The following is a 72,089-nucleotide window of genomic DNA, read 5'->3' on the forward strand; positions in this document are numbered from 1 at the left end:
GCCAGGCTTCGTCTTCCCTTGGATTCTTCAGATAGATCGATGTTGAAATCTAAGTGTCCTAAACCCTCTTTAGCGGAGAAAGTTACTATTGTCCCTTCTATTGATCAGCCCTTACTCACTTTTTTCTCTACGTTTGGCAAAGATCCGCGCAAAGGGGTGGACAATGCTTGGTCCACCTGTCAAGATAAATTGCTTGACGTTGTGGGTCCTTAGGCGCGTATTTTTGACTTGGCAGAATCTGCCCGTCTGGAAGGCTCCGATTTGTCTGCGGAAGACATTTCTCTGTGGGTCCTATGAGCCTTTTGTCTTCTAGGGAACGCCAATGCCGCTATCACACATGAACGTCGCAAAGAGCTTCTTATCAAACTCCACCCAAAATTGGCTAATTTAGCCACACAGGACTCAGGCATTAAGGCCAATGGTCTTCTTTTTGGTGATCCCCTAGTTAAAGATCTCAGTAGGTTTGTTTCTACCTTCACCTCCTTGGATAAAGCACAACAATCAATAAAAAAGGTGTTTTCCTCTCGGGTTTTTGGACGGGCCGGCAGAGGCAGGGGTCGCTCTTCCGGCCGTTCCTATCCCAACCAAGGCTCCAGAGGTTCCTCAATTCCGGTTCCCAGGACTACAAGCCTCAATTCTACCCGCAAAGAGGCTGTGGATTCAGAGGGTTGGAGGGCGTCTAAAACTTTTTCTTCCAAAGTGGCGAACTATGAGCGCAGATTATTGGGTCCAAAATACAGTTCAAGGCTATCTTATAGAGCAATATGCGCCGCCTTCCCAAACTGTGTTTCCTCCTCCTCTGGTTTTCTCAAGCGAAATGTCTCAGCTAATCTCTCTGGAAATTCAATGTCTTCTCCAAAAGCAGGCCATCCAAATCGCCCCTCTAGACCCCTCAGGTTTTCTCAGTTCAATTTTCCTAGTTCAGAAAAAGAACAAAAAGATGCGTTCTGTTATAAATCTGAAATGGTTCAACCAATATGTGGTGTCTTGCCACTTCAAGATGGAGATTATCATTCATTTAAGAGAAACCCTTCGTCCAAACGATTGGATGATCAGATTGGACTTACAGGACGCATACCTCTCCATTTCTATTCATCCTTCTCCTACAAAGTTTCTTCGATTCCAGTGGTTAGGCATAACTTTTCGTTTCACTTCTCTTCCTTTCGGTCTCTCTTCAGCATCATGGTGCTTTACAAAACTCCTGAAACCAGTGGTGGCTCTCCTGAGATCCCTCGGGATCAGACTTAAAATTTACTTAGACGACATTTTGATCATGAACACAGACAAACAGCTTCTTCTGTCTGATCTCAACACCACTCAGTCCCTGCTCCTGGATCTGAGTTTCCTTCTCAATCACGAAAAATCTATGCTTCCTCCTTCGCAACGCATCGAGTTTTTTGGCTTCCTCGTGGACTCTCCCACATCGTCCCTCCTGCTTCCTCAATCAAAGGTTTCAACCATCAAGTCAGAGATTTCTCATGTCCTTCAGACGTCCCTCATATCCCTCAGATCCCTTGCAAGAATAGTCAGCCTTCTCTCTGCTTCTATTCAGGCCATCTTTCCAGGTCCCCTCCACTATTGGTCCCTTCAACATCTAAAAATCATACATTTGTGTCAAGGGTTGGCCTACGCTGACCTTATCACTTTGGATCAGGAGTCTTGCACCAAACTTCAATGGTGGATTGACCATTTAGATGCGTGGAACGAGCAAACTATTTTTGCTTCTGCCCCAGATCTTGTGTTAGAATCAGATGCAAGCCTGTCAGGTTGGGACGCCCGTTGTGGACCAATATCGACTGGCGGTACATGGTCTCGCGAGGAGTCGAGATTGCACATCAATTGTTTAGAGATGCTTGCAGGCTAATTTGCGATCCAAAGCCTCACAAAGAACAGAGTTCGATGTTCTATTCTTCTTCGGATGGACAATGTTTCTGCGGTCTGCTACATCAACCATCTCGGTGGCACCAAATACAAGCCCCTGGCAGAGTTGGCCAAGAGTATTGTTTGTCAAACAAGCTTTCCCTGACAGTGAAGTATCTCCCGGGAGATCTCAATTCTGTGGCAGATTGGCATTCTCGCTATCTTCAAGATTCCAGCGATTGGAAGCTTCTTCCATCCATTTTCCGATCTCTTTCTCTAAAATGGGGCCCTTTTTATATTGACTTCTTTGCTTCCCGCCTCAACACTCAGTTGCCTCGTTTCTTCAGTTGGCGTCTGGATCCTTCAGCTCTGGCTATGGATGCATTCCTTCAGGATTGGTCACTTCACCTCAACTATGCTTTTCCTCCTTTTCTCATGATCAGTCGGGTACTTTCACAGGTTCGTCGCCAGTCGACGTCCTTGGCCATAGTAGTTCCTTTTTGGCAATCTCAAATTTGGTTTCCGTCTCTCCTGGAGATGGTGGTGGATTTCCCAGTGCTTCTCCCGGCCCGCAAAGACTTGCTCCTGAACCCCTTAGGCCTTCCACACAGTCTTATTCTGGACAATTCCCTGGTCCTGTCCGCTTGGAAAGTTTCCAGTCTGCCCCTCCTGACCTCCTCCTTTCGCAAGAGGCTTCTCTCTTTATCAGCAAAGCCTGGGCCCCTGGGACCTCCAAAGCTTACAAGTCTGCTTGGTCTTTATGGGCAAGCTGGTGTTTGGAAAGACATATCGATCCCATTTCATCCCCTCAGAATTTTGTGGTCAATTTCTTGGCTTATGAAGTCAGTGCAGGTAAGTCTTATAGGACTGTCAACTTGTACAGATCTGCCATTTCACTTAACCATTCCCCAATTGATGGTAAACTTGCGGCCGTTCATCCTTTGATCTGCCGTCTTCTGCGTGGAGTTCGGTTTTCCAAACCTCAGTTGGCTAAGTATTCCAATTTATGGGACGTTAATGTAGTCCTCAAGTTCTTTTCTGATTGGCCAGATAATTCTGCACTCTCTCTAAAAATGTTGTCAGCTAAGCTTACCATGTTACTCTGCCTTGTCTCCATATGTTAAAGCTTTGGATATTTCCTCCTGGCAGTTTTCTCCCACAGGTGTTTTGTTCCACATTAATAGACGGACTAAGACTAATTTAAATTCTGTTTTTTATCCTTATTTCCTTCCCATCCTAAATTATGCGTAGGTCAATGCCTCAAAGTGTATGAACAAAGAATTTCTGATCTCAGAACGTCATCTCACTCCCAACTCCTCATTTCCTTTCGAAAACCCCACCGTCCCGTTTCCTCTGCTACTTTGGCACGTTGGGTCCGTTGGGTCATGTCCCTTGCGGGCATTGACATCTCCGTCTTCGGAGCTCATTCCACCAGGGGAGCCATGGCCTCCAAAGCTTTTTGGGCGGGCTCTCGTTTGGAGGACATTCTGAGATCAGCAGATTTGTCTAATGACAATGTTTTTAGTATGTTTTACTGCAAACCTGTTGTTACTGTTGCTTCTTTAGTGGTTGATATGCTTTAAACAAGCATAATAGGAGCCTCCGGTCTTGCCATAAAATGTAGATTTTCTTAGTATATTATGACGGAAAGTCTTAATTTTATTAAAGACACGGAGGCGAGTATTATCTCACCACAACACTTTTAACCTGTGTTTCTCCCTCCCTTTATCGACTCCAGCGTTGCCTCCTGCATCTTCATGATGGAACGGATACCTTGCAAAAGCGTCTTCCACGTCGCCTGGACACCTCTCCTTCCGGTTTCGATTCTTCTACTGTGATTCCTGCAGTTCACCGACCCTGGTTGGATGTTGGTCAAACCTTTTGTTCCTGGACTCTAGCCCTTTCTATTGTTTTTTAGATTGTTCCACTGTTTATTGACTTTATCTGAGCTGCTCGCCAGTGAAAAGAGGAATGTTCGCAGTCAGTTGTGACGTTATCTTTACTGCTATTCTCTGATTGGATATAAGGTTTTGTTCTATTATGTTCCATTGGCCAGCTTGATTCGCTTGCCTTCTGGGAACTGTAGTTTTTCACTTATCTTGGCTGCTATGAAAAATAAAGCAAGATAAGAAAGCATAATACTCGCCTCCGTGTCTTTCATAAAATTAAGACTTTCGTCATAATATACTAGGAAAATCTACATTGTCTAAGAGGAAGAGATAATGAACATCTGTCAGCTTTCGCTTGTTAATGTTCCTTATCGCTGCATGCAGGGTTTTTTTGCTACTACCCAATGCAAAGAGTCTTTAGGTTTTTTTAATATACTTTTCATATGAATTAATTTTTTAACTGTTCTATCTTTTGTTACTATTTCTCTCTATGTATTTGCGCTATTGTACTCTTTTGGCTATATTACTTCAATAAAGCTGATTTGACGGACGGCAAATAAATACAGGGAGGACAGGTGTTCATAAAACCCGATAAAATTAAAATACTTTACTAAGTTACCAATACCCAGTACCTTTCAATGGTTAAAGCATGGAATAGTTTACAAAATGTCCCCGTTTTAGTTAATTCTTTGTTTCACCCCGTCTGGGTCCGTGACTCACCACTTGACAGCGAAACCCAAAACTAGTACGTTTCATAAAAACCGCAGGTCTGAAATGGTTTCCCACGGTCTGCGCTTTAAATAGATAGCCGGCGATGCGGCGGTTTTTGCCGGTTTTTGTGAATTCTGTGAAAATGTGACTTAGTGAAATGCTACATGAACAGAATAAGTGAGAAATCCTGTGCAGTAAACAACACAAAGGGGTGAGTGAGGCTTTGCAAACAAATAACTCTTAGTTCAGTTTTTTCTCCTCTTCAGATTGGAAAATCCAGGTGCATGTAGACTACTAGGTTTTGTGGTGTTTCATGTGGTTTTTTGGTGCAGCTGAACTTCGCAGAAAAGTCTGTCTGAAGCAACCTCTTTGCCTCTCTGCAAAATGTTTCACTGCTCAGTTTCCTACCAAATCACCTGTTGCCATCAGGCCAGCCTTCGTGACTGCGTCTCGACGGTTTGTTTCCTGTAAGGAGGGGGGCTGAGGGCTGCAGAGCATTACTTCTGCCTTTACATAGGCTATATGTCTGTGAGAAAAGAAAGCTTGCCTTCCCTGTTCTTGATCTTTCCAGTAAACGAGCACAAGAGCAATTGACATTGTTTCCCCTGCTACAGAGGACTAATTGACGATACTTCACAATTTACTCAAAAAATAGTGGTAACAGTTTTTATTCATGTGCACCACATCATACCTCTGCTCAGCATGACTGGTCATTGATTTATTGCAGTTCATCCCTACAAGAATTTTCCTGCAAAATATACACTTTATTTTATGTATTATTTAGAAATCCTTCCTTACAGCATCACTCACCGCTAACTTATCACCATAGGTGCTAGATTTACCAGTTGAAGGGCAGGAGCTTCATAAAAGGGCAGGTTAGACCAACCTGAAGCAAGCTTTGGAGCTGGTATCCAATATTACTCAATCTTTGGTCTTTTCAACACAATTCTTGGGTATTACACCACTCTGAAATATTCAGATGTGAGGATGTTGCTGAAAGGTGGTTAGTCGAGAAAATGTAAGTAGTAAGTGACTGGAGAGGTAGACAACAATCTTTTGGTGAACCACATTTCAGTTATTTTTTTCCAACAGCACATAAGAGTTTATTCATTATCATTTGTAGAAACAAGCAACACATGTTAGACTGGGGTACAGAATAGTCACTAGCAGTTTTTATAGCATGATCATATCATATCATATTATATCACGATTATGTCACAATCATCTTTATTTTGCAAGTTTTTGATTGTAGCTCTACTTAGGTGAAGAAAAGCTGCCTCAAAAGTATGCAGAATTATGTGTCATTAGGCAAAATGCATCTTGCACTCAAAAAATTACCAGAACTGTCCGTTCGGGTAAAGATTCAACTCAAAATTTTTATTTTAAGTTGATTGACAGTTTTTTACGTTCAAAACACTGCGGCTCGTGTTCAGATTTCTAGTTTTCTTCTTAAAAATTACCAGAACGGTGCATCTTTTGTTGCATTATATCCCCGAAATTAAGTGATGTGGAGCAATGGCGCAGTCTCAGTTATTTCATTAAAATTTTGGTGAATGAAATTACGAGGGGTGGGGGAAGAATTGCGCTCCGCCGGTGGATTTTGCAGAGTTTTGCCCACTCAGCGCTCCATGTGGAGTGCAGAGTTCTGAAAAACTCAGCGAAGTGACACGGAGCAGAGATTTTTCTCTCAAGCAACTCGTCAACGGTAAGTTGGCGAGCACTTGCAAGAAAAATAAATGCGCTAGACCTCCTCCTGTCGAGATTTCCCATCACGGGCAGTGGTGGCAGGCCGCGACCCCTCTTGAGAAGTCTGCCACTCGCGTTGCGGAAGCTGCTGCTAGAGTAGAATGTCTACTCGAGTGGCAGAAAACAGCAACACCCTCTGGCGTGACACGTAGTGCCATTCGCGCTGATTTTAGAGCGCGTGACAAACTCCTGGCGCAAAAAATTAGTGCGAGCAACAGAACTTAATAGGCTCTGCCACTGGCGGAACTCCGCGGAGCGTGGCGGAATTTTCGGCCACTTCGCGGACAGTGGCGACTTGCTGAGGGAGTGCTGTGGGGTGGTGTGGCAAGGCGGGGGAGGGGCAGGGTATAGGAGTAGTGGACTAGGACATATGACCGACGAAACTCAGAGTAAGCCTTACTCTGAGTTCTGTCTGTCGTATGTCCGAGTCCACTGCCCCCCCCCACCCTGCCCATTCCCAGCCCCGCCTCACCACCCCTCAGCACTCCCTCGGCAAGCCACCACTGTTCACGGAGTTCCGCAGAGTGAAACTCCATGAACTTCGCCCAGGATTAGAAATAATTACCAATAAAATGCCAATTTTGCTGGCATAATCAAAGTTAATCAAATCATTTTGGCATAGGGCAGAGCAGCAAGTCACCTTGCAGCACTGCCCCATGCCAAAGTGAAAGTCCAGGAATGCACCATATGGGGCAGCATCAAATTCCATGGGTATTGCGTTGGAAAACTCACCGCAAAGCCCATGGAATGCCTCCCAGGCACAGAGCAAGGCGATGCAGCGATTTGCACTGCACCACCTTACTCATGATTTATTAGGTGACTCAAAGCCACGCAGGGTGGCTTTGTGTATATTCATAAATCTTTATGAGAGCCCTGTGTCACCCATATACCACTTTACATGGTACAAAAGTGACGAAGGGCTCTAATAAATAAGTCCCCATGTCTATGTTGCTCGTGATAGTAAACGTGTTTCCACACTAGTCCATTAGATTCAAACATGGCACCCCAGAATGATCAAGTTCCTTAGGACAGATTCTGCTTGCAAAGACTGTCCTTTTAACTTCCATTCTCCTGTCCATATTTTTGTTCCCTTCTACATAGGTCAGAAGTGACGTGCTACTGAACCATTGTGCAATGCCTCTCTTCACTACTGTTGAACCCAGATTTGTCTCCGTTATCCATTTAGTGTTGTATAGCCCCATATTCTCAAGAGTGTGTGTATAGTTCCAGTCCCAAATTGATTCCTAATACAGGATCTAATTCAGGATTTTCGACCAGAATCTTGCTATTACGGCTCATTTCCACATTGTATGTAAAAATGTCCCCTGTTCACCATATCCTCTCAGGGAAGTGTTTCCTGCCGCCCTGTTAAATCTATACATTTTGATCCTGATAACATATATTCTGCGTGGATCTTTAACTGTACTAGTCACAACTGGTTCTAACAGAGATTTCTCTGAGGGGCATCAGTGCCTGTCTGACGTCCCAGCCTCCAGAGTGACTAAGTCTATTTCTTTCTAGAGATTTTAGCATCTGCAAGTCAGTGGCATAAGGCAAAATGAGAGCCCCTCCCCTTTACATATCGAATGAGTGGCTGCTGAGTTTCTCCTATCTTACAGATATTCATTGAACTTCGGTTGAATAGGGTGCCCCTATTCTTAAGGATTGGGGGCACCCAGGATGGTTGTTCCTCACACATACAAACACCACAGCAGCTGCAACGCAGGCGCGGCCTGCACAGGTAAGAGCGGTAGGGCGGTGAGGTGGGGCATGGGTGGGCGGGAAGTTGACAGATGATGACATAGGTAAAATGAAATTTAAAAAAGAATAAAACCACTTACCTTGCGATCGCTGCATCGCAATGCGGCGAGCTCAAGCTAAGTGTTTATTTTTTTATTTAATTTTACCTATCCTGTCATCTGTCAACTCCCCCCCAACTCGCCCCAACACAACTCTTACCTGTGCTGCCCATGCCTGCTGCACGAACTTTTGTTACGTCTCGGGTTTTAATATCTTTATGGTCAGGAAGCTACATTCTTGATGTGAGCTATTGCTAAATTTCCAAAACCGAAACAGTATGGCTAACTAAATTAAACTCTTATCTGTTGAGCTCCTGTTTCAGCATCACGAAACAAGTCTTTCTAGGGATAAACAACAATACAGTAACAAAACAAAGGACGTAGAATTTCCAAAATATACCATGTTCACACCGGAACATGGGATTCTATGGGAATTCACGAGGGCATATTATCAAGCCCATTATCGCTGCTTTAGAGGCAGTTTTCTGCCGCCAAAGTGGCGATAATTTTAACTCCGTCCTAGATAATATGGCCCAAAAAGTGTTCTGGAGGAAAATATTGGAACAATCCATTTAATACTATTGAGTAGAAAATGCTAAATAAATATGTAAAGAGCTGACACCATCTCCATTGGTTGACTGGGACGTAGGCACACTGTGTGGCTAGTCCACAAGTGAACGTGTTTGGATAAAAGTTGATGGGTGGGTGGTCCAGCTGAGGGTTTTCATCTTTAGACCGATAAACCTTTCTGGAGAAAGCAAATCTTCAGCACAGCAAACGACAAGGCTGTAGACAGAAAGGTTTCATCCAGTCCCACTGTAGCAGTCCCATAGAAGCTCCACTTGGGAAAAGCGCACATTGAACACTGTTTCCTATACCTTTACTCTGTGCAGCTGTGCATGAGACCTGCACACAAACTTATCAGAATGATGGTTACAGCAATTTGGAAAAGAAAATGCCTATAATTTTCAGCACATGTCGGTGAGCACAAGTTGCACTCTTCAGCCACTGCAAAGGCCGCAATATCAGGTTCAAGATTTCCTATGGCTAAGCGCAGGTCCTCAGAGAGTACCAACTAAGCAATGCAAAGTGGTACAAATGGTTCAATTTTGCATGCAAAAAGAGTTTTGCACCAAAGGTTGACACAAGTGCAACGCTTAACAGCTTTGTATTCATTAGCACAAACCCTCGATAATGTAAGCAAAGTCGGTGTAATGGGGTAGGGCCTGCAGAAAAAACCCTTGGATTATGCAAAGCCAGATCAACTAACGTCCCGCAAAATAGCCCAACCTGACGTTGTGAGAAACCCTAGCACAAGAGGAAATCAGGTGTAAGCCGTGACCAAAATGAACTCTAGTAATGTACCCTTCCATAATGTGTAATTTTCACAAAATTACACGGATAACATGATTAAATCGGGCCACTCCCTGAATACAGATTTGTAGTGGAACGAATGCCTGAATTAAAAATCTCACGGAAAACATAACTCTCTAATATAACACAACCTTAAATAGCGGTTAGTGTCATGCTCAAGGCATTTTTAATGCAAGCATAGCCAATGGCATCACCAGAGTATGACGAGTAGTACATATGACACAACAAATTTTCCACTTTTCTTTCATTTGCGTACTGAAGCACTGCAGAATACCACAAAGCACTGCCGTATACAAATATTAGTAAATCTAAGTCCTGTTGCCCAGAGCACAACATTTACATTTCCCTAAAATATCGTTGGTGTATAGCAAAGCTAAAGTTGGTTGACTATATTTTTCTGGCTGGAATGTATGAGGGCAGATTTTGGTAGTGTTGGAACAAATACTGGAACTGGAACATTCTGGTTGGCTAAAAAGAGACAGCTAGGCAGAACCTACCACTCCCATCAGGGGCGGGTGATTACACTCACTGTATAGCCTGCGCTCACCCTTGGGTAGCTTGGCACTGAGCAGTCAGGCTTATCACAGAGGCAACATGTAAAGCTTTGGCACAGCACTCTGACACATTACATGCACTGAGCATCACAAAAGAGACTTCATGCGTGGTATATGTAAATAAGGTTTGTAATCAACACACACATTAATTAACACAACATGAACATTAGGTATTTCTGGCCATAAATCACATTAGGAAATATCACTAGCAGTCATATGCCGAGCTGTTTAAATTACATCAGTAATATGCACACTTGGGAAAGACCCGCTCAGCACCCTTATGCAGTGCGAAACATTGTCAGAATGAAGTCCACCCCAGCAATTATTATAACTCAATAATACACAGTTATAGGGTTCACCCCAGATCACAACGATATCAGAAATGTGTACACACAGATAATTACAAGACTTTTAAGGAGCACCATAGGCCAATGCTGCACAGGTAAAAACCAATGTCAAACGTAATATTCTTTTGGCAGGAAATCAATGATTAAAGCAACACCGCCATGCGGTTTAAGTAATAACAGCCATTCACTCCCACACACTCACTCAGCACTGACTTACGGTGCCACGGATATTAGGCAGGCCCATATAAAGCGCACTCACGCGCACACACACACACACACACGCACACAGCACACTAATGTGGTGCATTGATATCCGGCAGGTGAGTTGATAATGCCCATGACCTGTGGTCCAAGCCCTCCTCCACCAGTCAGCTAACCCTGACCACTCTACACACACGGCTGGAAATAAAGTAAACCTTCCCCCTAACACAAGGTCAATCGTGGCAGGAGTCACACTTCAGCAGGGTCCCAGGGAAGAAGTGTGTGGTCCGTAGCAGGGTTAATTAGGCGGCAGTCAACAAATGGGAGGTTTGGCTACTAGTAGAGAAGTTTACCCAATGGTATGTATAGCAGAAGCGGGCTGAGGGTGATAGTTGTTCACTCAAGGGGTTTCACACTGCCCTTTCTGGCAATAGCACAGTTCTGCGAAGACCAGGGGGGGTCACTCAGTCTCTTGACCTGCTTCTGAACGCTCTCAGAATCATTTGTTTGCCCAGTCAATCACTCTCACCACCTCGGCCCTCTCCTGGCTGTACCAGCTGATAACACGAAGTTGTTGGGACCGGGTGGGGAGAGGGCTGTTGGTCTGCCGCACTGAGGGCATGAAAGGAATAATTGATGAGTGGGGGAAGAAAAAAGTCACCCCGTCAGACACAAGTTGATCACAGGAGCACCTGGGCAATCCAGGCACCGCAAAACATGAATCCGCTCCTCTGTACCTCCATGGAAATGAGGCACAACATCTGGTGCATGTTGGTACGGGTCACACCCCACAATTCCCATCACACACATGAAGAGTTGCAAATTCCGTATCTCCCTGGAAATTAGGCATAGCGTCTGGTGCGAGTTGTTCTGAGACGCACCAGACAATTCCAGTCACACACAATAAAGAGTTGCAAATTCTGTGCCTCCCTGGAAATGAGGCACAACATCTGGTGCGGGCTGTTCTGAGTTGCACCAGAAAATTCAGTTCACACACACAGGCTTAAGTTTATCAATGCCCTATGAGATATAATGGGCAGGTAGAGCACCTTCAGGCCCACTTTCAAGGGTCAAGGACTGGGGTGGCAACACTTGGCAGGTTAAGACTAACATTTGGAGAATCAGGAGCACTGGCCCTTAGAGTCACTCTGGTGGTCCTGGGTACAGGTTGTGGGTCCAGTCCTTCTCGCCCAGGCAGGAAGGCAGCAGGGTAGCAGGGCAGCAGAGCTAAATCTGACTTAAGCAAAAAAGAGAACTTTTAATTATGACTCCAAAGATACCAAACATGAATGGCTGACCTGTTACCATATGGAAATTACAGCTTAATAAATGTAATACGGTAACTCCAATATTATCCTATAGGAGAGGTAGTCCTTGCAATAGTGAAAAACACATTTCAGTGTTTTTCATAATCAGGACATGTAAAACTCAAAAGTACATTTCCTACTTTTTAAATACATGATTCCGTGCCCTGTGGCCTGTTTAGGAAAGGTTTGGGCCTCGTAAAAAGTGTATTTTGCCAGATGAAGTGGCAGTTTAAACTGCACACACAGGCTGCAATGGCAGGCCTGATACACGTTTGAAAGGACTATTTAGGTAGGTCGCATAATCAGCGCAGCAGGCCCACTAATCACATTTAATTTATAGGCCCTGGGTACCATTTTAACAGGGACTTATAAGTAAATAAAAAAATGCCAATTGGGAATAAGCCAATGTTATCATCTATTAAGGAGTGAGCACATGCACTTTAGCAGTGATTAGCAGTGGTTTTAAGGAGTGGGTGCATGCACTTAAGGCCAGCAAAAACGAAATCCACGAAAATGGAGAAACAAGGCAAAAGGTTAGGGGGAAAACCACCTTAAGGCTGGCAGGTCTAACAGAGTATATTCTATGTACACAGGTGACAAAAAGTGAATTCTTCATCATTGGGATGGACTTTTCTTCAAATGCCACGCAATCCTTTCTCTTTTAGTTTTTTAAGTAGTGACTGACACATGCCCCCACTCACCTATCTATAGCTGCGTGTCTGTCTTTCTCTGATATGGACACCTGATTAATATCACCTAGCCATATCACTTCTCTCACCCTTTTTCTTAAATAAATTCCAGTAAGATAATCGCAAATTTCTCTTGGTCAGTATTAGCGGAATATGACACTTCCAATGTCAGATCCCAGTGTTACATTTCCTCTATTAAGATGAGGAATCTGCACTTCTTTATCATATTTGTATGTTTTCTCTATTTCAAAAGATAGAGCCCTCTGAAGTGCCACCATTATGCCACTGAGGCATTATGCCATTTGCTCAGGCAGAGAACTGAGCAGGAAAGAGTTTGTGTGAGATGAAGTTTCACATTTTTCTGTGGAAGATGAGCTTTCTTCATGCATATCAGGTCTGATAATTCCCTCTGGAGGTATTTCCAGTTGCTATGTCATTTGATAGGGTTTAGGAGACAATTAAGCCCACTAATATTCCATCGTACAATGACTTACCTAGTGAAGCCATCCGTCACATTTGAGGTTGTTGTGATTCACCCCTAGGTCATTAATGCCCATTTCATAAATTCTGTTACACCCTTCTATTCGACCCATTCCCCACCTTATCTTGAACCAACATCCACAGCTCATCTTAAGGTGATCCCCCAGGAATAAATACATCCCTAATGCAACATTAACTTCGTACCAGTGGGTCTCTTGCCCTATTCCCCAAACCTCGGACCTCTGTTACAATTATTTCATGTTTCCGGGTGCATATTTATTCTCTCTATCATTGGCTTCATAGTGGATAGCTCTTTAGTTCACCTTGTGCCTAGAAAGTGTGGCACATTTGCATCTTTTTTCATTCTTGGTTCTGGGCCCGTCGTATTCCAAGCGATTTACTGAGTTAAGCACGACAAAGAGGCCCAACACTTTCTTTTCTTCTACTGTATCTTTGATCACATAGATTTTATGTCTCTTAGGAGATTTTCTGTAAAAGAGATAGACCCATCTGTATTTTGTCTGTTTCCTTCACGTTCCCTAGTTGCGGCTTGCACGTCTCATCTTTTGTTCAAGTACTTTGGATTACATCTTGAAACAATTGGATTGTGCAGTCCTCAAGTTTAATGGTATCATGCGGTAGGGCCTCTCTTGGAATTCTATACTGCACAGACAAAGAGGCCCGTTTCATAAGAATGCCTCTTGGGGATGCTCTAGTCAAGGCGAACTATGTGGCGCTCCCATTCTTCGTGCTTGGACTATTTGCTGATCCTTCACCCTTTTCCTTTACAATGTGTTTACAAAGTTTCATGCTGAATTTCTCAATGTCAGCTTCCCCTACTTTTTCTTTTACATTTACTTATATGACCCCATTGTGGATCTGTCTTCTAGGTTATCACACCAGTCTTTTAATTCTCTAATTTTGTCTGCCATGTCTGTGTGATGAACAAGTGTACTTTTTAGATGTAAAATAGTCCCCTATGCATTACAATACCAGCACTCTATTTGAGGTTGAATGATACTCCGAATAGCCAGTGGCATGAAGGGAGATTGTTATACCCTGGAATAGATCTAAACCACACTCTAAGTATAGGTGAAAATCTGGCAACCATAGGTCTTGTAGACATAACTGGCATCTGGCAACCATGGGTCTTGTAGACGTAGCAATGGTAGCCTGCCTCTTTCAGTAGTGGATAACACAAGCAATGAAAACCTGCCTTCCCTCTCTAACTGCCTACTTTGACTTTGACACTGGGCCCATCTTGAATATATTGTACAATTTTCACATGAATGACACAAGAATGATACATATAAAATAAATAATGGCCTTATTATCAGTAGCCTTAACATGAAAATAAATAATGGTCTGCTCGCCAACACACACACAGTTGCCCCCACTCTTGTCCTACTAATATTACCAAACACATCTTTAATCCATGGATACCAAGCCCTTGTTCTGTCTTCAGGCCTGTCTCAAATGGGTTTCTGCATCAGCCTACAGAAGAGTGGCCTACATATTGTAACCACAACAACTCTTTATTGTGTTGTATTGTCAATACAAACTGCCCTTCTGAAGCAAATAGTCTTCAGTTGTATTACCAGTTAAAGCAAAGAGGCTTGAGCATGCAGTAAATCGATGTAAGTGTAGGGCCTATAATAGGAACCACCACACAGAACTCTATGTAGTCTGCAGCATTTAATACATTTCTTGAAAGACCTTATGTAAGGATGAGTAAACCTCACACTATTAAGCTACTCATTTTTCAATTGTTTGGATAAATCATGGTAATTCTTCTGAGAATGGAAGACCAGAATGGAGCCCTCAAACCTTGATATTTAGAAAATCAGCTGTTTTCTGAATTTTTGTCTCCTGTTACAGTAGATGTCATTGTTGTCACCATCATCAAGAATACCCGACTATAGAAGAAAGCACAGTTTTGCCTCAATTTGAGCCTCAACCGAAGCGGTGCACTCCCCATCTACTCTTTTGATTTAACTCTCTGGCGAATCGTTTGGAACATTCTTGGAAATGAATCCAGGAGATGAGGCACCAATCAAAACAAACCAACCTTATTAGGCTGAGAATGATGAGAGGCCAGAGAGACAGATAGAGATTTTTATGTAGGACAGCAAATTTCACCTTATAGGATTGATTTACTGTTTAATGGACGTACATTGTGAAGGATGTTGCAGATCTAAGCTGCTGTTTATGTTCCACGGTAGTAAGGATGGTCAAATTGACCTTCGGATCCATGTCTCTGAACAAGTATCTTGAGTGCTGCTGTGACCTGAGGTACCCATCCACCAACTGCTTCAACTCCTCCAAATGTCAAGACAGCGAGAAGGAGTTGAAAGAGCCATGGGCATCATTTTGTGGTTGCAATGGAAAGAGGACACTGTCTTTTGCTTCAAAATAGTGGCAGTTGTGTTGTAAAGTACATTTCCAAAAGGATGGTTATTGGACCCCATGCTGTCTGAATAAGGAGCCGTGGTTCAGGAAAATATAATAATTGTGTGATTTTACAGGATTTTTGTCCCCCCCCCCCCGCACACAGGTAACTATCTGTATGGTTGTAACATTTTAAACATATATTTATGTCTTCCTAAGTATTTGATTGGGTACATACTGAGTGACAACCTATAACTGTAGCATGTTCATCATGTAAACTCTGGCATAGTTTCCTTGACGCTGGAGGCGTTCATATTAGAGTTGTGTGGAATTAAACACCATCAACATGTTAATAGATTTTGCTCATCGAAAAGTTTAAAAATATATATGTGTATTCATATTGCAATACAGCATAACAAACAAAATAAAAGAAAACAATGCAGGGCAATCACCAGGCAGAACGTACAGGGGCAGTATGAATATCAAGTAGAGAGGTCAGGAATACCATAACTATTCTAGCAAATAAGAAGGGGTGTGATCCCGTAGTGGGGCCCTCACTACCTTACAAACCCATCGCACCACACGCCAGCACGGCTTTCCGTGAGCCCATCCATCCTCTGGTACACTCCGACATACATGTACACACAGTGCCATGGCTGCCACAATAACCAGGCATCCTCTAGGATGGTCCTCCAGGGATGTTAAAGAGGTGAACGGGTCAGCAGCGGAGATATCTTTCACAATAAGTCAACCTCCACTGTCCACTCTAGATTAAGCCATCAATATGACAGCCCACACAGACAGAATCGGCACCTTTCACACTCCTCTGGTCTCCTGCCTGCAAATGCTCCAGTGGTTCCCCCGCCCCTGAGCCTCACCACTCGTACATCCTGTGAACCAGTGTGCTGTGTAGCAAAAAGTGAGAGGAGTGTAGGTCTTAGCAAGATCCTGGTCAATAACTATTTGGATGGGGAGCCACGCCCTCGGGTAGCCACACCATCCCAAAGGCAAGAACGCTTGTGAGCAACCCATTGTAATTGTGCTGCGACGTAATACAGTTCCAGATATGGGGTGCCAAGCCACCATCCAGTATTGGGAGGCATAACTTCAACAGCGCTATGTCGCGTTGCCATGTGCACCAGTATAATAACAACAAAATACCATTGAATTCCTGAAATAACTTCTGGGGCAGTTCAAGTGGGAGAGCTGCGAACAAATAAAGGAAATAGGGCATGACAACCATCCTGGAGACAGTAACCCTCTGTCTCGCCGAAAGCGGTTACATCGTCCATAACGCCACTGACCATCTCAGAGCAGTATGACCACGGCCAATGGCTTAACAAAACTTGAGGGGGCTCCCCTACAAGGTCCGGACTCAATCAGGATCTCTCTGGCTGAAGTGCAGTGCTGAGGGGGCCCCTGGAGTGTAGTGGAGACGGAGTTCAAGATGCACACATTGCTATGTTAGCATAAGCGTCTTAAGAAGTTAGAAGCGCCATCTTGCCACTTTTACTGCTTTTGCACATGACACTGCAGATAGATGTTATTATATGAAAACTGCTTGCCTGCTTTTTCTTCACATGAGAACTGTCTGTTGTTCACATCCCTAGACGTACACCGCGACCTTGGTCTGAACATTGTGTGCAGAAACAGTCTGGGCCAACAAACAATGTATGCTTTTGAATTCAGGTTGATCGGCCCACGCTCTAGCCATAACTTGCACACAGCTGCAAATATCTGAAAGTCGAGAGCCTTTAATATTGCAGTTTGCATGCATTAGAAACACATTCTGGAGAAGAACTTTTCCAGGCACAGAGCAAAGCTGACCCTGTGATGTGATTCACCTAAGCTGATATTTACGGTATGGGGTTCCCCATTCAAACCTAGAGACCTTCTATTAGTATAATAATACTAGCTTAATAGCTTACTAGCGAAGGGAGGGTGGTTGTATTCCACTATCATTTGTAATATGATTTCTCCCTTCATTTTCTATGGTATTGTAACAATGCTGATGGTTTTAGTTTTAATCATTTGTCTGCTTATGTTAGCCAAGGTACTGCATCTTAGGACACGTAGTTTATAAAATAAACGTTTTAAACTTTACTGTGTCTCTGATTACTCTTGTTGTGGACTGATATGAGAATAATAACTAATAGGTATTTCTGATTCCCACCATTCCTGAGAGTACTCTAAAGTCGCATGTTCTGGGTTGTCTAATCATTGGCAGCTTCTATATGGTATGAAGGTCAAATGAGACACTGATGCTGGTCGGATAGGGGTTCTGGGTACTGAGGTGAGTTTTTGGTACACCGCAATTCACTGAGGTCGTGGTTTCCTGCGCATAGTTCTGTCCATGAGCAGAATCCCTGCAACATGGCGCACCTAACGTTTGGTCTTATGATTTGAGACGCCTTAGTAGTGCTTGTATTAGTCCATAACACCCTCACTCTTGTTTCCGGAGAGCGGGAGTGACGGTTTAAACCTACCTATTGGTGCGATAGGTTCACTCTAGCTAGTCAATTAAAAAGGTTTTTATATTTTTGAACCCTGGTGCTACTGTAATATACATTGTTATTCTTCTCTGTGTCCTTATGGCAGTCGATATTGCGGCACATAGCCGCACTCCTCTGCGGCGTCATTTGACGCAGTTTGGAGTGCCGGACGATGGGATGGCTGTTATTTTTGTGGTGAATGCCGATGCATCATATCCCTACGAGTTGTTTTACTCTTGGGTGACTATGCCGGCGGTGAATGCGGATGATAATACGTTTCACTCTTATACTCCCATGTGGATCACAGCAAATTATACGCCATAGAGGACGCAGGAGATTTCTATTTCAGCTTGGCAGCATCGAATTTGGTTTAATGGCGCCCTTCCCCATACGGTTACACCGGTTCGAATGGGCCCTTTGTCAATTCCAGGGGCCACTTGGCCGGTACTAGCCGGATTTACACCTCGTCCTCATTATTTAACGGCTACGTTGGATAAGTTACATGTCCTCCAAACCGCCCTGATTACAGTATATAGGGCTTTAGTGCAATACGTTTCACGTAACATGCAGGTGGGGGCACCTATTGTTGCGGGACAGCCAGCTGGCCCGGCCGGGGTTGTCATTAGTCCCGTCATGGTTAATTCGGTAATGGGCAAGCGCCCCCAGAATAAGGACAATTTACCTTATTGGCTTGCTGAGAAATTTGACCAGCTGGAGACAGTTTTTCCGCATTCGACTAACGTGGAGAAACACAGGATACTCACCATTAGTTTACAGAAGGACTTAGTCCCAGAGGTATCCGATTGTAACAACTGGGATAAGGTTTTTGCAGCAGTCTACTCGAAGTGCTTCGGCACCCCATCTATGGCCGTGCTTTCCTCCGTCATCAAGCGTGTTCAAGATCAACACGGTCCGGAGGCGGCTGTCGAATTGGGAATGAGGCTTGTCGGTGTCTTCGACGTAGTTGCCACTCTCGTCCTTGGTCACCTCAAGGGACATGCAGTACACTTTCAAGTGGTGAATGGTTTAGCCCTCGTTGACGAACTCAGTAAGCCCCGTGAGTTGCCTAAAATTATTGCGGAGGCTTATAGAACTATTGGCCGCAGTAGTTTGGGGATTAAGCCTACTATTGTCATTCCAGACATACAACAGCAAACTAAGGTGAGTTTGTCTGTCAAAGACGATCGTCCAACTTTTCCTAAACAAAATTGGAGAATAAAGAATCAGGGAAAGCAGCAACAGAAACAGGGGTCTCGTCCTGCGTCACCGGTACAGGCGACTGGTGAACGCACATATGATTTGCGCGATCGCACTAGTATTAGGTCACCAGATAGATTTCAGGTTACTCAACAACATACTCCTCGTTCTTCACAGGAAACATCGGCCTCACAGTCCCGTGGCGGAGAATGTGGCAAGAGCCGGGGTGCCCAACAAGGACGTGAGCAACCTCGTCAGCCTGACGGTAAAGGCAAGCAGGACGAGTTTGCACGTCAACGTCCCCCATTTCAGAAGAAGAAAGTTGCTGCGCTAACAGCAAGATATGCAGAGTGATGGTGAAGTTTAAAATAACAGCATCGCATTGACAACAATAGTGTAAAACTCCTCAAGCAACTTTATAGAATAGGAAGAGTTTTGTTGTAAAGGGTCAACGGCGTTTCGATCTCAACTGTTCGAGATCATCATCAGGACATATAACGGGTGAGCAAGCTGAATCTAAAATAAGGAAAAACGGGCAAATAAATAAGCTATAGTTTGATCCCTACATGTAGTATAATTATTACAATCAGAGGGTCCTTTTTTATAAAAAACATAATGACATATATAAATATATATTACTCCTGAATTATTCTGTATAACATGTCTAGGGGTCAAGGTAGATGTGGAATTACATGAATTAAGGCAAATACAGAAGCGAAAGACATGATTTAAAGGCAATTCGGAAGCGTAAGTCAACAATGTAAATTACAAGTGGTGAAAATATTTAAATGGTGGAAAAGAGAAGATAAATAGTAGCGATTCAGAAGCAAAAGACCAGTAATGGTGAAAATGCTGCATGTGAATACGCAAGCATAGGTGGGAGTACAAGGAATAATTTGCGCTAGTAGGAAGGTAGAGTTGAGAGCGCAGATGAAGCTGGGTAGCAACCCGCTAAATGAGAGAAGGGGGGAGAGGGAGAACACTCAGAGTAGACTTACTGATGCAATTATTCGTAGCGCAAGGAAGAGCAATTGAGGGCTTCAGAAAACAGCGGAGGGTAGACGAGTTCACCCAGATTAATTCGCTGAAGGTACGAGCGTGAGAATATCAAGTGCTGTAAAGGAGTTAGAGCAGTAATTAGAAACTGGTGTGCATCCGAGAAGGGCGCTTGCAAGGAAAGTGGTGAAAGGAAACACTTACTGTGCAAACTTGAAAGGCAGGGTAAGCTGTTTAATTTGCGCTTAATGATTTGCTGCCAATACGTTTCTGTTAAGGGCAAAAGGAGGGTGGGGGGGTCAGAAACTCCAAGGTAAAGATTAAATGATTGTAAAAGTGTATGCGTAGTCATAGTACTTACAGTTAAAGTCACTCCCAGTTCATATTTGGAACGTCTTGGGAGAGGAGCTCAGTGAGCCAGGAAGTACTTAAGGGCTGTGTCAGCTGTGAAACCTGCAGCAGGGTGGAGCTAATTAGCACACACCTGCGAACGGTTGTGTGCAAGGGAGCATGCTGAAGGGAAAAGGCTGTCATTAGGAATCAAGTAAGGGAACGAGGGAAAAGTACAAACTCAGCAGAGTAAGAAAAGAGAAGAAAGTCATAGGAAAAAATAAATCAATGTGTGTGCAACAACTGTTTCAGGCACATGATAGCAGAATTAATTCTTAAGCAACCTAATGTGTTGTACCTACTGAGGTAGTTGCTATATACATTAAAAACCAACCACAAAATCAGTTAAGGCATATAGTCTAGCAATGCACTCACTGATATTCAATTACTGTGGCAACATATAAGCTAGACATTAACCAATGGGTAGCACATGAACCAATGGGTCGCAAGAGGTTCAAACATAAGGAAGTGTATATACATCTGTTAGGAAAACACTAAGCAAGAAGTACATAGTGGTATCAGGTGGTTGAGGTCAAAATGTGCAGATATGAATAGTCAAATGTTTATAGTATGGCATTCCATTCATCAATCGAGTTGAGACCATGTTCAATAGTGCGGCAATTAAAAATCCATTTGCATTCCAATCGGTTGAGGATCTGTTGTTGGTTTCCTCCCCTAACATTGGAGTGAAGGGTTTCAATGACCTGCCAAGTGAAGTCTGTTTCAGAGTGGCCTTTTGATATAAAGTGTTCCACGAGGGGCGCCGTCGTGATCTTACATCGGATTCTGCTACTGTGTTGGGCGATTCTTGCCTTGATCTTTTGTGTGGTTTGGCCGATGTCCCTCAGTTTGCATGGACACTCAATACAGTAGATTACATTTTGTGAATTGCAATTTGAAAAAGACTGTAAAGTATACTTAGAGTTCTCAAATTCAAATACTTTGGTGTTAGTAGTGGACTTGCATGCCATGCAGTTTTTACATTTGTAGTGCCCTTGCAGTGGAGGAAGATTGAGGTAGGGGTGTATAGTCTGATCTCTTTTTGTAGGTTTGTAGGCCCTAACCAAATGGTCTTTTATGTTGCGACCTCTTTTGAACTCTTGGTTACTCTTGACATTGAATCGTTATACACGAACATCCCTCAAGATAGAGGCATAGAAGTCATCAAAAAGCATCTCAACCTCCGTCCCTCCCCACATCAGGTACCTACAGACTTCATCACATCACTCCTGGAAATAGCATTGACTAAAAACTACTTCCTTTTCCAAGAGATTTCGACTGTCGGTAGGAGGCTTTCTACCCAACATCGTAATGAGCCCCTTAGTGTCTGCTGAGTAAAAATCACTATAATGGCAAAAGAACACTTCACTGATTCCATCCTGAGTGAAGAGATCCTGCCCTAAAGAGTCATGCACCTGGAGGATGGTGGGCCCCCGACTCTTGGCCTGGAAAAACCATGCTAGCATCTTATCTGATTTATCCCTGTCAGCATGGATCTTGGCCACATATGCCTTATAGTCAAAGCACAATAGGCGTTCGACCATCTCAAACAAGTTCTCCCTCTCCTCCAGTATTAAGTGCCTCCCATCCTGTGTCATCTCCAACCCGTGCGGAGGACCATCGATCACTGTCTCATGGTGCTGAATATCAGAACGCAGCTGGGATCGCACCCTCATTTTCTTAAAGATGCAGTAATTGCTAATCACCACGTCCATGGCTTCCCATTTGACTCACACCAATGAGGCCGAACCTGCATTGTGAAGCCAGAAATTTGCAACATGCTCACCCAACAATACCCGGAAGGCCTGGTCTTCAAGCATCACAGGGTCCAGATGCCAGTTAGGGACAGTGGATTTAGGCGAAGACCACCGAAAGGTACATAATACAGGAGAATGATCGGAGTATGTCTTGGCCAAATATTCAGTTCCCACCACCATGCCATTCAGTGTTCTACAGCTGTAAATCCATCAGCTCGGACTTCAAGGTCATGCAAACCCGGTCAGTAGGAGTACACTCGCGAACACAGTTACACATTCTACAACAATCAACCAAATACGACGGTACTGCCCACGAGTGTGCAGGGTCCAACAATCTAGTCACCGGCGCACTGAGCAAGGGGAGATGTGATCTATTCAAGTCAATGTCTATCTTACAGTTAAAGCCACCACCAACAATCCTCCAATCTGGCACCGTCAGTGACAGGAGGGGAGCCAGTTTAGACTGGAACACCAGCTGATCAGCATTCGGTGCATAGAGATTCAATAGTGCACAATCTCTACAATCTAATCATCCCAATACCAAGACATAGCGACCCTCTGGGTCTACAACTGCTTCTTGCAACTGGAAGGGGACCCTGGGTCTGATCCAAATAATAGCAACACGTGAGAAAGCAGAGTAAGTGGTGGCATATAGTTGACCCTGTCAATGCCCCGGAGGGCCGACGTTCAGAATCAATAAGATGAGTCTCTTGCAAAACCACAATTTTTCCCCCCCTCCGTCTCAAATAAGCTAGGACATTGCAATACTTGGAGGGGGAAGGAGAGGCCCGCACATTCCATGAGAGCAAGTTCACCTGTGCCACCATGGACAACAATAGAGGATCCCATGGACACCACACAGATCCATCTCCTCTGATGCTGTACACATCTCGCCATGCCAAGCAACTGAAATCCACTGCCACATACATTCCTCTCTCAATAAAACAAACACAAAGAACAAATAAAACTACCATGTAAGCAAACCTAACCGACCCCCTCCCCCCAAGGACTGAGACATACAACCATCTTGTCCAAACACTATATCACACATGGCTCACCAAGGAGCCAAAAAGAGGCCAACGGGCCAACTACCTCCATAACAGAGGGATACTGCCAGGGAGGATAGGCTGCTAGTTAAAGGAAGATAGAGCAGGACGCAGGCAACCAAACAAATTCTAGTGGATACATCCTGCAAGCCCCCCCTCGGTCCAGACCACCTCCAGATTATACACAGGATAAAGGAGCCACACAATCAAACCACTCGCCAAAATTGCAGTGAAAAGTGAAAAAGTGAAAAGGGGGAGCAAGGCAAGAGGAGAATACAATGCCAAAACAAACAGCGATAAATATGCTCATCCAGTGACCCCAAGGTAAACCCCATCAACGTGTTCTCAAGCTCTTGTATGACAGAATCCTCCGAATCAGAGGCAGATCTATGATGCTCCCTGGACAGCTGTTGAGAGGAACCCTGGCTGATCCCCAGTGAAGCGGCAGTCTAAACTGCCCTTGCTTTTTCCAGCGCCACCTGCGATGCCTTATGCCGGGACAACCCTCTATGCCAAGATTGCTGGGGTCATGGGCATGGAGGCTGATGCAACTCTGGCACCTCGGTGCGCACTGCACCCTTATCGTATAGCTCAAGCCAATCCTAGGCCACAGGCAGGTCACTAAAGAAATTCACTTTATCCTCAGCTTGAACTAACAGTCAACAGGGAAAATCAGCGAGTAAATCAGTTCTAGGTCACACAGTTTTTTTCTTCACTTTCTTCACCCTCTGAGTCTGAACCTGGAAAGTGAAATCAGAATATAGGGACTCCTTCGCATAGCCCGCATAAAAGGGGTCACGCACATGTGGCTGCTGAAGAGGTGATCCCTATCTCGAAAATGCAAAAGGCGCGTCACCACCAGATGCGGTGAGGCCCCAGGGAGAGGTAGTTGAGCTAGTACTCTATGTGCACGTTCTAAAGCAAAGAATTTGGAGAGGCATTCTGGGGGCACTATTTCCTGCAGTCAGTCTTCCAAGTAGGCCAACAGGGAGTCCCCCTCAATCCTTTCAGGCAGTTCCACAATACTTACATTATTCGAGTATGCGCACCCTCTAAGTCTTCTAACCAGGCACCGAGTTTGCTTCTCAAGAACTGTGATGTGCAAAGAATTTCCCTACCATACTGTCACTTGCACCAAGAACTGTGATGTGATGATCCGCAGATTGGACAGTGGGAGCCAGGGATTGTACAGTGCCCTCCAGAGTATGAACCCTCCCAGACAGTTTCTTCAAGTCTTCTCAGAAAATGCCCAATTCTACTGACAGCGAGTCAATTGACCTTTTAATCATTTCCCAGAAGTGTCAATGGCAGCCGAGAGTGCCTCCAATTTGCCATCCATGTAAGCCTTGTCCACATTCCCAGCACTGTGCTTGATCCCATTCCCAGCAACTTGCTTGATCTCCCCCCTGGTGGCCACATCCTCTTTGATTCATTGTGTTTACCCCATGATGGCCCCAGCAATGCAGTAGAGAGTGCAAAAGCCTAGTATAGCAGTGTACAACTAGCTAACTGTAAGCCCAGGCAGTCGGCCCCCAGGATGGGCTAAGAACCCCACTAATCTCTTACCAGATGTCACAAGGAAGTTCGCAGGGTGACAAAGTGGGCAACACAGGAATACAAGGAAGATAGAGATACCTCCAGGGGCTGTCTCGCAGGCAATGCAGGTAGCTACCGAAGCCATCAGTGCACCACACCAAAAGGAATCCACCTCCCCAGGGTCACTGTCGGGGGCCCCGGCTCACCAAATGCTAGAAGTGGTGGTGGAAACGCCATCAGGGGCCCACACAGGGATATAGGTGGTAGCATACATCAGTTCCCGCAGTCACCATCCGTAGGATACCAGTGTGCCCCTTAAAAGGGCTGAGGCCAGCAAGACGTGCAAGTTTTAATGGGCCTGATGCCCAAATCAACAAAGGGGGCCAGCAGCACAGGAAGCCATTCACCCCTGCATTCAGGGCCCCGAGGGGCAGCACAATTCTCAGTGTAGCTCTCCCCCAGCCTCAGGGAGAGTAAATCCAATCGATAATGGTGAGAGTGCAGCCACCGCAATCAGAGCGGGACACAATCCTCAGCATGGCCGAAGCCTGGTTGCGGCCCTCCCGTGAGGCATGTCAGCTTCGGGGACAAATTCAAAATTAGTGCAGGTGCTGTTTTTCCAGGGGCCCCCTATTCAGGCAGCAGTGATAGAAGGCTAGCAAGAGTCTGGCACTCTGCCGACGCACAGCTCTACTGCAGTCTCCACGAACAAATTAGGACTGCCGTCTTTAAGGTTATGCAAGACTCCAACATCCGGAGCCGTCCGAACCTTCCTGCCCCATCTCGGCTCCCAAAACAGTGACCGGAGGCTCCACAGGGTCACCTTTAGTCCAGGGGCTCCACCTCTATGGCGGTGGGTGTGGCAGGTTGGACCTGCGGGGGGATCGCGAGCGGCAAGGAGCTCGAGTCGTCCGGGTCCTTAGGCCATGGATTTTGGCTCCGCCCGTTGCACATCATAAAGTTGAGTTCCTTCAAATAGAAAGCTCTTGAAGAAAAATGTTTCCATCAATCCTAAGGACGACCACCAGAACTGATTCTAAACCTGAGGCCTCTGTTATTACACCCAATGATTATAAGGGAGTCACTCCTATGTAAATGGGCAGGCAGAGAACTGGATAATCGTAGTCATGTCCCAAAAAATGATACCAAGCTCTTCACTTCCCACTTTCGGAAGTAGGATCAGAAGAGACCATCAAGGTGATCAGAACTATTTTTAAAATACCATTACACAAACTGGTCCATTCTCATTGGTGCATTTGTAAACACATGACACAACTACGCTATTGATCTACATGCAGAAGCTCTTGCATATTTAACTGCAACTTGCACAGGATGCAGGGGTAAGGATGGCTCTGCATATGAGGGCCCCAACTTCTGTCATTCGTGGAGAGCTACGTTAGTCAAAGGTAGAAAATGCATGAATTTCCAAATTGTGTGCCTAGTCCATTGTGCTAACCATGGGAAAGCGACTAGATACCTTATCACCAAAACGTACCCTGTGGCTCGTTCCAAAACAATGACATCAAGCAAAACAAATCAGTTTCAAAAATAGGATGACAGCTGCAGAATCTAGGCAATCTTCCTGCCTAACCTCCAGATACTAAAATGACATTGTAGTTAAAAATCACACATGCACCAACAACTATCTTAAATTTCAGGCTCTCCTTAAACCCTACCTTGTAAAATAGTGATGAGATGACTGTATTTATCAGTTGTCACTTTCTCCCCACTGATTTCACCATGCTCTCCAAACAACATGGATTTCCAGTGTAAGAGTGATGTTGGAAATGGCCCTCTCTGCATGGTCACCTCTACAATGTTTGTCTTCCTCCTTCCCTTTTTGCTAATTTTTTTGTTGGCTTTAGGATTCTGTGCACTTTACCACTGCTAACCAGTACTAAAGTGTTTGTGCTCTCTGCTTACAACCTGGCAGCATTGACTTACACCCAATTGGCATATTTAATTTACTTATAAGTCCCAAGTAAAGCGCACTACATGTGCACAGGGCCTGTAAATTAAATGCTACTAATGGGCCTGCAGCACTGATTGTGCCATCCACTTAAGTAGCCCTTTAACCATATATCAGGTCTGCCACTGCAGAATATGTCGGTGCAGTTTACACTGCTATTTCGAGCGGGAAAAATAAGCTTTTTTGTCTGATCCAATGTTTCCTTTTTAATACATATGCCACCTGTAGGGTAGGCCCTGGACAGCCCAGAGGGCAGGGTGCAATGTATTGAAAAACTCTCAAAGTCGTTTTTCACGCCAGCAGGGCCTATATCTCCCATAGGATAACATTGGGATTACCTTTTATATAAATATGTATGAATTTACCACTTCCTCTTCACACAACGCAACAGTATGAAGACTGTTACATCACTCAAGTGGTAGAATTTATATTCCCACCCCAGTCAATGCAGCAGTTGGGAAAATGTTGGATTGCTTAGGGGTCTTATTTACTATTCCCAATACAGTTAGTACAACACTAAGGAAAATGCTGGATTGCAGAGGGGTCAAATGTACTATTCCCACTCCTGCCAGTGCAATAGTAGGGAAAGTGTTGGATTGTTGAGGAGTAAAATTTACCATTCCAACTCCAATAACTTCAACAGTAAGGAACATGTTGGATTACGGAGGGGTAGAATTTACTAATCCCACTTAAATCAGTGGAACAGTAGGGAAAGTGTAGGATTTTGGAGGGATAAAATGTACTATTCCCATTCCAGTCAGTGCAACAGTAGGGAAAGTGTTGGATTGCAGATGAGTAAATATTACTTTTCTCAATGCAGTCAGTGCAACACTATGGAAAGTGTTGGATTGCAGAGGGGCATAATTTACAATTCCAACTCCCCTCCGTACAACAGTAGGGAAAGTGTCAGATTGCGGAGGGGTAAAATGTACTATTCCAATTCATATAAGTGCAACAATAGGGAAAGTGTTGGATTGTGGAGGGGTAAAATTTACTATTCCCACTCCAATGAGTGCAACAGTAGGGAAAGTGCTGGATTGCAGAGGGGTCAAATTTACTTTTCCCATTCCAGTCAGTGCAACAGTAGGAAAAGTGTTGAATTGCGGAGGAGTCAAATTTACTATTCCCACTTCACTCTGTGCAGCAGTAGGGAAGTGTAGGATTGCAGTGGGGTAAAATGTACTATTCCAATTTATATAAGTGCAACAGTAGGAAAAGTGTTGGATTGCGGAGAAGTAAAATTTACTATTCCCACTCCAATGAGTTCAACAATAAGGCAAGTGTTGGATTGCAGAAGGGTAAAATGGACTATTCCCACTCCAGTCAGTGCATTATAAACAAACAAATTGTCTTCAACACAACAAAATAACAGCCAAAAGATAGTAAACAAATAAAAATAATAAATATGTAAAAAAACATACAAATATATTTCATATTAAAATGAAATAAAATAAATACATATGACAATATTAAATACATATCACAAATAACTACAAATATTATGATAATTAAAATGAAAAAAACATTGAAATCATGAATTTTATTTAAAAATTATTTATTAACAAAATGATTTATTCATTACTTATATTGTCATTATTTTACACCCTATTCCCCTACAAAACTCACACAATCCACAACTAAAACTTAACTTTAAAACACACATTATTTGCAATATTAATATAAATATTATCAATAAACTAATTATCATTAATTAAAAATTATTAATGACTTAATTATACTTAGATCTCCCAGTTTTCCATTTTTACAGATTTAAAAAAATAAATACAGACAGAAAACGATTTATTTTCCATTCTGTATTATTATTAAATACAGAAAAAAACGGAAATAGGCTTTATGTGGATGATTTTTTCTACTGTCAAATTGGCCTAACGGCTAGGGCAGTCAACCTCAAATCTGGGGAATCGGGTTCGAGTCTCGACAATGACGCTGAACATCCTGTGATTCTGGGCAAATCACTTCTTCTCCCTGTGCAAAACAAAAATTAACGTGTCCTCATGTAACGCAACTGGTTCTATGTAAAGCGCTCTGATACCCGATACCTTCGGGTCAAGTTTGCGCTATATAAAACTCCGCAAAAAAAAAATGAGTGCCAGGTCAGGAGGTGAACAGATTGAGAGGTAGGGTAGATGAAAAAAGACAATAGGTTTCCTAATTAAGCTCAATTAAGTAAAGATCAACAGTTATTTATGCTATTCTACAATGCACATTTTTTCAGATAAAGCTATTGCACAGTGTACTGCTGAAACGTTTTGGACATTTAAATGCGAGTATACATTTATCAGTTAAATAAATGTGGTAAAAGTACCCATTGCAGCTTCATTTACACAGAAAACACAAAATAAAAATGGATAAATACAAAAACATTTATGAAAGGAATAAATATGGATAAATAAAGATGCAAATGTCACAAAAATAAATACCATTAAACCAGGGGGCCCTAATAACAATTTATTTACTTTCCTCAATATACCCCCACAAAACACACCACACACTCCTAGAATTTACCTTACAAAAAATTCAATACAAAATTAACATAATTAATTATCAATTTATTTCAAGAGTTTTCTATAGCGCTAGCCAGACCCGAAGGTATCGGAGCGCTTCACAACATTGTCACTTGTGGGGTAGCATTAATATTTTAGTATGTACAGAGAATTAAGAGGCATCAAACAATACCATTGTATAAAACAAAATGTCACTTGAAAGATATAGTATCAAATAGGTATGTACATTGACTCATGCTGTTTCCATTACTGTTAATATAGAGAGCTCAGTGACTCGTGACGGGATGAGACCAGGGAGGGGGGAAGAGGAGGTGGTCATGAGGCGAGTGAGGTGGATGTCCTCGTATCAAGGGTGTCCGTGTGCTCCTGTGGGCATGATTCGGTTGTTTGGTTAAGGCTATCCATTTGTGAGAGATCTGTTGATGTGGAGGACTTTGAGCTGTCTTTTGAATTCTAGGAAGGAGGGGTTGGTTCTGATATGGACTGGTATGGAGTTCCATATTTTGGGTGCATTTCCTATGAAGGATCGAGATGCGGTTTTCTGTTTGCGGGTTTTTGGAGGGATGAGGCGCAGAGTGTTGGTACTCCTTAGGCTTCTTGTCTGTCCGACTCTCTGGAGTTTGGAAGCCAAGTAAGCAGGTTTCCCTGTGTGCAGTGCTTTGTGGGTGAGGCAGGCAGTTCTGAAATTTGCACGCATTTAGATTGGGAGCCATTTTAGTTCTCTGAAAGCAGGCGAAATGTGTTTGTATTTCTTTATTCCGCTGACCATTCTGGCTGCTGCGTATGGGGGTCGATTCCAATCCTGTAAAAAGGCCCTACGAATCGTCGTACGGAGCGTTTTCTCCGTACGACTCGCACCCAGTAAACTGTCCCTACAACCTAGGAAGTACGATTCGTACAGAAAGCCTATTTCCGTACGAATCGTACAAAAGATCGTACGTGGAAAAAATACCCACTATTCTGATCTGGAACAGCTTGTACGTGACGTCCGGACGTACTCAGGCAGCGGTTTCCGGCCCAGCAAGTACAATTTGTCCCTACGTCACTCCGTACGGCCCTTTTTTTACGGGAGTCAAACACAGCCGGAAAAGCAGAGTTCGACGCGAACCGGTACGCGATGTACACGCCATGTACCACATCGTACGTGTCATCCCGGTCCTCTTGGCCTACGACCTGGTGCACCGGACCCGACGCACACGCCGCAGAAGGTGAGAACAACACCCAGGGGCCGCGGGGGGTGAGGGGCAGGAAACATACCCCATACACAAACCAAAACTTATAATATGTAGGCCATACATTACCACCAGGCTCTGGTCACTTGGGGGGGCTTGTCCAGCAACACCTGCGTACCGCAACAACGGAAGTGGACCTGTACGGTGCGTACCACACGTACCCCTACGGTACCATTACAACACAGGTAAGGACCGTACCCACGCATCAATGCGTGGGTACGGTGCGTACCACACGTACCCCTACAGCACCATCACAACAGTGGTACGGACCATACCCACGCATAAATGCGTGGGTACGGTGCGTACCACATGTACCCCTACGGCACCATCACAACAGTGGTAGGGATGGTAACCACGCATGAATGCGTGGGTACGGTGCGTACCACACATACCCCTACGGCACCATTACAACAGTGGTACGGACCGTACCCACGCATGAATGCGTGGGTACGGTGCGTACCACACGTACCCCTACGGCACAACTCAGTTACGGACCGTACCCACGCATGAATGCGTGGGTACGGTGCATACCACACGTACCCCTATGGTACCATCACAACAGTGGTACGGACCGTACCCATGCATGAATGCGTGGGTACGGTTCATACCACACGTACCCCTACGGCACCATTACAACTCAGGTATGGACCGTACCCACGCATTCATGCATGGGTATGGTCTGTACCACACGTACCCCTACGGCATCAGTACTTTTTGGATACGAGGCCTACACACGCCATGAATGTGGGCTTAGAGGACTGGCCCAGCATGTCAACATCATATTGGTGTGTGTGTAGGTCCAGGCCAGCAGTGTACAGCTCCAAGGGGGTGCGTGGGTGGGTGCATATGACTCCCAGCAGTGGACAGAGATATGAGGGGTGGGTGCATATGACTCCCAGCAGTGGACAGAGATATGAGGGGTGTGTGCATATCACTACCACCAGTGTCCAGACATATGGGGTGGGTGCATATCACTACCAGCAGTGTCCAGACATATGGGGGTGCGTGCATATGACTCCCAGCAGTGTCCAGACATATGGGGGTGGGTGCATATCACTACCAGCAGTATCCAGACATATGGGGGTGGGTGCATATGACTCCCAGCAGTGTCCAGACATATGGGGGTGGGTGCATATCACTACCAGCAGTGCACAGAGATATGAGGAGTGGGTGCATATGACTCCCAGCAGTGGACAGAGATATGAGGGGTTGGTGCATATCACTACCAGCAGTGTCCAGACATATGGGGTGGATGCATATGACTCCCAGCAGTGTCCAGACATATGGGGGTGGGTGCATATCACTACCAGCAGTGGATAGAGATATGAGGGGTGGGTGCATATCACTACCAGCAGTGTCCAGACATATGAGAGGTGGGTGCAGAGGACTACCAGCAATGTCACACTCCCAGGAGGATGGATGTCTTTCACACACTGCATGACACACCACATGTGGGTTTGAGGACATATAACACATGCATACCCACCCATGGTGGATGCAGCACAATACACACCCTGATTTCATGCCACAAGACTGTATAGTCATGTACCTGCATACAAAACTAAGATAGCCAAAGGGAACACGCACTGTCACGCACATCCCAGGACTGATAGGAATGTCCAGGTGCTGGTCCAGCCACCAAGATGTTGTCTCTCATGGAAGGAATAGGGTTCAATGCCACTAGACACAATGCCCACAATTGTGAGTCAGGTGCCCAAATACCCTTCATAACACGTACCATTTGTGTGTTAGGCCGTGATTACACACATGCATAGCGCTGAAAAGGGACAATTTGTCCCTGATGCCATTCCAAAACACAAGTACAGTGACTAGCAAGGATGGCACAGACGATTCAGCAGGAGACATCGGTGAGCAGGCATGGCCATTGTTGAAGGGATTCGTCACCAACAAAGGAAATGTGGACACAGGCCAGCACAACAATTGTGCAACTGTTTGCAGGAACGATGTCAGGTGCCACAGAGGAATGAACACTCCTTGGGACAATGTCTCCAAAGGACATGAACACACACTAACAATTATTATTTGCACAGACATTGTGATAGCACACAGATACCATGGTCCACCTCATGACCATCATACAAAAACATATCTCAGAACCCTAACACATTACCAGAACACCAACTTCATGAGCCACATCACCAACATCAAGTACCTGAAATGCAATAGTGTTGAAAGTAAAAGAAAAGGCTTTATTCAACACAGAAAAATAATAACTTAATAAGACTATGTACAAAGGCCAATGGCCAGTCCATTTCTCTAGTCCAAGGGTGGACATAGGGGACCGCGTCCACCCCTACCTTGCCTGCACAAACGAACCTCAGGGTTTGTCGACCGGGGGGGCATCATCAGTGGCAGGACCAGGCACCGCAGGGACAGGAGGGGGTTGGGTAGGTGTGGTGGGTGCAGGGGTGGACGTCTCCACCACAGGGGGTGGGGCAGCGCCAAAGGTTGAGGTGAACACGGCGCTGCACACTTCAGCTAGGGCCTCCATCCTAACCACTGCACCGGAAGATACCCCAGGATCAACTGAGGGTGTGGTGGCCGAGGGATGGGGTGCAGCGCTCTTTGGGGAGGGGGTTGACATGGGGGGGACTCAACTCCCCTGTCCGGGGACTTCCTCGCACACTTGTGGGGTGGTGTCACAGTGGGGCTGAGGGCCAGACCAGCCATGTAGCTGTCCTTGGTTAACAGTTTAGCAGGGGAGCTAAGGGGAGTGGTTTTGAAGGAACTGGTTTGGAGGACTGCGGACTATGACTGTGGCTGCGTGTCTGTCGTCTTCCCCCAGGCCCTGTGGGTGTGCCTACATCCCCCTGAGTGTGCGTGCCAGGATGTGTGCGCTGTGCCTTACTTGTGGATGTGCTGGATGTGTATGTTGGGGTGCGTGCCTGTGACTGTCTGGGTGTGCGTTGGGCAGGCATGGGAGAGGGCAGTGTGGATGAGTCTGGGGTAGGGGAGGGGACGGAGCGCTGCAGGGCAGTAACTGCTGCCGTCATTGAAGAGTCCATGGACCGCAGAATCCTGCGTTGGTCCGACATCGTTGCTGACATGCCCTCCATGAACGACACCACCTGTGTGAGCAGTCTAGTGTGGTCATGGAGGACATTCAGCATCGATGCCTGCCCAACATGCAACTCCCGCAGTATGTCCACAGACTCTTCACTGAGGGCAGCAGGGGTGACAGGGGCAGGGGGTGCGGTGCCTGGCACGAAGGAGACACAGTTGGACGCTGCACGGACAGGAGGGACGGGAGCAACTGGGAGGGCGGAGATGGGAATGGAGGAGGCGGGGACAGATGTGGGTATGCTGCCAGTTGGTGTTGCAGCCTCCACCTCCTCAGGGAGTTCAGCCTCGGACCCGTCGGCGTCGTAGCTGCTCTCGCCTCCAGACAGGTCCTCCAACTGACTCCCCTCGCCCTCTGTGCCACTGGCTCCTGCTGACTCCACAGCACTGGAGGAACTGTCGCTGGGTCCCTCCTCAAGGTCCATGCAGGTGTTTCCCTCGTTTTCGGTTGATGATGCTGTGGGCAAGGATAAGAAACCAAAATGCATCAGTCACCTGTATACATCTGACACATGAGCACAAAACAATTGGTCACAGTGCATATCCGGCAATGCATCATGAGTAACAGCTACATTACTCCGCACATATGTATGCCGTGTGCTGCCCAGTTGGTAGACCCACTATTCCACTTGGACACCATGAGAAAAAGAACACACCAGGCCACAACTTGAATGAGAAATACACTGAGAAGCTAGTGTCTGTGAACCGGTGAGCACAGCAATACAATGAAGTCATGCCACCTTTTGTTTACCCTGAAAGAAAAAGTAGTGGTGCACCCAAGGTAAACTAACACACCTCAATACTCAAGGTGTCACCACACTCAGAGACCTGTAAGTACTTTGGAACACAAAACAAAAAAATGTGGTTACCTTGGGACTCACAATACTTTACACAATCGACATGTTTTGAATGTGGAAATTCGCCATCTCGTGAAAAGAATACTCATGTGCCTGGATGAAATATGTCGCACAAGGCAGTGCACACAAAAGTACATTTACCCTGTCATTGAAGAAGCTGACACCTTTTCTAAGAAGCCACAGTTAGAAATAAATGGTGTTGCAGAAAGTACATATACATGTGCCCACGGAGGTCTTGATGTCTTGACACTTGTTAGTTCGTATCACCAACAACAAAGGAGTCTCACAAAATCCAGACCTCAGTGGGAACATGTATATGGAGAATCTGCAACACCAATTAATTCTAACAGTGGCTTCTTTGAAAAGGTGCCAGTGTGTTCAATGAAAGTGGAAATGCTGTTTGGCGTGCACTTCCTCGGGAGATATCTTTCATGCAGGCACATCATTGTTCTTAACACAAATAATCAAATTACCACATTTAAAACATGAAGAACTGTTGACAAGTGCTGTGCGTGCCAAGGTACAAATTATTTAGAGTAACAACTTGAATTATGTCATTTGTCACATGGTTATCTGTCACCTGATTACACAGTTGGCTACACATATGACCTACTGCTTGTCATCTGGAGTGGCACACATGTCCACACCCAGGACAATGCATAAGCTAATGGGCCTGCAATTGGTTTGACACAGATGTCAGCACACAAAGTCAAAACTGCGTTGCATCTGAACCACACACAGGTGCCAAAAATGCATGAGCACGATACATATTTGTAAAAAACTGACACAGGCTGCAAAGCACGAACATTGAGCACTGGCCACCATCACAGGGGCACTGCACGTTGATTTTCTGTACAGCCAATTCTCACACACAATTCAGACCTGGCAATGAAAAATCAGGGTTGCACATGTATGCCCCTCCGCACACCCCCCCATACCTGAGTCAATGAGACTGATACAGATCAAGAAGTGACACCTCTTATTCAGGGTTACAATAACTGTGCTTGAAAACTTGCTTCATTGACACAACATCACCTCGTGGGGCTGGCAACACATATTTGTGACAAACAACCATCAACAGATTGTTGTGAATAGCCACACAGGCACTGCCCAGTATGAGTATGCACAAGCAAAATGGTGTATCCCTGTCCAGTGGACACATGTAGCACACATTTGAAAAATACAAACCAGGCCAGGTAACAATGCCACAGAGGCAGACCTATGCTGAACCCACAGTGGATGTGCACAGTGTTGGATGACACACATGATTAGGAGGCCAGGGTGTCTCAGGGGACTGTAGTGGTCACACTGCTCCATAGTCCTGGAATGAGCTGACTGTACCATGTTCAACCGTCATGGCACTATGCATACTCATGCACATCATGTCTGAGGCCACAACATTGGTCATGCATGCTGCAAGGGGGTTCAGTTGAAAGGTCACACTCCTATGTTGAGAATCATCATCAGTGACAACAAATATGGACCCCCAACATAGTGAACAGGTCATGGCACAGGCAAGGTACCAACACAAGTCACAGACCACCCTCCAACATGATGCAGAAAGCTATGTGCACTTAGATTCACTGGAACCCTAGATGACCATGTGCAAATGTGATTACACACAGACCAGGGGACACATGTCAAGGAGGGGAAGGGATGAAAAAGAGCCCCAGGTGACAATGGGGAACAGAAAATGCACTGCACATATCAACTCTGGGAGTGTATTCATGCAAAAGAGCACTTTCAAAAGCAGGCGACACATAACACGACCAAAAGCCATGTACCTACCCCCTCCTTGCTGCAGTCTCTCCTCTAACTGCCTATCGAGGTGAGGGAGCACCACCGCCAGGACACGTCTCATGTGGGGGGTCAGGCGTCGGCGGCCGCCGTGGGGGTGAGGAGGGTCCAGCCCCAGCTGGACCCGGGCGACCCGCCGGGTCCAGCACCGGATGTCATGCCACCTCTTGCGGACCTGTGGCAGCTGCCGACTACGCTCCCCCGCAGTTCTCACAGCCCTGACGACGTTGTTCCAGATCACTCCCTTCTCGTAGGCAGTTACCTGTCAGGATGACAAAGTGACACAACATCAATATACCTGCTCCATGTCCCAGAGACACACATTAGAACATCTTTGAAATGTTGAACAGGGCATAGGATGCTGACATGAATTGCCTCATTTACAACAATAAATAGCCCTGTGTGCAAGCGCCAATGCACTACATGGCATTAAAAGTCAACAGGTGGCATGAGGGTTGCAACACACTCACTGATCATGCCACACACTGTGCAGCACATGCAACAGCATGCTGATGGCCAGCACGTGCCAAGCAGTCACATGTCCCACTCCACTGACGCACCCTCAGCAGACTAGACAGACACACCCAGGCACAGATCACTCGCCTATCATTGACAACAGCGCATACAACCCTCACTCTGCACATGTGCCATTTGCCAGTGGGGAGCCACAGGTGTCGTGCTAGCTCTGCAAGTCAGACACAAAGCACGGCTTACTTGTCACATCAGATGGGTAGATATGTTGCCTCCACCATGCAGCTGTGGTGCAACACTTCACATAGACACTCACCCACATGACAAGGAACATTCACACACATCAATGTCCACGAGGCCGTACACATCATTTGGACACTCTCACCACAGGTCCACTTAACTCATACACATCTGTGGGTAGAGTCACCTGTCACACCGGGGGAACCACTGAATCAACTCAGGACAACAGGAAGAAAAGCCACCAAGGATTTTTCAGGCTGAATATGTCATGCACTATGCAGTGAAAGCCACTGCAAGCACTATGCAAGTGAGGAGTGCGCACAGGAACTACATCATGCTCTGCATGAGAGCCATAAGCATGACCCCCGCCCCCCGGGACACACTCTAAACAACATTGCATGTGTGTCCCACCTGGACACTATATTGACTGTCACCCAACAGGTGCATAGGCAAAGGTAGTGGAGTCAGCACTCCCCTGCTCCCCTGGTCTCCCATACAGGCTGGTGTACTGTGGGAGGAGGGCGTCCAGCAACGCCTCATTCTCCTCCAGGGTGAATGGCTGGGCCCTCTCCACAGCACGTGACATGGCCAGAGGAAGCAGAGACAGCAGCAGTGTTGTCGACTCTCGAGTTGTGAAGGCAAGTGCCCTCTCATGGGTTCTGGCTGCCTTATATCTGTCTTGCTGAGGGGCATTCATTTTGAGGAGTACATAGTGATTGGTCTGAATCTTTCGCAACGGACTCTGGATATCCCAACATGCCATGGCTAATGACACCTCTCCGCAACCCAAGAACAGCTGCAGATCACAGGTACAACAATGCACACGGGCAGACCAGGCGAGTGATTGAGAGGACGTTTGGCCTCCTGAAGAGCCGATTCCGGTGCCTGGACAAGACAGGCGGGTCCCTCCCTTATGCCCCGGAGAAGGTCTGCTGAATCTTCCTCGTGTGCTGCATGCTGCACAACATGGCAGATGAGAAAGCAGTGCCACTTATCCTGGATCCGGATGAGCAGGAACATCCACCCGTGAAGGATCAAGGGCTTGGTCACGAGGCTAGTGATGAGGAGGTAGAGGAGGATGATATCCGGAGTCAGCTCATACGCAACTTCTTCTCATAATGCGAGTCACTGGTCATGAGTGTGCAAGCTTGTAGCATTGAGTGGCATGTGTTACAATGTGTGTGTCCAGATGACTGAATGCAAAGTGACTTGGATGTGTGTTCTGATGTGTCACTCGAGTGATGATGTCATGCCACACAGTTTTGCAGAGAGACTTTCTTAGCAATTTACATGTGTCAAACATAGTTCATGTTTGGAAAATGTCCATGTGTGCGGTGATAATTGTTTTAGGTGACTTCTTGTGTGTCTGTCATTCCCACGTATTTTGTGCCTGTTGTCTGCTCATGTCATCGTTGTCCTCCTGCTATTACTCATGAGGATTGCAACGTGTGCTGAATCAGAGTTCCATGCACGGACATGTGGAAAGGTCAGTCTTGGGAAGGTTTGCAGCAAGGATTTTTTGTGGTGGTACGGGTTTGGAATGTGTGGGGACTGCTTCTGTGCATGTTGTGGTACCATGCATCACCATGGAGCATATCACATGTAGCATCACTCCCATGACATGATAGTCACCCTTCTTGACAGTCATCTGTAGTGGAGTGTGGCGTCTGATGAAGGCATCAATGTGTGTAAACCTTGCCTCTGAAACATTGCAGATGCTACGGGTGGACATAGTGGAGGACATCACAACAACAGGCTCCATGGGGAATTGCAGCCTCTCCGTGTGCAGCAGGATGTGTTTGGCTCATCCCCTTAACTTGTGTGCCAGTTCATTGGGATTTACATCATCTGTGTTGTGCAGGGGGTGTCCAGCGTATGTCGCACATGTTCTGTCAACTGACCTGTGAGTCTGGTAATATGGATCCATATCCCTTTGTGTGTGTATGTGGAATAAAGGTAATCAGCACAATCCAAAGTGCCTCATCTCTGTCACTGCAGCTCTCTTGACAGTTTGCATGCGTCATCTATGGCATAATAGTCAAAGATTGAGCATCTGTGTGTATGTGTACTTTGGCAACATGCATGCAGTGCTTTATGGCTAATGATCTCTATTGTGCATGAAGTACCTGGTTGGGTATGTATTTGTGCAGGTTGCTCCCCACAACGGGACGTGAACGCCTGCTGATGGTGTGTCTCCTTTGCGCATCTCCTCATTTTTGTTGCCTGATCCAGTGACTGTAATTTATGGTGATTGTTCATACATTTTCTCGTGGTGACCCATGAGTAACCTGACACTCCTTCCTTTACATACACCTGTTGCACTGTGACTTTCAGACCTTGTCTTTGTGTGCTAATTTTTGCCTAATTTCTAACCCCTTCCGCCTGCTGCTGCCTCACCTGCGGCACCGCCCCACCGAGTGCCCTGATTCTGCAACCCCCACGCCTCAAAAATGCTCTGCCCTTTCCCCTCCACCCATTCGAAATGCAGGCAGCAGCTTTTCTGTGCCACTGTAGCCCCAGCGCCGTGTCAAAGGCAGGAACGTCTGCGCCTGCAACATGCACAGTGCACGACCCTCTAGTCTTTGCATGACCCACGTCACACAACAGGCTCATGCTGCAGCCACTCTCCAAGAAATGTCATCGTGACAATAATCCTCCTGCTATCAGGCAACCCCTAAGCACACACACGACACCTTTGCATGCTGAGTGTGCTACTCCAATTGCCTACACAGCACTGCCCAGCCTACAAGATCATGTCAGAACAACCAGGTAATGTGCCTCCTACCCCACACCCGCTCTGTCCACCAGCACGCCATTGGACTCTGTTACCTCCTCAACACAACAGCCCCACATATCACCTTCATGACAGTAACCTGGACAAAAGCATCCTCAGCACATGGCGTCTTCATTGCCATCTCAGACGGATACAAGATCACCCGCAGGGACGGCAACACCAATCCCGGGGGATGAATTGCTATTTATTCACAAGTACACCCTCAGAGTCACAAATCCGGGTGTGCTGCAACTCCATGGCAACCCTCAGTGTAACACTCCTCTACAGATCTGCGGGCCTACATCCACTATTCCGCTAAGCCATCAACACGTACATCTGCACGCACGCCCTCACCTCCACGGGCTACATGTGGCTGGGGGCCAGTAACTTCTTGCTGGAGGGGAACCACACCACCATCCATCATTGGTCCATCAACATTTGAATCCACGTCTCTGACAAGCAACACACAGCCCCACACCCCGCTACCGATCCCTCAAAGATGCTTGATGTAAGTCACCACAGACAAGCTGTGTGGGACACTCAAAACAACACTCCCGCCACACCCTGCAACCTCACGCACTGGATCAGCAACTGATCCAACAATCTTGCCACATTGATGGACTTTCCTGTGAAGCAGAACAACAGATAAGGCACCTGGTACAAGACAGACCTACTGGACTCCTACAGACTTAGCCGGACTCTTGTGCAAACCTTGCAACACAAAGAGCCATCATTTGCCTTACAGCCCTGGTAAACACCACACACAGCCATCACCATATCATCAGCAAGGACAAGTGGAGATCCTTCAGATAGTGCCGAGACACCCAAACACATGACATCAAGGAGCTCATCAGCATTGTGAGTGAACTGACAGCAGATCTCCATCCAAGACACCCCACCCTTGCAAGGCAGATCACATCCCTTGCAACTTTGTACCGCTGCAAGCTCATGGGCACACACGACAGCCTTGGCACCCAGAGGCAGACAGCACTATTATCCGCAGGACAAACCCCCATCAGGTTATGGACTCCCATCAGCAGCAATGACACAACCTGGCTCATGTGCAACATACACTCTGGCTCTCCATCAGGCCCCTTCCCACACAACATCTAAACCACATCATTCCACATCCTTGAAGCCCACGTCCAGCGCGTCCTGAATGTCTCCTTTGAGTTTGCCACATTCCATGGGTGCAGGAGGCATGCAGAGACCCAGGCCCTTCTTAAACAACGGACGGCAGTACCGCAGGATCTCCTGGTACATCACCCTGCTTCCCTACCCGGCAAATGTCATCAGGAAGACCCTCAACAAGCAACTGACAATTTTCCTCCATGAAACCATCTCCAGGCAACCGGCACCAGACCATCTTCCACAGTAATCACACCACTGCAACCGTCAGCATTGCCAACACCAACGACAACTTTGCCATGCTCGACAATGGTGAGGCCACCACCCTTGACCTCTCAATGGCATTCTACACCATGTGCTACCACACTGTCAGCTCACATATCTCCAACACTGGTATCCAGAGGAGGGCCCAGGGTTAAATTGGAAAGTCGCTCACCAGCAAGGCCCAGGGAGTCTGCCTCCACCCTGCAACATGTAGTACACTGGGGTCATCTGGCCCATGCCACAGGGCTCTTCTCTCAGCGTGACGATCTTCAATGTCTCCATGACCCCCTCTCCACCATCACATGCGCACATGACCTCATCATCATCTCGTATGCCATTGACACCCAGCTGCTCCTCAAACTCACCAAAGACCCAGCCATTGCCAGATCCAAAATTCAAGATGGCATGAGATCCGTTGAGGAATGGCTGAACATCAGCCACCTGAGGCTGGACTTGGACAGGACAGAGGTAATCATCTGAGGATTGTCCCCTTACAGCTGGGTCAACTCCTTGTGTCCCACTGGTCTGTGCACCACACCAGCACCCAGTGGCCACGCACGCAAGCTGGTGTTCATCATGGACCCATCGCTGACAATTACCATGCAACTCACCACCATCTGTACCTCATGCTGCAACACCCTCCGCATGCTGCAAATGACCCACAGATGGATCCACTCCAAGGCAAAACAGACCGTCCCTCTTTTCCACGACACCAGCCAGCTCAACTACAGCACCGGCCTCTACGGAGCACAACAGCACAACTGCAGGAGAAGTTGTCCACATCCAGGGTGCATCCGCACACCTCATCTGCAACATCCCCAGCCACATCACCGTCCACCTGAGATAGGTACAATGGCTCACTGTATGCTGCAGGATCACCTTCAGACTCCTCAACCACACTCAGGAGGCATTCCACAACCCCAGACCCAACACCGACCTTGGATGTCTGTCATCCAACACCCCGTTGGCCCAACTCCATGCAGCCCACCTTGCCCTGGTCACCATTCATCACATCCACATGAAAAACTGCATGCAGGAGATAGTTCTCCCACCTCGCCAAACAGACCTGGGACTCCCTCCCCGGGCACATCAACATGACCCATGACCTCTACACCTTCATGATACACTTCCAAATTGGTCTGTCTGAGCAGTATTGCAAGCACCCCCTCAGCAGCTTGAGGCCATCACAGGTGAGACTTGGGCTCCATGTCTGTATTTTGTGAAACATTGTGACCCATGTGTGTCCTCGACCGGACTCAGATCCAAGTGTATGGATGGCTGGAGTTTGTTCCACACTCAGGCATACTTCGACACATCCCCACACGTATGTTGTGGACTCATGCTAAATGTCTGCAACATAAAATTTCATGTCTTAATTTTTTATTTATAGGTCTGGGGCGTGAGTTGTGCACAGAAAAAGGTGCTATGCAGGGACCATAGAATCCAAAGTTCACAGTGGGAGATGGGATCCTTGGCATTTGAAGTCATCAGAGTCCAGACCACAGTGTTTGGCATCATTGGTCAGACTGTGACCAGCAAGTCCATGTGGCAGATGATGTCAGTCAATGAGGTAATGCTGTCGCACAGGAAGGCCAGGTGGCAGGCCAGGTTACCTGGGAGATGTGGATGGGCCGCTGCCTCTCATGGTCTTTTCTGTGGACGACCTTCCTCATGGGACCCTCAGATTCAGGCCTTGACGATGCTTGGGACGCTCCGTCGGACGAATCCTCCTCCTTCTCCCTCCCTGTGGCAGGTGGTGGTCTGCGCCTGGTGGCACAGGGAGGGTTGGCCATGTCGGTGATCCGACGGAGTGAATGGCTTATGTCCCTTTGCACTGCCAGGAGCTCAGCCAGTCTTGCCTCCATCCGTCCTTGGTGTTCTTGTTGACTGGCGTGTTGCTCGGCCTGCTGGTTCTTGATCTCTGTGAGGGTCAACACTACCTGGCTGAACTCCCTGGTGTCACGCCGGTATGTCTCCATGATGTTGTGGATGTGTGACATACCGGTCCCTTCAGCTGCCTGGTCAGGTTCTCGCCTCCGCCGTCCTCCACTCCCACCACCCCTGCCCACACGAGCCTGGGCTGCCGTTGTGGGCACATCGGGTCTACGGGACCCCTGAGGGATGGCAGTGGCGGTGTTGTCTGCCTCCTCCGGGGTGCCCGCCGCACCTTGTCCCTCCTGGTCAGACTGGCTCAGTTGTTCACTGCGGGCAGGGCTCCTCAGTGTCTCCTGGGATGTGGCAGGAATGGGGGTGGTGGTTGGCACAGATGTTCCTGAACCAGGTTCTGCAGGGGCTTAAACACCAGAGGGTCCAGATTGGTGGGGTCATCCGGGGAGTGTTGAGAGGCATCACTGCCGGTGGGATCAGGTTCCTCCAAAGCCTGTGACTGTGATTCTTCCCTCCCATTGTTGGGGGGATATTCATCACGTTGCCCTGTGTGTGAGAGACAGACAATGTTAATGCTGTTTCATGCAACATGCATGTTTGATACACATTCAAGTTGGCACTGTTCCTCCAGGTAGTTGTATGTGCCTAGCATTCTCCTCAATGTTCACTTGTGGATGGGTATGTTACGGGGGACGGTTTGATATGTTCGCCTGAGTCTTTGACATGTCAATTTGTGGCTTGGATGCTTCTTCGGCTATGTATTGGTGTTGTTGTGTTGCATATCCATTGTGACAGTGGGTAAATCCATTGCCTGTCCTGGTGGTGTCTGCTTGTGTAAGGGGTGTGTGTGACAGGGCGTGCTGGTGTGTGTAGTGTGATTTGGCCCTGGGGCTCCCAGGTGATGTAGCTGTCCCCTCATGGAGCATGCTGCCATGACAGTGAGTGTGAGTTCCTGTCCTAGATATCTGACCTTGTTGTCTTGGTGTTTGTGTTTGCACTGGTCACAGGAGGGCCTTGTTCTGCCTACACCAGGGCCAAGTGTGAGCTATCTTGTCAGTACTTTACCAATCCCTGTGCATTGCGCATGGTGCATGGGTATGTAGCTGGCCCATATGGGATGAGGGCAATTGTGTCTGATTTATGATTCAAACATGCATTTTGTGCCACCCACCCTCCCAGCATACCGGACATCCATTCTTGGGTTGGTGCTTCATGTAGCATTGGACATAGCATGGCCTTGCTTTCTCAATGGGGCATGCACATGTTATTGGCATTAGCATAGTTTTTGAGTGTGGTTCTGGCCGGTGATGGCTTGGGGGTAGTTGCGTGCATTTGGTGTAGTTGGGGTGTGGATGGCATTACCCCCATGTTACGTAAGATGTTTGTGTACTCACCAGACTCTGCAACTCCTTGGAGTCCATGTACTCCCACCGGTGGAAGCATGGCCATTACCTTCTCCTCCCAGGGATGGTAATGTACTGGTCTGCGGGGCGCACCACCTCCAGTGATGTTGCTCTGGGCGTAGTCCTCCGCAGATCGTACCACCTGGCTTAGCATTCATTCCTGGTCCTTCTGATGGGTGCAACAGCATTCACCCTATCGACAATCCTCTGCCACAGGCGTGATTTTTCAGCTATGCTGGTCTGTCTGACCAATGTTCCAAACAGCTGTGGCTCGACTCTGATGACTTCATTGACAAGGATCTCCAGCTCCTCCCTTGTGAACTTTGGATTCTTGTCTGTGGGCATGGTGTAGGGTGAGGGTGTGGATGGTTGTGGGTGTGTGGGTGTGAATGTGACAGTGTGGGTGTGAATGTGTAGAGGGGGTATGTGTGAAGGAGGTTGTGTGAAGGTGTATATGTTAAGGTGGATGGGTGCTGTTGTTGTGCTCTGTAGCTGCAGTGAGTCTGTTGCAAAGGCTCATGGTTTGTGTGTGTGGGCCCTTTTTATTGGTCCATTTGTGGGTGTGGCTCAGTTTGAATTTTTGGTGGGTGTGTTATAAGGGGTGGTTGTGAGTTGGCCCCTCTGTTTGCCTGTTTGGATGTGTCCAGGTCAGTCCTTTCCATTTTTTGTGCAGTGTAGACGTGTTTTGTGGTGTTGTGCGAGTTGAATAGACCCTCCTTGTGCTGTTTTACAGTGTCCGTGGTTCAGTACGGTTCAGGGGTACGAGTCGTACAGACACACACCCCCATGCGTTATGTATGTACGGTGCGTACACCGCCATTGCTATGTGTGCTACATACACCGCCATTGCTATGTACGGTGCGAACACCCCCATTGCTATGTACGGTGCGTACACCGCCATCGCTTATGTACGGTGCATACACCACCATCGCTATGTACGGTGCGTACACCCCCATCGCTTATGTACGGTGCGAACACCGCCATCGCTATGTACAGTGCGTACACCCCATCGCTATGTACGGTGCGTACACCGCCATCGCTTATGTACGGTGCGTACACCCCCATTGCCCTGTACAGTGCGTACACTGCCATCGCTTATGTACGGTGCGTACACCCCCATTGCTCTGTACGGTGCGTACCCCGCCATCGCTTATGTACGGTGCGAACACCCCCATTGCTATGTACGGTGCGTACACCCCCATTGCTATGTACGATGCGTACACCGCCATCGCTTATGTACTGTGCATACACCCCATTGCTCTGTACGGTGCATACCCCGCAATCGCTTATGTACGGTGTGGACACCCTCATCGCTATGTACGGTGCGTACACCACCATTGCTATGTACGGTGCATACACCGCCATCGCTTATGTACGGTGCGTACACCCCCATTGCTATGTACGGTGCGTACACCACAATTGGTATGTACGGTGCGTACAACTCCATTGCTATGTACGGTGCGTACACCCCCATTGCTATGTACGGTGCGTACACCGACATTGCTACTGTACGGTGCGTACACAGACATTGCATATGTTCAAGTCATTCCCCGTGTACGGGACGGACGTTTTCCGGACAAATCGTAAATCGGAAAACCGGTCCGGATCGTACTAGTACGGTCGGACTGCATTTTTACGATTCGTACGGAAAAGTGTGCGGGTGCGTCTCGTACAACTTTTCCCGATCTCATTCATACGGACAGGGCTGATTCGTATGTACTTTTTTCCCGTACGAATCGCACTTCACGGGTCAGACGTGACTTGTACGATTCGTACAGAAAAAAATACCATACAAGTCGTACGGGACAAAAAATACAGGATCGGAATCGACCCCAAAGAGTTGCTCTTAGGGGAGCTAGGTGCGATTTTGCTGCTCCAGTGAGGGTTGCATTACTGTAGTCCAGTCTCGACAACACCAGTGCTTGAGTGGCTTGTTTGAGGTCATTCCGAGGGATGAAGGGTTTTATTTTGTTAAGTAGTTTCAGGTTGATGAAGGCGCTCTTTGCAGTGTTCTTGATGAGTTTGCTCATGTCTAGTTTAGGGTCCAGGGTGATTCCAAGTGATTTCACAGAGTCGGTTGGTGTGGGGTAGTAGTTGAGAGTGTCAATAGCTTTTAGCCATTCTGTGATTTGGGGGTTCTTCTCCTTGTTGGAGATGAGGAGGATTTCTGTTTTGTCTTGGTTTAGTTTCAGGTGGTTGCTGGATAGCCATTGTTGGATTTCTCTTAGAGTGTCATTCAGTCTCTGACTGTCTTCAATGGAGGAGGTTTCCAGATAGATTTGGGTATCGTCTGAATAGAGGTGGAAGGGAATGTTGGTTCTTTTGAGTATGGCGGCAAGAGTTGAAGAGTTGTGGGGAGAGTACTGAACCTTCGGGGACACCTCGTTTGACGGGTGTTAGGTCTGATAGGAGGTTTTTGATTTTTATTCTTTGGGTGCGGTTCTGTAGAAATTAGGTGAACCATTGTGGGACCACCTCTTCTGCTCCAGCCATTTCTTACAGTGCCTTGGTGAGTAGTTTGTGGTCAACCGTGTCGAAGGCTGCCGATAGGTCCAGAAGTATGAGTAGGCAGCATTGGCCTTTATCTAGAGATTTGTGTATGTCATCTATTAAATTTAGGATCGCTGTCTCTGTGCTACAGCCTTTTCTGAAGCCTGATTGGTGAGGATTTAGAAGGTTGATGCTCTCAAGGCGTTGGGTGAGCTGGAGGAGAACACATTTTTCTAGTATTTTCGCTAGGAGAGGTAGACTGGAATCGGGTCTGAAGTTATTCAGGTCGTTTGTATCGAAACCTGTTTTTTTCAATAGAGGTGTCACTTGGCCGATTTTGAGGCAATCTGGGATGATTCCAGTGCGCAGGGAGCTGTTTATAATTTTGGTCCAATGTTGGGCTAGTGAGAGTTTGAGTTTTTTTGCCAGTTGGGCAGGTATGGAATCCAGGTCGTGTGATGAGGGTTTGGAGCTGGCAATCATTTTGATGACCTCCGTTACGGTGATGGGATTGAAGGATTTCCATACATATGAGGGGTGCTTGGATGTGATAACTACTGTCCCTGTGAGTTGTTTCTTATCTGGGGGACTGTGGTGCATGTCCAGGGAGAGTTCAATCTTGGTTATTTTGTCATTGAAGAAGTTGGCAAAGTTATCGCATAGGACTTTGGAGGCAGTCATTGGTGTCGACGGGCGGAAAACCGGCCCACGGTCTTTCCGTCCGCCGGGGTCCCCATTGCCATCGTAATATGGAGGGGGGGAAATGGGAGGCGGCGGTGGGTAATGGTGGGCGGATCGCCACTGCCATACGAGCGGTGGCGATCCATCCGCTATTGTAATAGACCCCTAAGCATTAATTACTTATAATTAATTTACTTCCCACCCTGTACCCCTATAAGCCTCACAAATGGCACCTAAAATTTAAAATTAAAAATGTACTTAATTACACAATTAACATAGCTATTTTTCAGTTAAATAATTAATATTAATTATTTGGAATTAATGTTCTTCCCTTCCCACCCTGTACCCCTATAAACCCCACAACCCGCACCTACAATGTAAATTAAAAAAATAAATATTTGAACAATTAACATAATTAATAATCAATTAAATAAATCATATTAATTAAAAACCTTCCCACCCTGTACCCCTATAAGCCCACAACCCACTACAGTACTAAAAATTGCAAAAAATGATTACATTAAATATAAGAATTGCTAGAAGTTTAACAAGTATATTGAAAAACATAAACAATAATTATACAGAATATTCACATCATATACATTTAAAATATATGCTAAAATACATAACAATAATTTTAAGACTATATTATGAACAACTATATTATTGTAAACGATATTAATGACTTCGATATTTTAAAAATCGATCTTACCTTAAAATCGATATTCTTGACAATGATATTCTTGCAGATGATCTTTCCATAACACGATATTTTGGTATGACGATATTTTAACTTCGATATTTTGTCTGAATACCAAATGCCACTTTTAGAAAGCTCTAATTTTCTTACTTTAGACATTTGGTACCTGCTGCCTGTCTTTGAATACATGCCTGGGGTGGGTGACAGCGGGGCCTTGTATATTTCTCCTAGACAGCCACACACAATTGGAACTTAGGTATGACTTGATGAGCCATCCTGATAGGATAGGAGGGAGGAGCTGGTCCCAGCCTCATTTACCCCTGAACAGGTTGTGTCCTTTCCCCACACAAGGGCTGCATACCCCCGTACTTATTCTAGAGCTAGGGCAGAAAGGGTAGAGCCCCTGTGTACTTCAAAGGCTTGTATTTGAAGTCTCCCCCATTTCAGTACTAGATCTCAGATACCACCACTTCAGTATACTTTTGGACCTGTGAAAACTCTTCCAGGAGGAAGGACAGCTGTGCTGCTGAAGGGACTGCCAGTCAGCTGAATTCCTGTTTTACTGAACTCCTGTTCTGTGCTGACCTGCTACCTGTTACACCAGTCCTGGACCCTTGGAAGTGGGCCTAAGGTGTTTCTCTAGAAGAACCGATGCATTTCCTTGGCTGAGTGTGGAATCTTCAAGCAGAGCTTACGCATTGCTCTTGTTGCTTGGATTGGACCCTTCGCAAAAGACTTGCATCACCGCTGCATCCTGCATCTTGGGACTGACGCATCACTTTCAGAACTACCACTTAGGAATGCTTTTCTCAGCGCAAGCTCCTTACATTCCTCGTCGACAACTGGGTCCCTGTAGTAAGCTGGAACTCAAACGAGGTTGGCCTGAACTTTTGACTTTGCCCCGGTCCAGCACGACAAGCTTCCTGTTTCTGAAATCTATTTTAAAAATGAATAACTCATGTTCCACTTATTGAATATTTTTTTGTTTCTGTCTTGTTTCATTTATTAAATTAAGTTCTGTTTTTCTAACCTGGTATGAAAACTTTTTGGGTGGTGTTTTCACTGATTTACTGATTGAAGTATTGCGCAAATACTTAACACATTGCCTCTAAGTTAAACTCGACTGCTCTGTGCCATACTACCAGAGGGTGAGTACAGAATAATCTAGGGTTTGCTTGTGCCTTACCCTGACTAGGGTTGTGGTTATTGCTTGACCAGGGATTAACCCCAGTCAACCACAAACCCAATATCTTGGTGGCAGTAGTGTGATAGGAGTTGATTTTGTGCTGTGTCATACAGTGATTTGATGTACACTACTAGTCCACATCCAAGACCAATTTGAATTTTGAACTCTCCCTGATTGGCATTTATGATTCTCCAAAAATCATGTCTCTCTCTATTGGATCTGAAATTACTCCTACAAGGCCAACAACGATGGCTACGCAGTAGCCCAGCTCAAGGAGTTCTGCAATGAGAGGGGGCTTCCTGTCAAGAGCACCACCTTGAAGGTGGAATTGCAAAAGGTATTAAGGGCCTGGGCAAATGCACACCTCAACTGATTTAAGCCACAGTAGTGGATGATGAGATGGAGGGGCCTGGGGAGGGCCCTTCTGAGGAACCACCTGTAGTGAAAGGGGATGATTTAATCCCTGAAGTGAAGACCCTTGTCAGGGCAGGGAGCAGTGTCTCTTCCCGCAACTTCTCCTCAGAGGAATTGGCGGAGAGGTGGGACGGGAAGGAATTCAAACTGCAGATGGCCCAGTTTAAGGTGGAGGAAAAACAACTGATCATGGAGGCAGAGGAGAAGACAAGCACCCTGTAGGCAAAATAAGCTAAAGTTTAAAGGGCCTTGGAAGAAAGAAAAATGTTACTGGCTCACAAACTAAGTCTGAAAGATCTGGACATCAAAACCAGGTAGGCAGATTCCAGCAGTGATTGTGGCAGCATACTTGCAATACCTGATTGAGAACAATCGGTTTGCATAACCAAGGGTCTGGTGCCCAGTTATGTGGTGGGAGATGACATAGACAAATGGTTAGTACACAAAGGGAGTCGGTGTTCCTTGTAGAGAAAGAAGGGAAAGGAACTTTTGTTGTGTGCTACTCTGTCTGTTGGGGACAGTGTGTCCTCATCATAATGCCCTCACACACCCCAAAACATGGCATGCTTCATCATTTGGTTTTTGCTCCTCATCGGGTCGGCGCTACAATGCCTTATGGGTCCCCCGAAGGGTCTCTTTTTTGGAGATCTTTTGATGAGAAGCCGTTTGGGTGCGTGAGTGTAAGTGGCAGTAAAGTCTGAAGTAGTGTGTTAAAAAATGACTGGAGGGAGTGGGTGCTATTTATTAGGGTGATCCCTCTGTCATTGTTAAACAAAGTGTGTGGTGCTCTTCTAGGGGATATTATATCCCTCTGTAGCTGAGTATATGTCCCTAAAGGACATATATAACGGTCAACATGTTTCGCGCTGTATGTGGCCTCAGAAGGAGACCCAAAGCGCTTCTTCAGGAGCAAAGGAAGTTCAATTTTAGTATCAGTGGCGGCCTGAACTAATCAGTGCCACCGAATTTGTAGAAGGGAGTAGCGTTTCTGAAAAGAGAAAAAGTGTAGGACAAAAGTATAGTAGCATTAATATCTCATCATGGTTGGATATATTGTCCGGGTCATCCATTGGAGGGCCTGGTGCGCATTAGCCTTAGCGTGAACATTATCACTATAGATTGGCATAGGTGCATGTATAATAACAGTAACATGAATAATTAAAATGATTTTTCTCAGCATAGTGACAGATATAAATAAATAGGTATAAGAGCAATGATTAGATTGTGCCAGTGTAGTTCTTTATTTATACATTTACTCTATCGGTCATACAGTACCCCTAGATAAAGTATCCAGGTTGATGTGACTCTATGAAAATGCTCATTCTAGGTAAATAATACCGCAAAGTGGGCCTCACCATTGATGGCACACCTCAAGACGCTGTTGTATTGATTTTTGTAAAATACATCATGTTTCTCACCCCTTAATATTAGAGTCAGGACCTCATGAGATCAGTGAGGTCATTCGGGTACTGTGAATGAAAGGAAGCAATGCAAATATTGTTGAAAGGCTTCATTGTTCTCTGCTGTTGTAGTCAATAAAGTTTGATGTTAAAAACAAAACGGAAAATAAACTGCATTGTTTTGTAACTAAAAGGCTGTTATGTAGTGTGCGGGAGTGATCCCCGCATATTGAAGGGATTTACCCTGTATAGTTAGTAGGAGATGATAGTGCACAGATTTGTAAAACTTCGTAATGCTTTACTTTTGTATAGGTTTTTGAGACTCGAGACCTGTGAATAGCGACAAAGGTCTCTGCATGGAGGTTTGAGGCTTCGTAGTGCCCCGCTTATCAGGTCAGAGGAGTTTTAAGTGAATTAGTGAACTGTACGTAAAACAGGACCTTATTTGCTTGTTAGAAAGGTTTTACACAGAAAATGACAATACATATATTAGTAAAGCATCGTTTTTTAAGAGACAATTGTTTCCACAGGCTAAGTGCTTTAAAATCAGAACGATGTTTCCTCACGTTCTGAAAGGGTTTCCCCTTTCTGTTTTACTCACGGTTCTCCAGGAGTAGCAGGGCCGATCCACCTGCATGCCTTTCCCTGTCTCCACCGATACTGGGAAGGTCGCCCCTACCCCTTATATAGCGAAGGTCTGTTATCAATCAGTTAATTGCACCTTAATGGGAGAGTGTGTGACGTGATGCGTGGGTGCCATCTTGTAGTGGGGTTATCAAGATATTGTTAAAGCTGGGTGTCCTATAATGAATTTTGTATTATTATTTGTGTGATGGTTGATGGTTAAGGTGGTAAAGGCTTACACGTTGATCTTAGGCAGATAGATTTCTAGACCACAGGCGCCATCTTTGAGTGGTGTCGTTGGTAGATCGATTGTTTGACCATGGGTGCCATCTTTGTGTGGTTTTATAATGTGTTGTCTGTCACTGTAAGATGTAAATAGTCAAGCCCCATTAACATGCATGGTTTTATTCGCAACAGGAGTGTCTGTGATGGTCTGTGTTCCGAAGAAAGCAACATATACGTGTTAGTGTTTGTGTGGCTCTCTAATTTACACATCATTGTGGTACTTTTGTCTACAGAGTTGGGATGAGGAAAGGTTAACGGTGGGGTGGTTATTGGGCTATACTACCCCAATCCATGGTATATCGTCGTTTAGACCATGGCTATTTGTCCCTAGGCGATAGACCCATCTTTGTTCTTTTTGAAATAGTGTCCTATTAGACCATGAAGGATTGGATTCTATGACAGTCCAGGTCATTTGATCTGGTGTATGCCCTGTTTCGATGTAGTGTCTGCTCATTTTAGAGGTATTTTTCTTGCACCGTATATTACTTCTGTGTTCGTTCACTCTCGTCCTCACGGCTCTGGTTGTCATTCCTATATAAAGGAGGTTGCAAGGACATTTTACCATGTACACACAGTTTTTAGTATTACAGTTTGTATGTTTCTTCTGTGGCCACTCCTGTTTGTTTAGTTGCAGAGTTGTGGTATGTGATGTTAGGGGGCAAATATTGCATAAACCATACTGAGCTGGAAAGAAGGTTAGGAGGAAAGCTGTTCCTCGGGAGGATCCAGATCCGGGGCAAGACATATTCCCCCCCTGTATTGATTCCACCGCCCCCAGATGGCGTGCCACTTCCAGGGGCGGCCTCTAGCGCAATAGACCGTCTTCTCCCTTAACATACTCCAGTCCATATTTTCTTTCCACGCGGTCAATGTGGGGGGCCCCGCGGAGCCCCACAATCGCGCGATATCTCTCTTAGCGACCATGTTACCCAGAGACACCCATTGGGTCTGTGCCTCATCGTGGTCAGTGGGCCCCCAGACATTCAGGAGGCAACACCGCGCTTCCGGCTGCATAGCAATGCCCGTCACCTCCCCCATCACTGCATGGACTCTCCTCCAGAATTCCGTAATGACACCACATTCCCAAATGATATGCAGGAAAGTACCCACCATACCACATCCCCTCCTGCATAGGCCGTCCTCCGAGAATCCCATGTGAACCAGCCTTGGCCCCGTCACATACACTCGATGCAGTATTTTAAGCTGCACCAGCCTCAGACGCGACGGGATCGCGACCTCCTTAGGAGAGGAAACAGCCGACTGCCAATCCTCATCATCCAACTCGAGGCCATCCCTAGTCCACTGGTCCCTCAGCCCCAGAAGCATGTCCGCCCGGACGTTGATCAGTTTCTCATAGATGAGCGAGATCGTGCTCTCGGGCATATGGCCATCAAGGACCCGGTCCTCCAAAGGAGAGGACTCAGGCACCTTCTCACCCTCTACGAGGACTGATCGGAGGGCGTGACGCACCTGAATATATCGGAAATACTCGGAGGGCCCCAGCTCATACTCCGTCTGCAACTCTTCAAAGGACTTCACCTTCCCCTTATTCAGCACATCTCCCACCCTGGAGATGCCGATCAGGTCCCATTTATCAAACCCTTTTGTGTGCCAAAGCCTTCCCAGTCTCTCCGATTCAAACAGCGGGGTAGCGAGGGTGAGCCTATCCTTCCAGCCCAGCGAGTCAGTTGCCATCTTCCACACACGCACTGCCACACCAGTGGGCCCCGTGAGGGACGAGTCTAGGGACCGCGAGTACAACGCCCTGTAGTAGTTACCACCACGCAGCAACCACCTGTCCATGGCATACCCAGGGCTGAGGGCAGGGCCATAAAACCCATGATTAATCGCGCTCAGCTGGGTGGCCCAATAGTACCGTCGGATGTCTGGGAGCGCAATGCCCCCGTCGTACCATGGAAGCGTCAACTTTGCAATAGCTATTCGCGGCCGCCCATCCCAAAGCAACGTTCGTTGGAGGCCTTCGACCTCCCGAAAGTATTTGGCCGGAACCCAGTCCAAAGTATTCTGCAGTGCGTAGAGGAAGCGGGGAAGAGACATCATTTTGAACAGGGCCTCACGCCCAACGAGGGAGAGCGGCAGCCTCCGCCAGCCTTCAACATCCCGCCTCAGGCGTGCCAGGGGGGGGAGCAGGTTCTTCTCATATTGCACAGCAGAGTCCATGGAGATAAAAATCCCCAAATACACGAAGCCCTGCTGAGCGACCTGTATCGAACATGTTCTAGGGATCGGTGGAACCTCGCCACTAAGAACATACAAATACGATTTACTCCAGTTGATAACAAGACCCGAGTTCCTACCAAAAGATGTGAGTACGTCACAGACCACTATAAGTGATTTCTTGGGTGAGGCAAGATACAGCAGAATATCATCGGCATAGAGCGAAATACGGTCCTCGTGTTCAGGCGACCATCTAAGGCCCCGTATATCCGGGTGCCAACGTATCCACGCAGCCAGTGGCTCAAGGGCGAGGGCGAACAACAAAGGCGACAGGGGACAACCCTGCCGAGTACCCCTCCCAAGCTGAAACGGAGTCGACGCCCGACCATTCACCACCACACTCGCAAGTGGCCCCTCATACAGCAACCTCACCCAGCTCACAAAACCGTGGCCAAAGCCGAACTTGGTCAGCACGGCCCACAAATATGCCCATTCCACCGTGTCAAAGGCAATCGTGGCGTCAAGAGACGCCACAATAGCTGGTTCACGCAGCGTGCCCGCCCTGGCGATTACACCATGAAGGCGCCGAAGATTTAACGCTGTGTTTTGGTGCGGGATGAAGCCGGATTGGTCCGGGTGGACCAAGTCACCGAGTACCCTAATCAATCGGGTCGCCAGGATTTTAGCCAGAATTTTCGGCTCTGCGTTAAGAAGTGAGATAGGCCTATATGAGGCGCACTTATCTCGGGGTTTGCCCTCTTTGTGTATAACCACGATCGTCGCCAGTCGCTGGTCCAACGGGAGGGTCCCACTCCCCCGCGCCTCCACAAACATGGCGCGCAGGTGAGGGGCGACCCTATCCGGAAATAGCTTGTACAGGTCGACCGGCAAGCCGTTCGGTCCCGAGGCCTTGCCCGAGTTTAACGCGCTGATAGCCCCCGCCACCTCGTCGACCGTTATGTCACCATCTAGATCGTCCCTATCTATATCGGAGAGACAGGGCAACTCGATATCACGGAGGAGGTCACACGAGTCCTCGGGCGGCCTATCCGACACTGAGGCATAAACCCTACAGAAATAGTCCGAGAAACACTTTACAATCCTCTCAGGTTCAACAATCGCCTCTCCCCTCTCTCCCGTCAACTCTGGCACAACTCTATTGACCCGTTCTTTTTTGTCCAGCCAAGCCAGGAGTTTCCCTGCCTTGGCACCAACATCATACAAACGGCCCTGCTGTTCCCTACTGAGGGTCTTAGCGGCGTTCGTCACCAGGTCCTTATACTCAGCTTGCTTCAAGCAAAGCTCATGCAGTGAGGACTCTGTAAGCTCCTCCTCCAGCGCTCCCTCCAGAGCCGCGATCTCCTCCTCAACCTGCAGAACCTCGCCATCTCTCCGCCGCTTGGCAGCTACTACTAGGGAGAGGGCTTCCCCTCGGAGCACGGTCTTAAATGCTTCCCACAGCGACACTGCCGAGTCCACGGATCCCTGATTGTCCTTGAAAAAATTATCTACTTTCTTTACCAGCGCGCTGCGCATCTTGGGGTCTCGGAAATACCACGGGTTGATAGGGGCCCCCCTTCCTCCTCCCTCCCGACCTAGATCCAGCCGGATCCACACTGGCGAATGGTCAGATATACCACGCGCCATGTGCCTCGCCTCGGAGACCAATGAGGCATTCGCAGCCAGAGTGAGTAGGTAATCAATCCTGGAAAGACTACCATGTGCCCCGGAGTGGAACGTGTATTGGCTCTGTGTGGGGTGCCGGAGCCTCCAGCAGTCTATCAGGCCAAGCGTGTCTAGGAAGTCTGGAAGCCACTTCTGAGCCCCCCCTGTGTCTCTGGGCGGGTATCTATCCAGCAGGCCGGAGCCAACAGCGTTGAAATCACCTCCCACCACAAGCATACCCCCCGGGAGATCCAGCAGGGCCCTACCCAGATCTGTGAACGTGGAGGCCTGCAGGGCCGGCGGGACATAAACCGAAACTAAAACCAAAGTTCTTCCTTCCCACCGCCCCGCCACCGCCACAAACCTCCCCCTATCATCAACAATGGTGGAGTCCACCTCAAATGCTAGCGAGGCTCTGACTAGGATGCCCACACCCCTGGACCCAGAGGAGAATCCCGAATGTGCTATGAATTTATAACCCTTCCTATTCAGAGCATAGCACGTATTACCTATAAGATGCGTCTCCTGCAGCAGGGCAACATCCGGCATTGACCGTTTCAAGAATTGCAAAACAATCCCACGCTTAATGCGATCCCCCAAACCATTAACATTCCAGCTTATAACACTTAAACCCTTACCCCCCATCCTCAAACGTAAAGAGGCCCACCCCACACCCGAAGAGCCACCATGGAACAGTCCTGGAAAGAATCACCATGCCTTGCAGAAATAAACCCCCCAACTACAAACCCAAAATCCCAGAAACCCCCCCCACCCTGCACCCCTGCTGCAGCTTACAAAGCCCCCCCAACTTGCAGTGTGCCTGTCGCCCTACAAAACCCAAAATCTACAAAAAGTACCCTAAGGGAGGAAAAGAGCACCCCTCGTCCTCCCGCAGCCCTCCGCATTGACTGCACTCTATTCAAGTCTTCAAATATAGCCAAATCGAGTCAGACCGGCTCCGAAAAATCAGCCCTGCCCATCCCGGCCACTGTCCCCATCCTCGGCAATGTCCTCCCCCGTCCGTCGCCGGGGCAAAGCGTCCAGCCATTCATCGGCCATAACAGGAGAGTCAAAGAAGAATGTCCGATCTTCGTGCACCACACGTAATCTGGCAGGGAAGAGCATGGCATACTTCAGATCCCTCTCCCGGAGCCGCCTCTTCACCCCCAGAAAGCCCTGTCTCTGCCTCTGCACCTGCTGGGTGAAGTCCGGATAGAAATTCACTGACGCGTTCTGGAAGGGGACCGGGCCCGTCACCCTCGATGCTTGCAGGATAGCGTCCCGATCTCGAAAATGAAAGAGCCGAGCGACGATCGGCCTCGGTGGGGCACCCACCTTGGGCCTCCCACCCGGCACTCTATGGGCCCTTTCAACCGCAAAGAACTTTCCAAGACCCTTAGGCTGCAGATGATTAAGCACCAAGTCCTCGACAAGCAGGTCAACCGAAGCCTCATCCGAGGACTCCGGGACCCCGATGACGCGCACGTTGTTGCGCCTGGCCCGGCTCTCAAAGTCCTCCAGCCGGCGGGCGGCGAGATCACTCTCGGTCCTCAGCTTACGAACCTCGATCTGCAGTTCCGTGACATCATCGGTGAGGCCCGTGGTCTTGAGGTCCAGGGTCCTAACCCGTTCATTCGTTTTGCCCAAGTCCGCACGGAACAGGTTAACATCCACCAAGATGGCATCCACCTTATGCGCCAGGGCATCAAACTGTGTCCCAATCGAAGTCTGCATCCCTTCGAGCGCGCCCATGACATCCTGTAGTGAGAGCTCCGGGGCCAAAGGCGAGGCTGCCTTCTGGGTATCCGGCGACTGGCTCGACCCACTCGGTGATCCCTTCTGCAGAGCATAGCGGTCCATACTATTGACTTGGGTATAGGCTCCCCGCCTGGTAGACTTAGCCTTCAGCCGATCCACCTCTGCTTTGCCCGACATGGTTGATACCAAGCAGGTCGGTTCAGATAAGACGGGTCCCTCTCAATGAAAGGAATCCGGAGTGATCAGTTCTGCAGTGGGCCACCAGAGTAGCCTGCAGAGCGTCCATAGGGTAATAAAGCCACCAAGAGCTCTCCAGGGGCAGGGCTGACAAAGGGAGAGAAAGCGAAAGTGAAAGGACGGGGACCTCCGTCCGACAGTTCACACCTCGCCTGGCCGTTGTTGTTCAACTAGAAGTCGGGCATCCTGCCAACTCTAGCCCCTGGCATCCCTCGGAGATAGGCCGCAATCTTCCGCCAGGCATAAGTCCGGTTCCCGGTGGGCGATCCGACCGCGGGTAGCATCAATCGCCTCCCTGACAGGTCATCCACACGATGCCATGCATACCGACAGGATTAGAGACAGGATAGTCGACGGAGGGCGCGAGGGTCTCGGGAGCTCAGAGCTCACGCGGCCATCTTGGTCAAGCGCTAGGCTCCTCCCAGCCTTTGGTTTTTCAAGAGTTTCTAGTAATGCTTCCCGGTGATGTTGCGTGTGCGCTGCTGCGCATTCTTTATGATTCTCCACGGTGTAGTTCCTCTGTTCCAGGTTGTTGCCTAGTTCTGTAGCTTGGGTTTCGTAATCCGTGGTGTTGCTTCAGTTTCTTCTGAGCCTCAGAAATTGTCCAAATGGAAGATTCTGTCTTAAAGCTTTTGTGTGATGACTGTCGTAAGCTAGTAACCTGTTTCGGTCTGTAGGTTTTTTGTACGTTTTGGTGAAAAGTTTACCATCTTATAGGATGATTAGTAGGTCCAGAAAGGGGATCTCTTCACTTGAGGTGGTTAGTGTAAATTTTAAGAAAGGATCCTGTTTGTCAATCCAGGTGTGGAATTCCGTGCAGCGTTCTTTTGTGCCTGTCCATAGCATGAGTACATCATCTATATAACGTTTCCACTCTTTTATTTCTAGATTGAAGGGGTTGGAAACTGGTAGGATGTGTTCTGTCTCAAAATGGGCCATGTATAGGCATGCTAAGCTCGGCGAGAAAGTGCTGCCCATGCAGGTTCCTTGAATTTGTTGGTAGTGTTGATCTTGGAACTTGAAGAAGTTATTCTTCAGGGCTAGTTCTGCGCATTCCAGGATGACATTTACTGGTTGTGGTGTGGCCGAGTCATGGTTCCTTAGACTTTCTTCAAATACTCTCAGTGGTGCTTCTTGTGGGATGTTGGTATACAACGCTTCCACATCAAGAGTCACTAGTAGGGTGATTTCCTCTGGTCCCCTTATGTGCTCAATTAGGTTGATGGTTTCTTTTGTGTCTTTGAGGTAAGACGGTGCTGCTTGTACTAATGGTCGTAGGAAGTGGTCACAGTTTTGGCTGAGTGGTTCGAGGATGGAGTTGATCCCAGACACTATTGGTCTTCCAGGTGGGGCATGATGTTTTTGTGGATTTTTGGCAAGACGTAGAAGTATGGGGTCGTAGGTTTGGAGTTCACTAGAAATTCTGCTTCTTTCTTGCTAATCCATCCATTTGTTTGGGCTTCAGTCACTGAGATGGGGATTCTTCTCGTGACAGAATCTGTGGGATCAGTGTCTATAAGGGTTTTCTGCCTATGAGGTTGTACTGAGGGTTCACTAGGTACCTATGGAGCACTGAGGGGTGTTCTATGGAGTCACATGCGTACTGTGGGGAGGGACACACTTCTGACATTAGAGATTGGGTATCAAGCCAAATACACCCCCATGAAGGACATTTTACTTGCCAAATTTGGGCTGACCCCTGAGAAGTATCACAAGAGATTCAGGGAAAGTCAGAAGCTCTCCAACCAATCCTGGGTCCATTTTCTGGACTACTCCAGGAAGGCACTGAATGTTTGGGTGCAGGCCAGTATGCTGTGTTTGACAACTTAATCATGAGAGAGCACATGCTCAGTATCTGTTTTACAAAGTTGCACTAGCACCTAGTTGACAGTAAGCTGACTAACCCCAGGAAGCTTGCTGAGGAGTTAGACCTCAGGGTGTCCAAGACGGTACCTGGGAGTGACCCCAAGAAAGGTGGCTCGGTTCCCCCAAGAGAGAGGGGGAGGCTAAAGATGACCCTGACAAGTCCCAGAGTAAGGAGGGAAGAAAGGGCTCCCATGCCCCATCTGAGAAGCAGGGGGGTTGTTCTAGTGTGCGGTGGACCAGGATGGCCCATTTCCAACACTGAGCTTTGAGTGCTCCCAGTTAGGACACAAGCAGTGGGACGTTGTTTGTCCAAAGAAACCAGCCACTGGTGGAATCTCTACAGGGGTGGCCAATATGGTCTTAGGGGTAAGTAGTCCCCAAGGGCTTATCACAGACCATGCCATGATCTCCCTTAGTTGGGAGATAGATTCAGAGGGTGAGCTAGTGATCCCTGAGGGTGGGAGTTGTCACTTCCACCAGGTGAAAGTGAATGGGGTCCCAATCACTGCTCTGAGGGACACCAGGGCTAGCCAGACCAGAGTAGTGGAAAGGTTAGTTATCGCAGAGCACTACACCGGCCAGGTGTGTAGGATAACTCAGGTCCATTGGTAGGATATCTTCTGCCCAATGGCCCGGGTATCACAGGAATGGGGTGGGGAGGTGGCCCAGAGGAGGGTCATAGTTAGTCCCCAGATGCCCATAGACTACATTCTGGAGAATGAGTTGCCCCCGTGTCACGAGAGCTGAAAGGGGTGGCTGCTAAGGGCACCCTGCCATTTTCATAGGGGGTACCACTCTCAAGCAGAAGGTACGGGAGCCCAGCTGGAGGTGCAAGGTGAGGAAGGATTCCCCCCTGTACCCTGTTCAGCCTCAGGGTACAGGCCCTAGGTTCATTGGCCATTGTCAGGATATCACACCTGAACTGGTGTACTGCCCCCACTCTGAGACACCTCATAGGTCAGAGAAACCTCAGGAGCTCGTAGGAAACTCCATGCCAGCCCCAATGCTGAAAGAGAGTTCTACCCAAGATTCCCGCTTAAAGCCTTCACCTGGTAGTGGATGGCCAAGGGCCTGGCTCCCGACACTGACAGCCGTCAGTGGCATCTGTTGGTTACTGTCCTTTTGGGCAGAATTTTCCTTGGGTTGGGGCCAGAAGTCTGGCCCAAGGGGTGGAATGGGCCACATCACTTTCTTGGCAATGGTGGTGCTGCCTGCCTACTGGGATGCATCGGTGAGCAAATCAAGGTTAGGTGCTGCACAGATGGGGTCCACAGATGGGGAGAAGGGCTCACTGTTGGTCAGTTCAGTTGCTCAGGAGAATATAGACAGAGGGGTCAAACTGAATCCAGAAAGGCATTGAACTGACAAGTGGACTTGACCCTCGCAGGGAAGTCCATCAAGGTATTGATTAATCTACCCTGGTTTTAGTAAGTTATATGTAGCGTGCACTCTTGAAAAGTGATAAATCAATAAAATCAATCAACCACCAGTAATACAATTCTTAATGAATCTGGCAGCTAAAATATGTGTTTCATTATTCTCACACAAAATCTACATTTTCTATGGTTTATTATTTTGTGAAGCTCACTAAGACTACACCATTGTAACAAGCAATTTCATGGAAATGTAGGACAAAGTCCCTCAATTTTACACATACCCTATATATAACATCTGAGACATGATACACAACCCAATACCCACATTTGACATTTCTACACAAGCATCAATTCTGGAGGGCTTTCATATGCTCTAATCCAGAGGTGAGGTCTGTGATGCCTAGTCAGGTGGTATGCAGCTACTCAAGTGATATACAACTGCTTAAAAACTATAATAATATTCACAAATTAATTAAGGAAATATATATAAATATAGAAGCAAAACTGAAAATGTTTAAACATTCTGTAAATGTGAAGGAATTTGAAATTGGAGGCTAAAACTTAAGCTAGTGTCCTTAGAATGGTTTATGGGAGCAGTGCAAGTGCATCAAACAGAATACAGTATGGATGATGGGTGGTCTCAATTGAATTTAAGAAAGCTCTAACCTTACCATTAAAATCAATACTTTTATAATTTTATAATTATGAATTAAATACAATATTTAATAATTTGTGTATTTGTTTGATGAATACTGTTTTTCCTTAATTTTGTTGATTGTTTTGTGGTTCAAATGAGCCCATGGTCCCTGGATTCCAATAACGACTCAGTAGGGATCCCCGGATTTCTATAATGATTCAGTGGAGGTCCCCATGTTCCAGTAATGATTCTGCGGGGTCCACAGCAGTCAAAAGGTTAACACTCTGCTCTTATGCTATCATTTAGATGCCCAATTTATAACTGCTTTTACTCAACAAACTATGACTCTTATTAGGAAGAAGATGAAAGTTTGGCATTCATGGGGGCCTAATTACAAGCCTCTACCGCCACGGGAACTATTTACGTCGTTCCTGTGGCGATGGGAGCTTCGCCTTATTTACAAGACAGCGTTAAGCCTCCTAACGTGGCTTAACGCTGCCTTGTAAATAAGGCCCCCTTTCACACTATACTTAGTGAAAGGGGAGGGCAATGGGTGTTGCAGTGGGTGTTCAACCACAACACCCATTGATACTGACACTGCAACCTATTTACAAGGGAGGCATAAATAGGAGGCAGTGCTAGAATTAAGACCAGGGAAAACCTGGTATTACCCTGGCGCAATGAGGAGAAATGTTTCATTTCTCTGAGTTTTTGCTGCCTTCATGTCTGCTACGTTGTGCAGCACACATGAAAACAGCAAAAGGCCAATGATTGTTTATGTACAAGAAGGTCCCACTTCCTGCACATAAACAATAATTTTTTTTAAATGCCGTTTTGCAACTTCTATGTGTGCTGCATTAAGCCTCATACATAGAAGTTACAAAACTGCATTTAAGGATTGTTCATGTGCAGGAAGGCGGACCTTCCCGCGCATAAAAAATGTTCCCTTGCACGCAGACACCCTTGCACTATGGTGCAAGGGTGCCTGCGTTGGCACTAGGCTGCTAAGTGTAGTGCCAGCGCAAGGGTAAATGCAGGGTTGCACCATATTCTTGTAACTATGGTGCAGCCCTGCGTTTCTGAAGTGGCGGAGTGAGGCGTTAAGCCAGGAAGGCTAACGCCTCACTTCGCCACTTCCCTTGTAAACATCCCCCTTGTTCCTCCCCCTTTGCACTCCTTGCATGGAATTTACTAACGCAGAATTATCCGCACTTGTGGCAGAGAAAGAAATCGTTGGTAGTAAAAACAATTACGGCTGTCAGGACTTCTTTTGTGATTTCCTGACAGGTGTTAGTTGGGCATTTTCACCGGTAAACATATATAAACACATATTTCCATCCGATAATGCCTTTGTGAATCTGGGCCCAAAGTCACATTGATAATGCAGTGTTAGGCGATGTAGTAGATGTGATATTTTTGAAGTTCAATATTGGTGACCTCGATATAGAGGCATTCACTCATCTGGGAAAGATGACTAAATTACACCATCTTTAAGTACCAGGTGGTAGCGTAAAAGTGGCCGTTTCCAGGTGTTAGAGGATTTGCTGTGCAAAATGGAACTTCACTCACCGAATAGCATGTTGGAACATATTCACAAAACTTCAAGCATGCATTTACTGCACTTATGTGAGCACCTACCTCACACTCCAATGAACCAGGCGTAAGTGGTGAAGCTATTGCATTGAGGCGTACCAATCCCTGCAGGTTTTGTATGACAAGAAAAGAAACACTGGCATGCATTTAATTTTTTTATTAGTGAAAGAAATGTGAAAATAAATAATTTGGTCATCTATTTTTTCCCTAACCTTAGACTTTACGTAATTAGAGAGATGGCAAAACAGAAGAAAACGCCTATGTTTGTGAATTTCATTACAAAAATCAACATAAAAAATTTAAGCATGTCAGTGCTTAATACTGCTTTTGAGACTCATGATTAAGACACAAAGCACTGGCAATTTTTCACATTTGCTTACGAAGTCAATTCCTTCATTTTACACAATAATTTCAGAAAAAGGCCTGATGGAGCATAAAATGGATAAAAAGAGAATAAGTAATGCTTTATAATACATTTGGAATTTGTTCAATTTTTCTATTTCCTCACTTTGAGAGCACTGAAAAAAACAGACTACATTTATTAATTGCCATGTTAAATAACAAGTGTCAAATAAGCTCTCCTTGCCGCCTCGCCACAATGCAATCAGATTTCATTTAGAGAATAAAAAGTGCTAAGATGCTCTTACTGTAAACTACAGAACGCGAGCGCTTGTAAACGCGTTTTGCTATCCCACTGTTGATTTCTGTTGATTTCTTGTAGACAGGCATGTGTTTTTGAGTAGTGATGAATCAGTCATTGACATGACCCCACTAATCCATCTTTCTGAATAATTAACTCTAAGAGTCCACCCCATATGCAAGGTTCCAAAGTAGTCACTTCGGCATTTAAATTACAGGGGGCACAATGTGACTTGGGAGACCTTCAGGAAAAAAAGAGATTCTGCTCAGTGAATCCCCTCCATCCAGCAGGCCTCTTCCACCAGGGGGCTTGAATTAATCATGATTATATTTCTCACTGGATCAATGTGCAACAATCAAAGGAAACTTTAATTCATCTCAAATACAATTAGGAAGGCTTAAAAGCAACGTTGGAGGCGAAACGTTTATGCTGAATTGTGTCTCGGATGTCTAGTACCAAGAGTCCTGCAAGAACCCCTCTGTTATTATATCCGGCTCAATTGAATTTACCCAGAAGCCCAGACTAGTGTTAATGGCGGTGCAATGGATGGCGCGACTCCAGCATGTAACAGAATATGGTATAAGATGGCAAAGGGGAATAGAAGACTCCCTGTCATACAACAGTCTATTCGTGTTTGTATTGATGGCCATTTTTTTTTATTGATTCCTCCTTTTCTTCTGCCATGGGTTAATGAATTTAGTCTGCGCTCTTGCCCTGTGATCTTGGCTTCTATTGAATGTATTGGAGTGAGTTGTGTATCAAGTTGCATGTTGCATTTCTTATTGCATAAATGAACATAACTGTACAATGGACTTGCATTAACTTATCTTTTATCCCTTATGATACCTGGAACAACATAGGTAAATTAGACTCGCAGCGTGGAACTTTTTGTAGGCACTACCTAACCTATATTTGACAGTATGTAACCTTGGAATTCAACTAGAACGTCATGCATGAATGTAGTAGGAAGCTGTCATACTCCTGTATTGCATGTTCCTTTTACTCCTTTCATCGAGGTGGTTTCACACTCAGACATAGAGTCCTATTTAGAATTTGGTGGATAAGGTACTCCTTCGCAACCGTGTTGGAATGCCCTCTCTGCCAAAGTGAAGTTCCACCCGCCTCATTAAGAGTGGGGCAAACATAAAAATGTAAAGGATGGAGACTACTTTGTCTCCGCTGCCTACAAACACCTCTGCCGGCCTGAACGAGTAATGTTTGGCCATGTGTTCAGCCACTATTTAGAGTGGGCAAACACAAGATCAGTTGATTGTCCGTCTTTTACAGATGGTAACGGTTAGTAAAAACTGCAAAATGATCCCATCGCCATGGAAGAAATCTATCATGTTGACGTGTTATTGTTTTTTTTTTATTTAACCCCTTCCCTGCTCATGACGGAACCGTTCCGTCATGAGCCACGGTTGCCGTGTGCTCATGACGGAACGGTTCCGTCATGACACGCCCGTTGGCGGCTGCTCCGCCTGCGCGGCGCTGTTTCCCCGCCTGTGCGGGGGGACAACGCAAATGGGCGGAGTCATGACGGAACCGTTCCGTCATGAGCACAGCCCAACCGTGGCTCATGACGGAGCGGCTCCGTCATGAGCACAGCGCCACCGCGCTGCCCCCCCGCACCCCCCAGCACCGCGGCGGAATTCCCGCCGCGGTGAAAGGGTTAATAAAGAAACCACCACATTGGGATTTTTTTGTTTTCAATTAAAAAAAATGTGTGAAAGTTTGATCTCCGGTTTTGTCATATTGACACAACCATCCATCAATCTTTCAGTGCATTTCAAGCAATCACCTTTACAGCTGTTCCTGTAAATGCACTAGATACCTGCTGGGCTGGCAGGCATCTTTTAATTTGGCAAGGGAGTACTCCAACAGGGTGACGGAGTACTTTACTACGTCACGCTGACAGAGTAAAATTTCATCCGCCAACCCATAAATCAGGCCCATTGTCTGCAATGCTCTTACGTTCTTTGCACTATTCCTCACATTATTTGGTAGCCAAAATGTTGGGCTCTGGTGTCTCTATCCCCTTTCCTTTTGCTTCCATCTGGTGATGGAGTGGAATCAAAACCTGGATGAAGTCTTCCTCCATTGGTTATGCCTTGTCTTTTACTTATGAACATTAGTTCTCCCCCTGCAATAATTTCAGTGGGAGGCAAGCATTCAGCACTAACACCAGTCCTTTTTGCTGATTCTCAAAAGGATGAAGCCCTACTAAAACCCACAGTGGTCATCTTTGTGTGACAAAGCACACAATTCAGCTGCAATCCAAGGCTTGAGAGAATGGATACCTGTTAAGGGATGGAGCTGCCTCCATGCCTATAACAACAACAACAGATGGTCTTCAAACTTTGTACCATGTACCCTGATGCCATCTGAAACACAAAACACCACTTCTTAAGTTTACATTCTTTATGGAGGACCCTCAACAACTCTATATCTCCTCATCTGCCACAGTGCTCATGCCTTCTTAGATTCCACACACGCATACACACACACGTTATAGCTATATCTATATATGTGCATATACCGCAAAAACTGCTGACCAGAATTACACCAAATTTGGCAGAAAACTAGATCTTGGTCTAGAAAATATGTTTTTTTATGCTTCTGTGTAAATCCGTTCATTAGTATTTGAGAAATTAAAGTTCGAAATGTATTTCTAAATCATGCAGCGGAGGATCAGTGGATCTAAAAAATGAAAAGATTTGATCTGATTGGGTGCCACCACATCAACAAAGATGTAGCGGCGCCCCTTTTAGAACTCGGGGACTCAGTTCCTAGTCCTGTGAAAAAAAGTTTAAAAAACACATTATGAACAGGGTTGGGATACCCTGCCCTACTAGTCCTGGCGGGGAAGAGGGGTGGCCTCGAGGGACTCCCGGGGCTAACAACCTATTTTTTACATTTTTTACCAGGAATTGGCAGATGATCCGCTAATTTGTGATAAAATGTAAAAAAAAAGGGCCCCCCCTTTATAAAAAAAAACTGGTAGTCTAGGCCGCCAATGCCTATTTTAATGTAAACAAATGTATTTAGCGATGGGACATATGTATGGCCACCCGGCCCGATCTTTGAAAAGCTGCACGGGTGCCCCCATATTCCCATGGGGCACTGCTTATAGTCCAAGGACTCCAAAGTACATATTTGTTGTTTTTGATGAGGGGGCATGTGTGGAGGCCCTTTCTTAAACTTTATACAGCCCCCTGGGGCCTCCATCTCCCCAGGGATGTTTCACTAAAGGCGTGCCCTAAAGTAACTATAACCCGCCCTCACCATAAACTGCTAATTACTAACCATATTACATCACTCATGACATGTTCAATTACATCATTTATAACATCACTGCAACATCTCAAATGACATTGAGTTATAGCTACTTTAGGGCACAAGTTATAGTTACTATAAGTGGTGAATTTCAGTGGTTTTGTTTGTTTAAAACAGTATGTTTTAGCTGACATTTTCACATATCTATAATGTGTCTTTAACCCTTGTGATTTTCAGGGACTTTCTACGTTTTTTTTAAATGTAAAGAAAGTAATTACCATACCTAACTACGTCACTTTAACTTTAGTTTTTTACAGTGAATCTATCTATCTATCTATCTATCTATCTATCTATCTATCTATCTATCTATCTATCTATCTATCTATCTATCTATCTATCTATCTATCTATCTATCTATCTATCTATCTATCTATCTATCTATCTATCTATCTATCTAGCAGAGACTACCCAGAGTTCCCTGATTCTATTATGGGGCATTCCTTCTCTGGAGTAGTGAATAATAAATAAGTGGGTTTTGGCCCTCATTTACTATTCACTTTCTTCTTTTTTACTTATATTTTTGGGTATCCTGGTGCCCATTTGGGGCACCTACACTTATTTTTTTTTATGTTTCGGGTAGCGGGGGGAGCCATTGCAGCGCCTGCCTGTTTCCCAGCTGGCATCCATCATGGGTGCCGGCAGGAGCTGGCATCATGGTTTTTTTTAACAGCTGGTGACCCAGTGCCCACCTGGGGCAGCCACAATGTTTCCTTAATTGGGGACCACTAAGAGAGTACAAAGGCCCCCGTGCCCCAAGCCACCTCCCCGGCCTGCACCATAGTAGGTGCTGGAGAAAGTTGGCTCCATTATTTTGCTCTCGCTTGGTTGGGATCAGATCTTTTTTCTGCTACTCCCTGGGTGCGGGCAAAGTTGTGTTCCCTACCTGGGAGAGTGTATGCAAGGTATGCCCGCACTCTCCTGGGCAGGGCACTGCAGTGTCCTGGGGGATGGAGTTCCCGGAGCCCTGCGGTGGCTCAATGAAGGGGGCTGCATGCCCCATCCCCTTTTTTTTCGATACACCCCAACCGATGGGGCCTCCGGGGCCTTTCTGGAGGCTCAGGGAGGGGGGACTGCATGCAACAGGAAGTTGACTTTTGCATTTAATATAAATGTGTCTAGTAGTTTTTGAAATATGAGCATTTAAAGGTGCTATGGTATCTTTAAAGACTTGAAAGGGTTAACACTTTTGTAGATCTTGTCAGTTGAAAATTTATTTATTAATTTACTTTAACCTTGGGCATCATTTGATCATTCGGATTACTATCAGTATTTTTGAATTTGTGCGTACCAAAACAGGGTGGGAAGTTGAAAGTGGGGAGATGTTAATTTGCTAATATATTTGGCACTATATTATGAATCGGCACATAATTTGTCAGAAACTAGGAAGGATTAGTAATCTATTGGTATTTCAGGTGTTGTGCCAATCCATTAAAGGGAGGGGCACAATAAAGTAAAGGTCGATAAAAAATGTCCCTTTTCACTGCTTGATTAATTTATGTCAAACTTTGCAAATAATTAACAAATAATACCCTGCGCAGGTGAATAAATGTGAAGGGGCTGAGAATAAAAGGGGGAGGAGCACAAAAAGGTCTCATTTGCTAATAACACTCCTACTGTGTAACAAATTTGCACAAAATGTGCTAGAAGCTTGGAAGGTTCTTTTGATTTGTATGTCTAGTTTTGTGCCAATCCATCAAAAGAGGGCAATGTTAAAAGGGGAGTGGCAAGTATAGTTTCAATGTCTTAGATCTTTAGCACTGTTTGATAAAGCTGTATCAAATGTGGCAGACAGTTAGCAGGTTACACCCAGTGCAGGTATCAGGTATTTCATACTTTGTGCAGATCCAATTGGAGTAGGAAGGGGGCAAAACCTTTTTGAATTACTAATATGTTTGCCACTGTCTGATGGAACTGCCCGAACTTTGGCAGAGATTTCAAGAGGGGTGAAAGAAGTGTTGATCTGTAAATGAGTAAATTAAGCAATGTTTGACAAATCAACACAACATTTGGTAAAAGTTTGGCGGGTAAATCTTACTATTAGTTAAGTTTTGACCAGATTTGTCACCAGGGCAAAGATAAATGGGTGGGCAATTAGAATTCGTTTTTGAGAAACTAGCCTTTTGAAAATGTTGGTACACTTGAACAGGTTATATTTCAGAGGTCGTGGGACAATTCATCAGCACAGGTCACTAAATGCAGGTTCACAGACATTCCACAGACCCAAAATAAATATATGGTTTCACCTACTTCATTTATTGCAAGCCCCGCAAAAAATGCAATAGACCACTATTTTATCACTTGCTTGTTTTCTCTGACCCACAATCTACAACGCCTTTCTCAGAATCAAATGCTAGTGGAATGCTACGTCCCATATCACAACAGCTCCCAATTATTTTGGTAAGAAAAACAGGTATGGTAGAGCAGTAGTCTTAGTGTGCCGCTTAATGTTGTTATCACATTACTATATTGTATTGTAAGCACACTAACAGGCAAAATAATATTCTTCCAGGAGCAGTCTGAATAGCTAATCCAAAGGGAGGGAGGTACGGGCTATTCTTTACTCAGGTCCAGCATACATGCCCGTTGCTATAACTCTACAATAGTGGTATTCAGTTCCTAATGTCTAAAGCAGTTAGTTGTGTGTGATCAGGGGCTCCACATAGTGGTGTAGAGTCAAAAAGTCAGGAGAAGAGTCCTCTCCTTTCGGAAAAAGACCCTCACACACCCAGCCAGCTAAATGTCTTGCTTCATCATCGGGTCTGCTCCTTATCGGGTCGGCGCTGCAATACCCGATCGGCACCCGAGATGGGGCCTTCTTGGCGGAGATCTTTATTCCTTATGCCGTAGGGTGAAGTGCGTGTGAGGGCCCTAGATCAGTGTAGGTGATAGTGATGTGTAGGGATGTGGATTAAAATAGGGAAGGAGGTCTACTCAAAATAATTTTAATGACAGGTGGCCCCCACCCTAATTAAAAGTAGAAGTGCGCGTATCTCCACTCTAAGGATGTGAAGTTATGCGCTTGTGAAATAGGTCAACATGAATCTTGCCCTTTAATCTATTAGATGGTAATTCTTCAGGACCAAATAGGATCTACCTACACTTTTTGGTGGTGGTCAACAACTAGGTGAAGTGAGGTAATGACCACACTTACAGCACCCTAAAAAGTGGTACCTGTAGATCTAAAAACAACCTACAAAGAAAAACAGAATAACAAAAATTAATGTATCATGTCAGGATATTCTGGTTAAAATGAGAAGCATATGCACCATACAGTGTCTATAATGCAGCACACGCATGCTAAACACAAGTGACTGGTGGCATGCGTGAGGTGAAAGCTCGATATGACCTAGAGCATTAAAAACAACATATCAAAAATTGGCAGCTGAGAGGAGCACTCATCGTAAAACTCACCCCATTAGGGTCAAGGATGCATGGCATCAGTACCGGCTGATGTAGACACTAAGGTGTAGTGTCCTAATGGGTGGAGAGAAAACGTATATGTGTGGGGATGAGACATCGCCTCCCAGGTACACTGGCCTGTAGGTAAAGTCAGCAGTGCAACAGTAGGAGGCACCAACTAGGACTTTCCTGGTTGTGCCTCTCCACGCATTAATGACCGCATTCCTAATGGAGAAACACCGTCCTGTATCTGTACTTGAAGATTGTGCACTACGTAGTTAAACCCCCGTCAACGCGCTTGGTAGCTTATCTGACATCCACCACCGGTGAAGTCAGGTCCGTATCAAGCGCACGTCACGGGACGCAAAACGAGGCAGGCTACACATGAATCTCGACAGCATACAAACAAACCCCATGCAGAGAAAGTATTTACACGGTTCAAGAGGCGGGTATCAAGAAAGGCAAGCGCTCACCCAACTCTACTGCTAGAGGCACACTGACCGGTACATGGGAACGCGCTTAAGCCAGTTTTTAAAACACCACATAATCCGGGCTACTCTCCACCAGATCGGGAGGGTGCCATTTGCAAAAGAAGCCCGAGGACAAACATGGGTCAAGTCACTCAGGGACACAGCCTTCACATTACTTACAGTTCTCTCGAAATCTGGTCAGCGGAAGTCTTACCCCTCACTCAGCTGGTCCGGGCAGTGTTGATAGCGTAGGTAGCTTGGTTTCAAGTACCCGTGAGCGGCCGGAAGAGGGGGCGGTGCTTCCGGTGATTCCTAAGATGCCTAGTGAAGTAACTAGAACGTGAACCTGATCGCGGGCGCCATGTTTGGTCTCTCTCATCTCTTGCGAGCTTCACAAGACAGGCTCATTTCATCCACGGGACACATGCAAATCCCATATGTGTATAAGCTCTAAATGTCTTGACAAGGAGTTGAATTAACCCGCTCTTGTGTGGAAAATGTCACATTCAGGTACCGAGATAATAACTATGGTCATCCTTTATTAACCTGGTCATCCTGTATTAATATGGTATGGAGCAATGAAGACCTCAATTTATAGTGAAGAGAGCCAATGTGTAATGAGGTTAAATCTTCATGCGCTAAAGAGGTCTTGTATTACAAGTGCAGATGTAATTAGTATTTATCATGAGTAGGTCCAATGGTTCATGTCTAGAAGTCTAGTGTTTCAACCTACTGTAATGAGGGGTCTTAACTGCACTAGTGAGATGT

The sequence above is a fragment of the Triturus cristatus genome, chromosome 3_2 (genome assembly GCF_964204655.1).
Source record: "Triturus cristatus chromosome 3_2, aTriCri1.1, whole genome shotgun sequence".
In the NCBI taxonomy this organism is placed as follows: Eukaryota; Metazoa; Chordata; class Amphibia; order Caudata; family Salamandridae; genus Triturus; species Triturus cristatus.